This window comes from Aythya ferina, assembly GCF_964211825.1.
Source record: "Aythya ferina genome assembly, chromosome: W".
Taxonomy (NCBI): domain Eukaryota; kingdom Metazoa; phylum Chordata; class Aves; order Anseriformes; family Anatidae; genus Aythya; species Aythya ferina.
The window spans coordinates 4,248,454-4,320,542 of record NC_140313.1 but is presented as its reverse complement, the minus strand read 5'-3'; the positions used below and the strand labels follow the sequence as shown (position 1 = coordinate 4,320,542).

Sequence of the window (72,089 nt, the reverse complement as noted above, 5' to 3'; positions counted from 1 at the left end):
GCTGCCAGGCAGAGAAGGACCTGGGAGTGATGGTTGATAGTCGGCTGAATATGAGCCAGCAGTGTGCTCAGGTGGCCAAGAAGGCCAACAGCATCCTGGCTTGTATAAGAAGCAGTGTGGCCAGCAGGTCTACGGAAGTGATCATCCCCCTGTACTCGGCTCTGGTGAGGCCGCACCTCGAGTACTGTGTTCAGTTTTGGGCCCCTCGCTACAAGAAGGACATCGAGGTGCTTGAGCGGGTGCAGAGAAGGGCGACGAAGCTGGTGAGGGGCCTGGAGAACAAGTCCTACGAGGAGCGGCTGAGGGAGCTGGGCTTGTTGAGTCTGGAGAAAAGGAGGCTCAGGGGTGACCTTATTGCTCTCTACAGGTACCTCAAAGGAGGCTGTAGTGAGGTGGGGGTTGGCCTGTTCTCCCACGTGCCTGGTGACAGGACGAGGGGGAATGGGCTAAAGTTGCGCCAGGGGAGTTTTAGGTTGGATCTTAGGAAGAACTTCTTTACCGAAAGGGTTGTGAGGCATTAGAATGGGCTGCCCAGGGAAGTGGTGGAGTCTCCATCCCTGGAGGTCTTTAAAAGACGTTTAGATGTAGAGCTTAGGGATATGGTTTAGTGGGGACTGTTAGTGTTAGGTCAGAGATTGGACTCGATGATCTTGAGGTCTCTTCCAACCTAGAAATTCTGTGATACGAGGGCAGAAGACAATTTGCATATAAAAAAAAAAAAAAAAAAAAAAAAAAAAAAAACAAGAAACACACAAGACTACAAGACTGGTGCTATTTAATATAGGGCACAGGCAATCAGGAGAGATAGGAGATTTCCCAAGTCAATGTTTGTATTTCATCCTCTTCTCCTTAATGCAGTAAGATCAAAGCTGTAACCAGGACATTGTCAAGAGCAAGGTGGCAGCGCCTGTGGCCATCTCCTGATGGGTAGGATACGTGCTCCCTGCACCAGCAAAGTGCACCTGACTGCTGCGGCCCAAGTGTCCAGCAAGCTAAGCCCTCTGCCAAGGGAGTTGCTCCCTACCCACAGCATGCAGGACTGCCTTTTCTACCCCACTGGGTTCCCAGGTCTGCAGAAAAAGCTATCTGGTGTCCCTGTGACTAAGGGACAGTCCCTAGAGAAGGGCTTTCTGGGGGGCAAGGTGGTTCCCTCCAGCTACAATCACAGGCCCTGAAAAGGAGGGAGTCAAAGGAAACCCCAAGGAACACAAGGAGCTACAGGACAGCAGGACAGTCCCATCTGTCCAAGTGATTGTCCCAAAGGGCAGCAGCATCTTCCAGCGAGCAGAGGATGAGAACAGGTGTTGGGAATTGGCATAATTGTTCGATCTAAGCTTGCTTTAAGCAACCAGGGGTAGGCCTTAGAAATCTCAGGGCCTGCTGTAGCTGAGCAAACCAAGCTGCCAGAGTAACTGTGAGAAGCTCCCACTGCAATGACTCCCACATCACCCAATTAAGGAACTCAGATAATATTGTTATCAGCAGCTGGCCTCAAGGACTAGGTCTACGTGGCCGTTAAGCACAAAGGGGGTTGTTTTCCTAACTGCTAATCAAAAGGGGGGTTCTTTTCTTGCAGGTGGTGTTATTTTCTTAACGGTTTGTCTGAGTGCTTTTGACCAATAATCTTGTGTGAAACACTGTCCACCCCTGTAAAATTCACTATAAAAGTTGGGCTATTCGGGCAATAAAATGGAGCAGCATGATCTGACTCTGCTGGTGTCTGTCGTGCTTTCGGCCGTGCTTCGCAACAAATGGCGCCCGAACAGGCTGAGACCTGAACTGGACCTGAACAGGACATCGCAGCGGAAGACCTGGACAGGGCCTGAACAGGACATCGCAGCGGGACAGACATCGCACCGGAGCAGGACATTGCAGCACCGGAGCGGACATCGCAGCAGCGCCGGGGCGAACATCGCAGCGCAGCGGGACACCAGCGCAGCGGGACATCAGCGGCGCCGGCACATCCGAACGCAGGTAGAGCAGGGGACCAGCGGCGCCGGGCACCGGGACATCGGCGCAGCGCGAGAGCCAGCGGCGCCGGGACATCAGGGATCAGCGGCGCCGGGCGCCGGGACATCGGCGCGGCGCCGGGATCAGCGGCACCACGACATCACAGCGCTGAGCCTGAGCCCGACACTGAGACCTCGGAGCGGCGCAGGACATCGGAGCGCCGCTGGAACATCGGAGCGGACATCGGAGCGGACATCGGACCGGCGCCGTAGCCAGACACTGAGCCGCAAACGCTGTACACAGGACTCACGGTGAGATACGCTACTCCCGGTGAGAAACACGGAAAACGTGGTACTCCCGGTGAGAGACGCGAGAAACGGTGGGCCGCGGGTGCTCACGGTGAGAGACGCGGTACTCACGGTGAGAGACACGGGGCACGGTGGGATGCGGGGACGCGGGGACTCACGGTGAGAGACGCGGGAAACGGAACCGCGCAGGAAATCGAAGTAATCGCGGGACATTGAAGTGATCGCGGTAGCGGTGAAAGGGACGATAATCCTCGCACCTGCACTCTGACAGGTGAACGGAACATAAACGCACAATCCCCACACCCGGGAGTGCCTATAGACGGTCCCTGCCAGTCACTTGTCTCGCAAAGGTTGTAACAGCATAAACAAAGGGATGGAGAGACAAGCGGCATATGATTTGCTCAAATGTTTCTTAGAAAAACGAGGCACGCAGGGTATAAACTGCAAAAAGGAGTTACCAGGATTGTTAGCATATGGCGTGGCACAGGGTTGTTTTATCAATCCGGATACAGTTTTTGAACAAGCAGAGTGGCGCAAATTCGGGGACAAATTGTTTAATGAAGTTATTACAGAATCACAGAATCACAGAATTTCTAGGTTGGAAGAGACTTCAAGATCATCGAGTCCAACCTCTGACCTAACGCTAGCAGTCCCCACTAAACCATATCCCTAAGCTCTACATCTAAACATCTTTTGAAGACTTCCAGGGATGGTGACTCCACCACTTCCCTGGGCAGCCTGTTCCAATGCCTCACAACCCTTTCAGTAAAGAAGTTCTTCCTAACATCTAACCTAAAACTCCCCTGGCTCAACTTAAGCCCATTCCCCCTCGTCCTGTCACCAGGCACGTGGGAGAACAGACCAACCCCCACCTTGCTACAGCCTCCCTTGAGGTACCTATAGAGAGCGATAAGGTCGCCCCTGAGCCTCCTCTTCTCCAGGCTGAACAAGCCCAGCTCCCTCAGCCGCTCCTCGTAGGACTTGTTCTCCAGGCCCCTCACCAGCTTCGTCGCCCTTCTCTGCACCTGCTCAAGCACCTCGATGTCCTTCTTGTAGCGAGGGGCCCAAAACTGAACACAGTACTCGAGGTGCGGCCTCACCAGAGCTGAGTACAGGGGGACGATCACTTCCCTAGCCCTTCTGGTCACACTGTTTCTGATACAAGCCAGGATGCCGTTGGCCTTCTTGGCCACCTGAGCACACTGCTGGCTCATATTCAGCCGACTATCCACCATCACTCCCAGGTCATTCTCTGCCTGGCAGCTTTCCAACCATTCCTCTCCCAGCCTGTAGCTCTGCTTGGGGTTATTGCGCCCCAGGTGCAGGACCCGGCACTTGGCCTTGTTGAACTTCATGCAGTTGGCCTCAGCCCATTGGTGCAGCCTATCCAGATCCTCCTGCAGAGCTTTCCTACCCTCGAGCAGATCGACACACGCGCATAGCTTGGTGTCATCTGCAAACTTACTGAGGGTGCACTCAATGCCCTCATCCAGATCATCGATGAAGATATTAAAGAGGACCGGCCCCAGCACCGAGCCCTGGGGGACTCCACTAGTGACTGGCCTCCAACTGGACTTGGCTCCATTCACCACGACTCTTTGGGCCCGGCTATCCAGCCAGTTTCTAACCCAACGAAGCGTGCGCCAGTCCAAGCCAAGAGCAGCCAGAAATGGCTTATTAATGACAATAAGACTGCTAAAAAATTATTGAAGCCTTGGAAAGCAGTCACTAATGCCTTAGCTGCACATCAGGCTGAGCAGAGACTCGCTGCTGCCGCTACAGAGCGACTGGGATTGCCAGGAAAAGCTGGTAGTGTTAACCCTCAACAGGGAGAGATGGAGGGAGCTGGGGATTGCCCATTGCCCCCTTCAGTGAGAACAATAACGTTGCCATCCTCTGAATCGTCATCGGTGCCCCCGCCATCGCCAGCACCACTACCGACTCCTACTCACGAAAGTGGGGAAATGGACGAGGAAATAAGAGAGCAAAAACCAGAAAGAAAAAACACAAGCCCGTTTACAGACGGTGTTCAACAGAGGCAGAGGATTTGGAATCAAATACCAAATGAGGCCCTACGCGAGGGTGAACACGACATAGCTACACAATTGACTCCCGAGGCCTTCCCGGTAATATATTCACCACCGGACGCCCAGGGTAATATTACGGTTAATCTAGTGAATTTGGACTGGAAATTGTTAACTCAGCTGCGGTCCACAGTAAATGACTCAGGTCTGAAAGGTGAACCTACGAGACAGATGCTGGACTACATTTGGGGAACAAATATTTTGCTTCCAGGAGACATATGTAGCATAATGAAGCTAATTTTGACCCAACACCAGCAGCTCTTATTTAATGCCCATTGGCACGCTGCTTGTCAAGAAGCAGTCGCAGTGATAAGAGCACCGGGGGACCCTTTACATGGGGTCACGCTGGAAGAGTTGATGGGGATAGGACCGTATTTTAGGACAGAAGCACAGGCATTGCTGGGACCTGATAAAGCCAAGGAATCAATGAAAACGGCCAGAAGAGCATTGGATCGAATAAAAGGGCCAGGGGGAATACCTTCCTACATGGGAATCAAACAGGGTAGAGAGGAACCATTTGGGCTTTTTATTGATTGTGTTGCAAACGCAATACAGGCGGCAGGGGTGCCCGATTACCTTAAGGGCATGATATTAAAACAGTGCGCAATTCAGAATAGCAACCCCTCTACTTGCAATATATTGGCTTCCTTACCCGGGACATGGACAATCGAGGAAGGGTTAGAAAGAATGGCTCAGGTACCAGCAGGCCCACAGGCTATGTTAGTAGAAGCAGTAAAGCAATTAAGTGACAGTATGAAAGAACAGGCACAGGCTGTGAAACAGCATGTTCACTCTACACAGAGTCAGGTCCTTGCAGCTCTTGCTCCTTTGAAAACCGCCGGTTCACGCTCTGGTGGTCGAGTACCACCCCCTAGTGGCCAATCCCACACCGCTGCCGATGTTATCGTTGTGGTGCTTTTGGACACGTGAGACGAAACTGCAGAGCTGGGGCAGTATGGTGCCCAAATTGTCAGTCGAATAATCACAATGAAGCGGCATGTCGATGCAACGTGCCGGGAAACGGCCGGAACAGCAGGAAGAGTCGCCCCGCGACGACACAAAACGCGGCCGCATACACAGCTACACCGAGGGGAAACCCGTTCCTCTCCGACCAGCCACGAGAGGAAGCCTCGGCTTGGACCTGGCAACAGCAGTAGATTGCACGTTGATGGATTCAAAACCTGTTTGCATTGCTACAGGTGTCAAAGGACCAATTTGTATTAATGGACAAGCTGTGGGCGCATTACTTATAGGGAGGTCATCAGTGACCATGCTGGGACTACAAGTATTGGTGGGACTTATTGATAAAGACTATCAAGGAGAAATTCAAATAATGGCCCAGACGTTGTTTCCACCGTTATTTGTGCCTAAGGGCACCAAGGTAGCACAATTGGTTCCCTTATCACATCTTGCGGAAGCCATTTTGCCCACGCAGGAGCAACCGCGAGGGCAAGGAGCATTTGGCTCTACGGGAAATGTGGCTTTGTTAACTGTGGGGTTACAGCAAAGACCACGACACATGGTCACGGTGCAGTATAAAGAAGAAACCATAAGAATCAATGCCTTACTTGACACAGGAGCCGATGTATCTATAATCAACACACAAAATTGGCCGCAGCATTGGCCAACATCTGAAACCAATACCACGGTAGCCGGGGTCAGAGGAATGACACTTGCCCGTCAGTTACCACCCCTGCGGTGGACAATAGGGGACAAAGTGGTGAAATGTTGTGTATCTGTTATTCCGTTGCCTGACGGGGTGCACGCACTAATAGGGCGGGACATCCTCGCTCAAGTGGGGATGGTCCTTACCTCAGAACACCCTTTTTAGATATGGCCATTGTTTGGACTTTCCCGATCCCGCTCCAGTGGAAGAATGATAATCCAGTGTGGGTCGAGCAATGGCCGTTAAAAAGGGAAAGTCTAATACAAGCACATAAGCTGGTTAAAGAACAATTTCAACAGGGACACTTAAGGTTGTCAACAAGCCCGTGGAATACACCTATCTTTGTGATTAAAAAGAAGTCGGGAAAGTATCGACTGCTCCACGATCTGCGTGCAGTCAATAAGCAGGTGTACGATATGGGAGCAGTGCAGCCAGGGTTGCCTAATCCTGCGATGATACCTGAAGGATGGCATTTACTCATAGTGGACTTAAAGGACTGTTTTTTCACGATTGCTCTTCACGAAAATGATAAGCACAGGTTCGCTTTTACACTTCCTGCAATAAACCGAGAAGGGCCGGACCAGAGGTTTGAGTGGACAGTCCTGCCGCAGGGAATGCGAAATTCGCCAACTCTGTGTCAACTTTATGTCGACGATGCGTTACAGCCGTTACGACGGAAATGGTCAGGAACAATAATCTATCATTATATGGACGATATTCTATTGGCACAGTCAACACCATTTTCTTCACAACAAAAGGATGAACTAACGGAGCAACTTAAACAGAGAGGATTAGTAGTTGCCCCCGAGAAGGTACAGGAGACAAGCCCATGGAAATATCTTGGGTGGCATATCACTGATGCTGCGATTCAACTGCAGAAATTGACAATACAATCAGACCTTAAGACTCTTAATGACGCTCAGAAGTTGATGGGTGATTTGCAATGGATTCGACCAGTGGTTGGTATTCCCAACGAGCTGTTAAATCAACTACGACCTCTGCTACGAGGAACAGATCCAGCAGCACCAATTCAGCTAACAGACCAACAAAAACAAACACTACAACTAATAGCCTCAATGATTACAACATGGGCTACACATCGGCGTATAGAGGGTGCGCCTCTTGATCTAACCATTCTGTGTGGCCCCCAATATTTGATGGGTGCAATAACACAGCAAAAAAATAAAAATGGGGGAGAAGCAGGGAGAGACGGTGGTATTGGAATGGCTAGCTCCTCCGTTACAGCCACGACGGACAATTCAAGAAAAAATCACCACATTAGCAGAATTAATTAAAAAGGGACGAAGCAGAACCTTGCAAGTAGACGGGGTCCCTCCTAACACCATATGGCTACCTATAAGGTCAAGTGATCTGGAATGGTATATACAAAATTCTGAGGAACTGCAAACTGCTCTATTGCATGATGGAGCCACGTTAATAGCAAAACCGTTAAAATCTCCTGTCTTGTCCTGGATGAAAAACCAGGGCTGGATAAGTAGACTAAAGCGATCACCCCAACCAATTGCAGACGCAACAACAGTCTTTACAGATGCCGGTAAGCGCTCCCGAACTGCTGCAGTGACATTGAAGGATGAGCATGGCTGGCAACATCAGATTTTGCAAGCTCAGAAAGAGGATTCACTACAGACACTAGAACTGTTCGCAGTAGTATGGGCGTTTGTTAAATGGAAGGATGTTCCGTTGAACGTTGTATCTGATTCTCTTTATGTAGTAGGCATAGCCAATCGCATTGAGGATTCAAGTTTGCGAGAAGTGCAGAATGGGCGACTGATCCAACTATTGATAAGTTTGCGGCTTGCCATCGCACAGAGAAATGAGCCGTTGTGGTGGTTTTACCGTGCTGGGCAGCTAAACCCCACAACCGCTCTCTCACTCCCCCTCCTTTAGATAAGGAGGGGGAGAAGTAAAGCAAAGAACAACTCACGGGTTGAGATAAGGATAATTTAATTAAAGGGAAATAATTATAATAATTAAATAAAGACTACCATGAACTAAACAATTTAACTAAGGGCAAATAAAAGGGAAAGGGGAAAAAGGGAGGAAAACAAACAAACAAAATAAATGAAAGCTATATGGAAGTGCAGAGGAAAGAAATTACTCTCTACTTCCCACAAATGAGCGATGATTGACCACGTCCTTGAAGCAAGGCCTCAACGCACGCAGCCGGTGTTCGAGAGGAGGACCGACGTCTTCTCAACGAGAGCCCACCCCTCCCCTCTTCTTCCTGTTTCCACCTTTTATTGCTGAGTGTGACACCACATGGTATGGAATATCCCTTTGATTGGTTTAGGTCAGCTGCCCTAGTGATGTTTCTCTCCTCACTTTTTTGCCCACCCCCTAGGAGGGTTAGAGAAAGGCCCAATGCTGTGCCACTGCTGCTCAGCAGTAGACACAACACTGGTGTGATAACACTGCTGTTCCAGCTACAAGTACAGAGTAAGGCACTGTATGGGCTGCTGCCGGGAAAGTTAACATTCCAGCCAGACCCAGTACAGCCGTATGCCGTGATTCATATTCGCAGTCATCAGTGGGAACAAGGGCTCGGAGAAGGGAATGCCCGAGCCGACCGATTAGTTGGTGCTACAGTTACTGAAGCTCCACTATCACCGTTTTGCCGAGCACGAGAAGCTCATTCCATATTTCACCAGAATGCAAAGGGACTAGCTCGAGCCTATAATTTGTCTAATGCTGACGCTCAAGCAATTGTGAAGGCTTGTCCCATATGTAATCATAATTTAGGAATGGGACTCGGGTGTGGTGTTAACCCAAGAGGGTTGAAAGCTAATGAAGTGTGGCAGATGGATGTCACGCACGTTGCAGCCTTGGGACGGTTAAAATACTTGCATGTAACAATAGATAACTATAGCCACATGATATGGGCTACTGCACAACCCGGAGAAAAAGCTCGGGATGTGCGGCGGCACCTCACTAGCTGTTTTGCTGTATTAGGGGTACCTAGCACTATCAAAACTGACAATGGTCCAGCTTATAATAGTGGGCCACTGAAGCAATTTATGCAATTATGGAATATCAATCATGTTACTGGTATCCCACACTCCTCCACAGGACAGGCGATAGTGGAAAGGGCAAATGGGACATTGAAACGATACTTAGAAAAGTTCAGAGACATTAAAGACATAAAAGAAAGAATAGGAAAGGCTCTTTTTGTACTTAACCATTTATGTGTGTTTGGTGACAGCACTGAGCCCCCTATAGTACGTCACCATGCCGGGGCAGAAACTTTTAAGCCACCACGCATGAAGGTGTTATACAGAGACATGAAAACAGGGCAATGGCTAGGCCCTGCTGAAGTGATCTACCTGGGACGCGGTTACGTTTGTGTTTCTTCCCCTACAGGTACAATCTGGGTGCCTAGCTGATGCGTAAAACCAGCCGTTGAAGACACAAGCGACTGTCGCCAGAAGGAGAATATTGAAGAGTAAACAGCAGATAGAGAGTAAACAGCAGATAGAGTCAGCAACGAAATTGTACGAATGAGATTGTGGTATGATTGAGAGTGAGATGTGCCAGAGGCCTCTGGGTGTGCGATTGTGCTCTGTATGTGTGATTGTGCTGTGTACTGTGTGAGTGAGAGCGCGCTTTTGCCATAGTGCAGGTTATTGCCTTAGTGCAGGTTATTGCCATAGTGCAGGATCCCGGGATATTGCCATAGTGCAAGCTAAAAGCATAGGAAATTGGTGCCGGCAAAAAATCATAGAAAATGGATTTATTACAGCACCTTTTAGAAAAAACGGGGAATCGATTTTAAGCAAGTAGCAGGACTAGCTGCGATCGGTCGAGCAAAATCATGTTTCACAAGTACAGAGTCATTGTTTGAAGTAGCCACTTGGAGAAATTTCAGGGAATGTACTGTTTAGACCTTTTTGATCATTATGAGTCAACTCACAAACTTATTACTTTCTTGAAAGAGCACATGAGAAAGAGTCAATATGGTATCAATCCTTTCAATCAGTGGTTCACTGATTTGCTTGAAACAATGCATAGGTGGTTACTGGGATTAGTCAAAGGGGGATTAAGGATTCTGTTCATTGTGGTGTCAATTATCGTTACACGTAGTATTGTGATAAATGTGGTTAAAGGGTTACTTGCAAAATGTTATAGGGATTTTGAAGTGGTGCCGGGAACAGGTACCCAGTGGATTACTGCAAAGTGGACTAAAGCAGTTTTAGAATCTGCACACGCTGAAGATGACCATAAAGAGGTTCCTGATAATCATTCGGACAATGACGTGGGCTGTGACACCTCAAGGACTGTCAAGAACAGCCTTTGATTACCATCAAGTGATTAGGTTTAAGTGTTTACCATCAAGTGATTAGGTTTAAGTGTGTTACTATTAAGTTGTGTTACTTACTATTAAATTGTGTTACCATTAAGTGCTTACAGTAATTATAGTGTTATTAGGGTTAAGTTGTATCATTGTGTTACATTATGTATTCAATATTTCATGAAAAAAAAAAAAAAAAAAAAAAAAAAACACAAGTACTGCTGGTACAAAAAGAAAACGGGAATTGTTGGGAATTGGCATACAGGACACGTGCCTGTGGAACAATTGTTCAATTTGAGCTTGCTTTAAGCAACCAGGGGTAGGCCTTAGAAATCTCAGGGCCTGCTATAGCTGAGCAAACCAAGCTGCCAGAGTAACTGTGAGAAGCTCCCACTGCAATGACTCCCACATCACCCAATTAAGGAACTCAGAAATATATTGTTATCAGCAGCTGGCCTCAAGGACTAGGTCTACGTGGCCGTTAAGCACAAAGGGGGTTGTTTTCCTGACTGCTAATCAAAAGGGGGGTTCTTTTCTTGCAGGTGGGGTTGTTTTCTTATAGTTGTTTGTCTAAGTGCTCTTGACCAATAATCTTGTGTGAAACACTGTCCACCCCTGTAAAGTTCACTATAAAAGTTAGGCTATTCGGGCAATAAAATGGAGCAGCATGATCTGGTGTCTGTCGTGCTTTCGGCCGTGCTTCGCAACACAAGTCCTCCTCCTCTTCCTTCCCCCATCACACCAGGGCTCAGACATCCAGCCCCAAGCCAGGCCCAGCCCCAGGGCAGCTCAGGCCCATCCCAGCACAGCCTAACCCCAGTCTAAGGTAAACTTGGCCAAGCTGCCACCCAAAATAAGGCTTTGGGCCTGATCAGAAACTACAGTGATACCTCTCCCTACCTCTGGGTTGTTTCTATTTCTCAACTCGATTGAGTTGAAGACACTTGACAAGCAGCAGATGGCTGAGGTGAGTCCGAGCTAGGGAATTAATGCGCTGAGACCTTTTCCAAGGCCTTTTCTGAGCCTCCAAGCAAACAACACCATCCGAATGGCAGCACTGCTTTCTTTCACCACACACAACTCCCCAGGTAAGGGCTGCTTGAACACCTGCTGTTTTCAGCTGGCCCAGGAACATTCATACAACAAAACAGGGAGATCAGCAAAGAAATAGTAATTTTACAGCCCTGTAGTGGATGCTACCCCACCTCAAGTAGATCTCACCTCTGTAATACTTCCAGCAAAAAGAACACAGCAGAAGTGAAAGCCCTTTTTTTCACTGGCTAAACAGGAAAAAAAAAAAAAAAAAAAAAAAAAAGAGCCCCCTCCAAAATGGGACTCCGTCATATATCTAACCACTGCTTGGCTTTTCAAGTCCTCTGAGCTTCAGCTGCCTAAGCTAGGACTTGACATGCCAGAACAAGCTCCCCTCAGAAGCCAACATACCTCCCTTCAAAGTGCAGGTAAACGTGCCTGAATCTCCCTCATCTATTTGAGTAAAAGATTTTTTTTAACCTGTCCAAAAAAAAATAAAATCCCAGGAAATGAAGAGGGATGCATATGGACTTTTTTCTCTGCTCAAACTAAAATAAAGCCTTCCTGAAGCAGCTGCTGGCATCCTACCAAAACCTTCACCACCCTGGGGTCAGTCAGACTCCAGTGCAGAAGCCAAAGTCACTTAGAGGCGCTGTTGGACATTACTGTAAGACCAGGAATTTCTGCGCCCCCCCCCGCCTTTTTTTTTTTTTTTTTTTTTAAATAATAAACTTATTTCCTTCTTCACAGGCTATGGCTGAAGCTCTACTCACCACAGGCCAGCCCCCTTTCCTGGCACAGAGGGCCGAGCAGCTACAGAGGATCTGCAGATGGAACTGAAAGGGCTGCAGCTCCCTCCATCCACGACAGCACTTCTGACTCACAGGCAGAGAAGCCTGCATTATTTTACCCTTGTTATAAGTTAGACCACACAATTTACTGGTCTATTGAAATTATTTTATTAATCAAGTAAGCAGACACAAGCAAAACAGCGCTGGGCGGCTGGGGAGTCTCCGCTCCACCACGGCACGCAACTTCCCCTTTCCAGTGTCGCTGTTTTATAGCATTGAAGTTCCAGCTTGTCGAGACTTGTCAAGACCTGTCCACTTGTCGACTTGTCGAGACCTGTCCTGAGACTGTGCAGTCTGTTGTTGGGGGTCATTATTCTTCCTCCGGTGATCATGCGTTGTGCTTGTGTTCAAGTGGGGGCAAAACAGGATGTCTTGCTTTGTCCCCATGTTACAATGCCGTGAGTTATGAAACCTTATCTCCTCAGTAGATTCTTTAAATTCTCAAGGACAATGAACAAACCCCTACTAATTTATTACAATCCCTCCTTTTTCTAACATATTGCAAAAATTCAATGAACAAAATATCTGCTTGCTGAGCATCAAAGTTTCTGTGTCGTCCTCCTCCTGCTCAAGAGATTCATACTTATCACGCACGAGCATAAGATGAGCAGCTTCTAATCGACTTTTCACAATTGCGATTACTTGATTGAATATACATGGTCCAAAAGTCAGTGTTAATATAAGTAACAACAAGGGGGCCCTGCTATGGTTGATAGCAGGGTAGTAAGCCAAGGTGAGTAATTAAACCAGGATTCATACCAATTCTGACGAGCCTCATTTTCCCTTTTGCGTTTTTCTAATCCTTCCCGCAATTTAGTCATTGTATCTCTTACCACCCCAGTATGATCTTTACCAGATGGTATTCAGCCACTGTGTGATGGGTATAGGTATACTCTTCAGTGTGGTATAGAATCCTTGGTATAATGACCACCTGTACACAAAAATCATGAGATGTGTTAAAAAATTTTAAAGATAGGCAAGGAATGGCTCCCAACAATGAACATACCCACCTAGTGTTATTTGCAGGAATTAACCATTTGTGTGTTTGGTACGTTTTTTTTTTTTTCAGTGGCATGGCGCAGATCATTTTTATCTCTTGGAACTGTGCCGATACATCTACCTTTTCCCGTAACTTGGGTCAAAGTTATCCCGATTTCCTGACCCCAACTGCACTTGGAAGAATTTGAATATGGGGGCTTAACACTTACACATAGCCAGCACCCTTCAGTTATCTCCTCGGGTACAACCCCTTTCTTTTTTCACAATGCTTGGAAGCAGCGTGGGAAAGGATAACTCTGTCGACTTATTAGAAAACACTGTAGTAGGTTGGGCAGTCCCAGGTATATTTACAGTCTGGACAACCAAACCTTCCCCTATTAACTCTTTATTAGGCCCGACTACCTTGGAAGTCTCGGGTTTTTCCTTCTTTATTAGTATGAGTCCTCCCCTATCTGTTCCGTGTTCGTAAAATCTGACATTTTTCCTAGTACCCAGCTAGTATCGTCCGAGTTTGTTATATTTATATATAGAACCTTGCAAATTTCTTTATTTCCATGGAAGGTTCCTGTATACCCTATACCATGCCCTCGCCACCTGTAACGGGGATCCAATTGTCGGTTACAACCTTGCAGCCCATATTCCACTTGTAAGAATTTATCCCGACCAGCCCCGAGTGTCCAGTCTGTAGCAATGGTTTCACACCCTCGGTATGCACAATAATACACGTTCAGGCATTTACAGTATCCCTTTCCCGGGTTAGAACTTGGGCAGAAATAAAATCCCATATATTCCCAGCATCGGGGCCTCGAGATCAGCTGACATAGTGTAGAAGTAAAGCTTGGCCCCCCCGATGTTATCTGGGTTGCAATAACCTGTTGATCTTCGAATCGACTTAAAGTCCATTTAAAAGGTTGGTGGGGGTGGTGTTGAGTCGCTATGCAGGATGAAATTACTGCGAGAACCCCCAAATACCGATAGGAATGGCTGAGGCCCATTTCTTTCCCCACTTATTCACTCCTCTGCCTCACTCGTCAGTTGGGTTGCAGCCAACGAGGTTTTAGTTCTTCTCGGCAGCAGTAGTGTTCTTCAGGGGAGAGCCTCTACCTTAACCCACGGTACCTATCGAGTTCGTCACAATGTGAGCTTCAGGTCTTTGTTTCCTGGAGCGATCTCCCACTTCTCGTCACAGATGGGTCCTTTAACACGGCTGGCACGTGTCCATCCTTTCTCCGCAGTCCGGACGGCTGTTTCTGTAGTAAGCAAAACAACATAGGGGCCTTCCCCATCGTGGTGTTAAAAAATAAAAGTCTCTTTCCAAGTCTTAATTAGAATTGAGGGTGATCAAGTGGCAATTCCAAGTCATAGGGCATACCATATAGCATTTCAAAAGGAGAAATTCCTACATCAGTTCTGGGCTGCATCCATATGTTTAACAGTGCAAGGGGTAAGCATTTTACCCAAGAAGCCTTAGTTTCCAGCATAAGTTTTGTTAGTTGTTTCTTAATTTCACCATTCATTCGCTCTACCTTTCCAGAAGAGAAGGGGTGCCAGGGGCTGTGAAAATCCCACTCAATCTCTAAGGCCTGCTTTAATCCTTGCAGTAAAACTTTACACCCATTCAGTCACGTGGTCAATTAGGACAAACAAGTAACTCAGTAAAGTCTACCTGTATACTTTGGAAAGGTCAAAGCCCTGGCTCCCGTCCCCCTCTAGATAGGTTACAGAAGACCTTTTTATTTACCCTTTGACATATTGTGAGAAACACTCTGTAGCCAATAACTTAGGCTCAGGCGAGGATCTCAGTGAAGTAGTAATTTATTCGCGATTGCAATGGCGGGCGCCCCACAAGCGGGAGAGAGCGCATCTACTAGTTCCAAAACACAGTTTATATACCTTTTGATGGCAGGACCCTCCCCTGTTTCCCCACTGAGTGGGTAATCCAGATTCACAATCTACCTGATGCTTCACAAACAATGCATGGCCTTCAGTCGCCGGCCTGTTAAATTTCAAATTTCTTTTGACATTTTTACTGCTTGAAGTGGTAATGTTTCTTCACTTATCTGACTTGACACCGTGATTTTCACCTAACTGTCCTAAGGAGTCTGATTGTCTGCATTTTACAAGGTCGCCTGCTAAACTTTCTTATCACTGTAAGCATATCTCAGTACCACATTCCCTCCTTCTAAACAATGTAACTCTGCAAAAACAACATTTCTATTCCCACAATATAGTACATCCTCTGCATGTGTGCTTCCCTAAAGTATATATTTCTACACAGACATGCTTTCTTAGAACAACATCACACATTGCTTGCACCTCCCAATGACTCTTCTGATGTAAAACAGTTAATAATTGCCTCATTATCACTTCATTCAGCATTTCTCTCCCATCAGGGAGTATCGATTTTCCTTAAAATGATCCACATATTTGTAACATTAATACCTTCTTGGGAGGTTGTAATTGCTCCAAAATCTTTTTTTAGAATTTACCCAAATAGATAGGTGGCCCTGTAAACCCCTGAGGTAAAATTGTCCACCTATATTGTTGCTTCCGCCCCCATTTCAGGGTCTTTCCAGTCAGAGGTGAATGGATACATGTATGTTTGCTCTCAGGGCCAGAGAGCACTCCATTAATAACACTGTTATTCCAGTCTAACAATTTACTAGTTGAATGCCCAATTTAATCATCAAATCCCTTCCCAACAAGTTAGTATCGGCCTTGGATACATACAATAATTGCCCAGTGCTCATTTTATCCCCTGGTCTCAGCTTAGTATTCCCCAAAAGTGGCACTGTTATCCCAGTACCTTCTACCCCCATCACATTTAGGGTTTCATTAGTTAATTTAATCCCTGAAGCTTTACAAGTCAGTAATGACTTAGCTGCCCCAGTGTACTGGGTTTGATGGCAGGGTTCGGGGGGGGGGGGGGGGGGGGTGAGGGGTGTGGGAGTGGGGAAACTGCAGTGGCAGCCCTCGTGAGAAAAACCCAGAAACCTCCCCGTGGTAGGTAAGGGACAATTTCATCTGGCCCCAAAGGGGCCCACTGCTGCCCAGAGCCAAGCCATGAGCAACACAGTCCGTGCCTCTGTGAGAGCACATTCACGAAAACAAACAAACAAAGAAACAAACAAAAACCTGCTGCTCAACAGCAGTTGGGAGAGCGAGAAACCCCCCCGCAGACGCCAAAGTCAGTGCAGAAGGAGGGGGAGGAGGCGCTCCAGGCACTGGAGCCGAAGCCCCCCTGCGGCCGCTGGAGAGGCCCCTGGTGGAGCAGGCTGTTCCCCCCACCGTCCCCCTCCCGATGCTTGGGAAACTGACCAAACACCACAGCAAATATGCAAATATACCAAAACTTCTAGACTGTTACTTAGATAATGCCTACATCCCCTTTCCCTGCTCATTCAATTTCAAACAGCTCTGTTAAATACTACATGCCACACCTTTAACACCTTCAGCAACCCTTTTAACACTTCCTTTATCTTTCTCCAGCCCGTACTTTTCTAATACCAGCACCAAAGGCTCAGTCAGAGTCCAACTTAATTCCATACCTTTTCCCTCCCAGATACTGAAACAACATATCAATCAATATACCATATTTCATCCCATTTTCCTTCTTTCCACAAAAACAACATTGACTGTAATATGGTGTTATAATTAATAGTTCCATTTAGGGGCCACTCCGCTCCATCCTCTAGTTTATAAAGTGGCCACCATTGATTACAATATTTGATAAGAGTTCTTTACTTTCTGTACCCTCTCACCCCACTATATCCATCCAATGTGTTAGCATACATCCTAGAGGGCTTTTCCTCCGGATTTCTTTGCTTTGAACTTTCCTATTGTAATCTACAGTGGTTAATATTCCACTGTTTTCCTAGAAGCTCTTTACTAGTCAATCCCAATCCCTCCAAAATCCACAATATATATAGATACACAAGTAAAATCAGACCACTGTAAATTAACTGCCTGTTGACATTTAAACCTGATGAGCCGATAATATGCCTGGGCAAATTTTGTTCCCTTAGACATACACCTCAATGGCAGTTCTCATATTTACATATTTACATATTAACATATGAATAAAAGAATACTTTAACAAATATGCCCGGGCTTTTATATATACAATATACAATGTACAGTTATTATTCCAGTTAGAATTATTCCTCAGCAGCTGCAAACATTATGCCAGAAGCCATTAAAGCTCACTTACCGTCCTCCTGTCCTTTTCTTAAAATCTCGGACATCCCCGGAGTTAATGGGGATGGCCACATATTCCATTCCTGGCTGGGGTCCCCCCATCGCTATTTCTCGTAGGGGATATAATCCCTCCCTTAAAGCAGATTTCTGATTTCTTGCCCTGCTTCTGGTTACCGGCCCCTGTGTTTCATGATCCGATTCAAATTCTCCTGGGTTAGCTAATTCGTGGAGTCCATTAAGGACAGGAGCCGTTGATGTGGGCGGTGGAATATAGGGCGGGGGCAGTGTCGGGACTTCCAAGTCCTTTCTCTTTTTATCCCGCCCTCCTTTTTCTTTTAGAGGATATAGATGCATCCTCATATCTGAATTTATCCAGAGGTGCTCATACTCACTTTCTTCCAGGCTAAAGGGTTCCTTTGAGTTTACATAAATATTTAGGCCTGACAAACCCAATCTTCAAAAGACCCAAATACAGGCCAGTAAAGGTGGTCTCCTCAAATCTGTTTACCACCCCAAATTTCAACACAATAATGTATCATTTTTACTTTATTCCTTCCCCGCCTAAAAGGGGAATCCTGCCAATTTTTAATCATTAATCCCGGGGTAACCTAACATCAGACGTTACCCCACCCATGGGACCAGAAGGCTTACTCTTCTTCTGTCCCATCTTCCGGAACACCTTCACACACACACGCATGGATCGCTTCCCCCTTTTTGTGGCCCAGTCCCTCGCGGGATGTGGGAACCGCACTACCGAGGGGTCCACACTCGCTTCGTCCGCAATTGGACGTCTCGTTTGTTGTGTTCCGGGATACCCAATCCCAACCGAACGGATCACCGGCCTATACTTACCCACCCTGTGGGTCTTCGTTCAGGCTTCGTGCACAAAGGTTGCCTGGGGTTTACCGGTTTTATTTGTTTGTGTCTAATTTTGGGTTCGTCGGTGAAGGATTTGAATGAAAGTAGTCCTAGCGAAGGCCGCTGAAATCAGCGGGGCGCCCCCTCCAAAGGTCTTTCAATCAGATTGCCTTCATCCGAGTCACGGCACCAAATTGTTATAAGTTAGACCACACAATTTACTGGTCTATTGAAATTATTTTATTAATCAAGTAAGCAGACACAAGCAAAACAGCGCTGGGCGGCTGGGGAGTCTCCGCTCCACCACGGCACGCAACTTCCCCTTTCCAGTGTCGCTGTTTTATAGCATTGAAGTTCCGGCTTGTCGAGACCTGTCCTGAGACTGCGCAGTCTGTTGTTGGGGGTCATTATTCTTCCTCCGGTGATCATGCGTTGTGCTTGTGTTCAAGTGGGGGCAAAACAGGATGTCTTGCTTTGTCCCCATGTTACAATGCCGTGAGTTATGAAACCTTATCTCCTCAGTAGATTCTTTAAATACTCAAGGACAATGAACAAACCCCTACTAATTTATCACACCCTGAGCAGTTTAACTAGGCATGAAGCCTGATGTTAAAAGCCTAGTGTTTGGAATAAGGAACTTCAGACGCAGGGGCTGCAGCTAGGAAGGAGAAGATGGAATAAATGTGCCTGTGCTTCCCAGGACACTCCCCTACAGCCAAGCTGGCACGTGAAGGAGGGAAGGAGCTTTGTGGGGTTTGTTATTCAATTCACTTCACACAGACAGTTTGCAGTTCAAAAAGAGAGTGAGCAGCCTCCTCTCATAGCAGGATTAAGTGATGTGGCCACAGTGAAAGCACAAGCCAGTGGTAGAGCCAGGGACTGACCCTAAGCCACCCCAGCTCTCAGCCCCCTCAGAACCTTTGCCCTCAAGCCCCACCTTGGCCAAAAGCAGGTCCCTACATACACTAGGGTTAAGGACACCCTGCTGACATCCTACACGGAAGGAAATAAAAAAAAGTGTTACTCTTGTGGCTGGACATGGGCCACAGCATCATCAGTGGCCTCATACTCACTATTGAACTGGAAACACTACACTGGACACATCCACTTCCCAGCCAGGCCAAAAAACTCTTTTCTCCCCTCATTTAACATCACTCACATGTTTTCCATAGTATAGGGAATGCTGCAGATAAACCCATATTTTAAAAGGCACTGGGAGCCTGCAGGTTTGTTTCTTTCAGTAATAAATAATAAGGCAAGGAACAAGAAGCTACTAGCAAGGGCTTCCCCCCAAAGGGGCTGCTCAGAGACACCTACCCCTGTCCTAGGAACATGACCAAAATGGACGTTAGCCCATAAAGATATACAAAGGCTGCCAGAATATCACAGCTGGCCATAACGCTAAGGCTATAATGCTAATTCCAGGGAGGGAACACAGAGGAACAATGAAGGTCCAGACAAATCTGGGTAGAAAGCAGCATAAAGGATGAATACAAGCCTGAAATAAACCAGCCCTGCAGCTTCCCCTTTCAATCACCACGGGAAACATCACCAAGGCTGCACCCCATCCCCACAGCCTCAGCCCTGACTCTTCTCAGTCTCCAGCTCAGGTACAGGCTGTCTCCCCTAGTACAGACAGACAGCATCCCAAGGTCCCTGTCCCTGCTGTGCAGGAGCCGGAGGTCCCACCCATCCTACCCAAGAGCTAAGTGGCAGGCAGCTAAGGATTCACACTGAGGACAGCCAATAATCACCCTATCACACAACATCCCGGATCCTTTTCAAGCTGCATTTGGCCTGGCTGTGACACAGAAAAGAGTAGTAGTTATCAGCTGTTCTGCCTGTTATCATCTTCTTCTTCCTCTGTCCCACAATAGGCTCCCAAAAGGAGCAGATGGCACAGTTACGTGGCTAAGGGAGCATGGAAAGGCTCTGCACAGCTCATCACTAGAAAGCAGCACATCCCTTGGATGCAAGGAATCAAGCTGTACCCCGAGGCAAGCCTCTGCTCTTCTGCCCTTGTCCCTTTATTCCCTCATCTCTCCTGAGCTGTCAGATTCAATGAAAAGGTTCCCAGAGCATCCTGGCACCCAAATGCCCAGCAGGGTCATCAGCAAAAAAAGGATGTAGAAAGGAGCAGGATGCAGCTTTGAGCCCTGCCCCTAACTGCCACACAAGGGTCTCCTCTGACCACCTGCCTCCCTCATGTCACTGCCATCCCCCCCAGGGAAGAGCCCAACTGCAACAGTGCAGCACCAGCAGCCAGGAGAGGAGGTAAAACAAGCAAGTAATTCACAGTTCTTGGCCAGCACCTGCCACCCTTAAACATGGAACAGTGCTGTCAGAAATCAGCAGCCCTTCATAGCTCAGCTGCACTTCTCTGGGACTTTACAGGCAAAAATCAAAGGCCCCCACAGTGCTAGACCCTGTGGTGACAAGTCCTGCTACCACAAGTTACACACAGACTATGCAGCGGACCTGAGAGCAGGAGAAAGGTGTGTCAGCACCTATGTTTTGTGGAGGAGACTAGGCACACCGAAACCAGCACCCCAGTAGCATGCAGTGTCACTGGTCTGGTCACAGGACAGACTACAGAGCCACCACAGGAACTGTCCACACCACAAGTGAGACTAAAACTGCAGAAATAAAGGCAGCTGGCAACAGAGAGCACCTTCAGGGTGCTATAAACACCAAATCCCAAGAGAGAACCGTCTGTCCCTTTCTGTCTGGAAGACAGAAACAGTGCTGAAGGACCGCAGTCCAGGTACACAGAGGAGACTAACTTTTCCTCCTCTTCCCTCCCTAATCTTTTTCAAATGGAAGTAAAACCCCACATTGAGACAGTCTGAAATGCTGCTAGGTGGATTTTCCCAGAGCTCTTCCCTCCCACCACTTTCTATTGAGACTGCTTCACCCCAACAGCCCAGACCAGCTTGATTCCAATTCCTCTCCCATTGTCAAGACAGCAACAAGCTCACCCAAACCTGAATGCCATCAGAAAAAGTCCTGCAACAGTGCCTGCTGCCAAGCTCAGTCCAGGTTAAACCAAAAGGGTGAAGGCTGGGGAGAAACAAGTGATGTTTTGCAAAGCCCCAAGGCAAGCTGGGAGTCAGGATGAGCCATTCTCCCATTGCAGGATGTGGGGAGAGACAGAGGATTTATTAAATTGCAACTGGGCAGGAGTTCAGGGGCTCATGTCATGCACACATGGGCAGGACTGGAGGGGGCAGCCTCCAGCCCACATGATGGCTGGAGCTCCTCCATGTCCAGCTCCTCTCCCATCTGCTTTGCCAAAACCCAAAAACTCTCGTGTGGGGCCCCCAAGGGATTACCTTCATGTCCTAGCTGCCAAGCGGGTCCATGAGCTCCTCCAGGGCTCGGAAAGACTCCGCGACCAGCATGAGAAGGCGCTGCAGGATCTGTGGAGGAAAGAGAGCTTCAGGGTGAAACTCCTAGATGCAGGGGGAACCCCAGCCACCCATGGGGCTGGCAAAGCTCCCCCAACACTGGAAGCAGGGAAATGCCCCTGACACCACAAGGCACGGATCAGGAGCCCCAGCTCACCTGCGCTGAGGGTCGCTCTCAGGTCCACACCGAGCTCCACTGGTCTTTGGGGGGTGGCAATGAACACAATAGGGAGACGAGAGTGAATGGCCACAAACTTGTTCTTGATCTCTGTGCACTTTGCATCTGCGGAGAGCAGGCAACTGGGTGAGATGCTCTGCTGCACCCACAGCCCTCCAACCAGCCTCCTTGCCCACGTATCAGTCCAAAAAAGGGTGGTGCAACACACATTTAACCTTTCCCACCCTCTGATCCCATGCAGCCAGACCTCAGTGCCCAGCAGACCTTACAAAACAAGCTGCAGAGGGATGTGCTGTGGACCACAGAGAACATGAAATATGAGGGCAAAACTACAGCCATTCACCTAGACAGGAGGCCACTGAAGAGAGGAACTCTCCAGGTCACATTTCCTCCCCCACAGCCACACCACCATGTTATAAATCGCTCAGTCCCAAAATAGGATTATAATCAAAGTTTACAATTTATTAAAGGAATAGAGGTAAGCAAACAGCGCTGGGTGCGTCAGGAGTCTGTGCTCCACCTAGACGCACACCAGTTACATCAAGTAGCTGATTTTTATGCTCCTAGGCTAATACATATTCATTACTACTTCTAAAAAACGGGTTATTATAATTAGCTTCCGGGATCCAAACCCTCCTACTGGAGCATGCGCATCAGTCTCCGGTGGTCCCCCTGGGGGCCTTTCATGCTGAAGGCTCCTAGTCTTCCTCTCAGTTTTTTTTTTCCTTGTCCTTCCCCTTTGTACTCCTTGGCAGCATGTCAAAAGCTTACACAGCGTCCCCTGCAAGTTTTGTCTCCTAGCCGTCCTTCAGCTTCTTTCTTTCTTCTCCTTAATCTCCTGGCCACCTGGTCAGATATCAGGGGCTTGCATAGTGTCCCATTCAGAAGCCATAACAGTTACTAGTTGTTAGCAGTTGTTCTGAAACCCCCAGACAAAGACTTCAAAGAAAGAACATACAACTACAAATAGCTCTCTATTGACACTTCACGAGTAGTTAAAACATTCCTCACAGGCCATTCACAGGGACACTCCAGTCACATCTATAGCAGTGCTAAATCAACCACAAAGAAGGCAAAAAGGCTGTAACTGTTAGGAATAAGAGTTCGGAATAACAAAAGCAAATAGGCTCATGGATTTGAGGAATATTTCTGAAGATTTGATAAATTGACTATAATGAGGGGGAGACTGGGACACTGGGAGGAAAGGGAAGAAACCACATCTGTGGAAGAATTAAATTGCCAGTGCAGGACCCAGAGACAGACAGAACTGCTTTCTATTGACACGAATTGTTAAAATATTCCTTTGCAAGACACAAGAACTATATACATTAACCACTCTGTTTTTCTTAGACTTGTGGTTATACAAGGGTATGTAAGACAGAAGGTCACATTCATCATACCATGTTGCCCTAGCACTGTTCCATACTGACATGAATCAGATGAACATATATCACAACCAGATAGATCTGTCATAAAACAAGCTCCCACAGCTTTTAGCTCTCCATAAGAGTTTGCAGTGAGCCTTTTCTTCCTTGCAATCCCAGCCTGGGTACTTCCCAGCACATTTTAAACTAGGGGCAGGATATTTACTCTTTTTTTCTCATCTGCTAAACAGAAAGGGTACCAATACACAACTGCTTGCATCTCCCCAGCTCTCAGCATGCTGCCGGCTTGCAAAACATGCCAGCCTGAGAGCAGGCCAGAGGCTGTGGGACACAATCCCTCTGCATCCAGAACCAGGGCATGCTATGAGGGTGGCTGAAGCCCAGGAAGGTTTAGAGATGGCAAGCCCAGCAGCACAGCCACCTTTTATCCCTTCCCACCATGCCTTGGCCCTGCTCTGCTGCCATACAGAGCCGGATGAACCTGGGGTTGAGCCCTACCACCAGCTCTCTGAGGAAAGCAGTGGGTGGCACTCACCAAGCCCTCAAGAACAGGCCTCTGCAGCAGAGGGGCAAGCACTAGCAAATGCTGCAAGTAGCTGGGAGAGAAGCAGGAGGAGCATCAGCTCTGCACTTGCTCTGATCTTGCACTTCCCTCTGCATCTGCTGATGATAAATTTTAGAGACAAGATGCAGGGCTGGGTGGACCTTGGCTCTGAACTCATCCAGGTGCTCTCATGTGGGCCCAGACATAGCTCAAGGTGCAGTTGCTGAGATTAACAAGGGCTGGGAGCTCACATCAGAAGCTAATGAAAGGAGTTTGCACCTGAAGAGTCTTCTGCTTTGCTTTTTAAGTGGAAAAAGTTCTTTGGCCAAAAACATTTCCTGTTTTGTTCATTAGGAAAAAATGGAGTGCAGAAAAATCTGTTTCCAAAACCCATTCTCCCAAACTCACAAAAAAGAGAAAGTTGGAGGAGTGCTGAAACCCACAGAAACAACTGCTTCCTCCATGAGCCTGCCTGCACTCCCAAGCAGCTTTTCCTTCTTTTATAAATCAGTTTTAAACACTGTAGCTGTTGCTATCCCTCCCACCCACCCTAGCACCCCAACAAAGCTAAAACAATCCTGTGGTCTCTCCTGGCTCCCAGGAAGATAGAGCATGTACCTGAAAGGCGATCAGCAGACAAAATAATAAGAGTGTAGGGCCACAGGTCCACTTGGATGTGCCAAAATGTTCCTTTGGGAAACAGAGACTTTTACCAGGAAATCCTCAAAGCTCAATAGGTAACAAACAGTAGAGGACTGTAGCCCTTTTTCCTTGCATGTCTCACAGCTGGAAACCAGCAGATAGCCCCTGTGATGTAGGCTGCTCAGTGGGGCTCTCAAAGCCACAACCCAACTCCAAAGCCAGGTTAAACACAGCAGAAGAGGAAATGAGTAGGAAAGTCTCCATGTTCAACACAGAAGCCTGGAAGTACTCACATATCCAAAAACCCCAGAGCCAGGGGCTGACCAAAGGAGGGCTCAGAACCCTCACAACCACAGCTCTCCCACAACCCCAGCCCACATGCTGCCCGCTCACCTGTGAGGCCAGCATTCAGGTTGATGATGAAAGGGTTGTTGTTCCAGTCAAAGGTCACCAGCAAGTTGAGGAAGCACAGGAACCCCACACCTAGGGAGAGTTGCAGACAAGACAAAACAGTTTGATACCAGCATTTGCTCCCCCATCCTGGATCCTCAGCAGAAACAGGGTTTGGGAGCAACTTAGCAACACCCAGCCCAAAAAGGGATGCTCAAGGTGAGAATATGAGGTGCTTCCCCTTCTCCAGGGCCCTGAGGGGCGTCTTCCCCCCTTGTTCCTTCCTCTCCATGCAAAAGAAACAAGCAGAAATTGAGACACTGTCCCTACATCTCCCAAAACATGGACAGGTGGGAACAGAGCAAGAGTGAACAAGAAACAGGGCTGCTCCCATCTCCAGGGCAGCTTTGTACGATGCTGGCCTGTTGCAGGAAGAACGGCTGAAGTCATGACATACCCCAATAAGGTCAGATCATGCTCTTTATTACCCAAATAGCCTGATTCTTATAGCAATCTAGCAGGGGCAGAGAGCATCTAACACAAGATTATTAGTCGAAAGCACTCAGAAACAACTATAAGAAGACAACCCCCTTGTGATTAGCAGTCACGTAGATCTCATCCTTGAAGGAAGTGCCAGCTGCTATCAACAATATTTTTAATTCCTCAATTGGGCGATAAGGGAATATCGTTATGGCAACTCCTCGTAATCATCCTGGTAGCTTGGTTTGCTCAGCTGCAGCAAGCCACGGGATCTTTGCTGTTTCAAGAATTCCTCAACAATTCCCCCTTTTTCTTTTTTGAGCAATCCAAGTCTGATGTAACAGTTTTGCAAGTAACCCTTTAACCACATTTAATACAACATGCAATGATGATTAACACCACAACAAACAGAATCCTTAATTAGTCCCAGTAACCATCTACACATTGTCCCAAACAAATCAGTGAGCCATTGATCGAAAGGACTAATATCATGTTGAATCCTTCCCACGTGCTCCTTCAGGAAAGTAATGGATTTGTGAATTGACTCACAATGATCAGAAAGGTTCATGCAGCACATTCCCTCAAAGTCCTCACACCCATGCCCTTGAGCCAGGAGCAAGAAGTCAATAGCAGCTCGATCCTGTAAGAGCGCATGTCGCAGACTATTTTGATCTGGTAACATCTCCTCAAGTATCTCTGTCGTGGCATAGGCTTGCTTCTCAGCCCAGCATGCCAATTTTTCTAAATTATTAAGTGTGGCCGCAGCTGCTGTTCCTGGCACTAAACTTGTCAATGCCGCTCTAGCTGCAACACCAAGCAATTGAACATTATCATTGCAATCCGGTGCGAGCAATGCCCGTTTATGTCTGGTGATCTTCCAGAACTGCGACAAGCTAGGAGCAAACATAGTAAGTTTACCTAAGTAACATGGACCTCCAGTAGCATTTGCAGGGATACCTTGCCAGGCCCTATCCCTGAGCCGCCATGGAATCTGCAGTCTTGGTCACAAGTGCAAGCCCTGCTGGCAGTATTAGAATCACCATCAGTAACTTCCCCATCCCTTGAGACATCTTGGGCGGCCTTCACAAATCGGCTTGGCACCCAAACTGGTCCTGCTCAACATACTGCAAGTCTGATACAATATTGCATCCCGCATCTTTTTTTTTTTTTGTCCATTATAATCGGCATCGATTATCCTCGGCAAAACAAAGTACTTGGTCATCCTAACAGCAATACACTACAGTCATTCCCACACCACTTGGTACAGTTACGTAGAAGATTCCTAGAAATACTAATGAAATTCCAACATGGAATGAAACCCCTACAGCACCACACTCTTTGAAAACTTTTTTTTTAGCTACTGGGATTTATTGAGTTTCTTGTTTTCACTGCTGAGATCTGTGTCCGCCTTTTCAGGGGATCCACCCACATCCTTGGCTGAGCTGCCAGCGACAGCCCGCAGCGCCAGCAGAGGGGCCGGTGGGCTGAGGGAAAGCAGTGGCAGCAGCGAGTGTGGCCCGCGGGGCAACAGGCCCGGGCGCAGTAGCAGGCAGAACATGACAGAGCAACCCAATGCGGGTGGGCGCTCAAACCAGAGAAATGCAGCAGCCAGCGGCGGGGCAGGTGGGCGGGCGTCCAGAGCTGACAGCAGGGTGGGCGGTGGGACTGGCGGCGCTTTGCCCTAGGCGTTCTGTCAGTCCCACACGGTACTGCTAGAGCGTGCACAGCCACCATCACCTCCTGCTGCTCGGCTTTCATACCACAGAGCACATTAATCACTGTCTGCCATGTTCCACATACTTCTTTATCCAGCTTTCCACTTGAAATGGCTTTATCCCATAAGCGGTCTCCTACCTCCCACCACTCTTCTGGGCTCACAGCGCTACTCTTCCGTTGTCTTCACCAACTCCTCTGTTCTCCCATAGAAGTTTTGAGGTCCGGCTCGATCACCAATGTCCTATGTCTCAGGCTCCACTTGTTGCAGGAAGAACAACCGAAGTCATGACATACCCCAATATGGTCAGATCATTCTCTCTTTATTATTCGAATAGCCTGATTCTTACAGCAATCTAGCAGGGGCAGATAGCATCTAACACAAAATTATTGGTTGAAAGCACTCAGACAAACAACTGCAAGAAAACAACTCCCTTGTGGTAGCAGTCATGTAGACCTTGTCCTTGAAGGAAGTGCCAGCTGCTTGCAACAGTATTTTTTAATTCCTCACTCGGGCAATAAGGAACATCATTATGGCAACTACTCGTAGTTGTCCTGATAGCTTGGTTTGCTCAGCTGCAGCAAGTCATGGCCTCCTTGCTGTTTCAAAAATCCCTCAACAGGCCATCACCCTTCCCAGACAGAGGGGCATCCCAGGGGCCAGGACGTCATGTCATCAACATCTCACAGCCAGCACCAGCAGCTCAGCAGTGCCTTCATCCTTGACCTGTAACGGTTTGTCCATAGCAGGCACCCAGCATCACACATGGCATCCCCAAAACCACTAGCATCCCCAACTAACACCACCCCACAAGGGGAACTCCCCTCATCTCAGAGCAATCAGCTTGCAGTCCCTTCTCCAGTGTGCTGGCAGCAAACTCAGGAACAAACAGGAGCCCAAATATCAGGGACCCAACATCCTTGTGCTTTGGGGATTCAGCATCAATTGGCCACTGAGAAGAAACAAAATACGAAGACATGGAGAGATGACATTGCTAGAGCAGTGTCTGCTGGGATAGGTAAGCTTCCTGCTACACAGGATATGCTCTCAGATGCCCAGATGGGCACAGACAGGAAAGGTCTTAACAGGTTTCCTGGTGAGAAACCTGCTTGCCTTCACCTTGCCCTACTGCTGGGCCACAACTTCCGCCTAGACCAAGCCTCCCAGCCACACCTCATGCCCCAGGTCCTACCTTCCTACACAAAGGGGACAGGCACATCTCCTCCCCTGTGAGTAAAAAAACCACTCCCTGCACCCAGCAGTGCCACGAGGGATGTACAAGACCCCACGAGGAGCAAAGGATCTAGTGTCACTGCCCACTGTGTTACCTCAGGGGTCTGAGAGAAGGAGTGTGCCATGAGCAGCGCTCTTCCAGCCAGCCTGTGGGCCAGCAGCGAGATGATGAAGGGAAAGGCTGCAGCCACATAGTTCCCACTGCAATCCATCAGCTTGTTCAGCAGCTCCATCTTCTTGCAGGCACTTTGTAGCTTGGAGACATGCTTCAGGCTACAGGAGGAAAAAAGCCAGTCACCCACCTCTGCCTCCTTCACCAAATCCCTTCTGCGAGAGAGATGCTAGAGGATGGGTAAAGTGAAGGAGCAGAGGGTCCTTGCCCAAGATGAGGGCTACAAGAAGAAACACTGTACTTTGGCATCTCAGGCCAAAGCACAGCTTCCCAGAAGGAGGGTGTCAATCTAGACAGTGAAGTGGAAGGGCCAAATGGAAGAGACACCAACATCTATCCCAGAGCTAGCAGAGCCATCTCCCACTAAACAGGTCTAAATCCACTCTGGTCAGAGACTAGAAACAGCCCACTCCTCCCCAAAGAGGCTCACTCAGCACCACCCCACCAGCACAAGCAGACTCACTGGAAGACATGGTCAAAGGTTCTGAGCATGGGCTTCAGGGTCATGAGCAACGCCTGGAAGCCATCCACCATCCTGTCATCCAGAATTTCCATGGAGCACTTGGCTTCCAACTGGACCTGAGCAAGGAGACAACACAGGAGCATGAACAGGAAGGGAGGGGCAAAGCAAATCCCTCCAACAGCTGTCACCAGTGTCCCCCAGTGAACCCCAGCTATATGGTCCCCAGCAGACACTGAGGTGAGACAGCCTCCACCCTCATCTGTCACTTGACTGCACACTATGCTGCTGGCTAAACACCCCCCCTTGATGTCCCTGCCATCAAAGTGGATTTTTCTGTTCCAAAACTTTTTCCCTGCTAAACAGCTGTTTGGCTTCACCTGAAGGTACCCACACAAAGGAAAACAACTTTCTTCCACCATCCAATAGGTAAATCCAAGTCTTAAAATGAACTCCTAAGATTCAGAGCCAAGGAGAGGCATTAAAAGCTTGAAATGCAGAACTGAACCCCCCTCCTCACATCCAACAGCCTCCTCTCAGACACCCAACCACTCTGCATGCCTCTGCTCTCTAAGGCAGCATCCTAGGATGCCCTGACAACCTGCTGGTACCTGGTGGTATTTGCTAGCAGTCATACCCGCGCAGAGGTTCACCAGCCCGGAGGGATCCACAAAGACCACTTTGCCTGGTGGAAGTCAGACAGGGCAGGCTGGAAGAGCAGAGAAAGCCTACAGAGCCACAGCACAGACACCAGAGCACTAACCATCACCTTGCTACCATTCCACAGCAGGCACTTCCCTGCCCTGGCTGTGCTGGCAGCACTGCTATTGCTCACCAGGTAGGCATCCACATCCTTCATGAGGCTGATCCCCATCACACTCAGGTCAGTGGTGGCTGTGGGCAAACAGGAAGGAACAAGTCATGCTGCCACCTGTGTCTGCCCCACTGGTGAGGGTGGTATAGCCATTTCACACAGAATCACACAGAATTTCCTAGGTTGGAAGAGACCTCAAGGTCATCGAGTCCAACCTCCAACCTAACGCTAACAGCCCTCCACTAAACCATATCCCTAAGCTCTACATCTAAACGTCTTTTGAAGACTTCCAGGGATGCAGGGAAGACTTCCAGTGGCATTTGCCAATGCCACTGTGTCCTCAGCTATGTCAAACAGGGCTGCAACAAGGTGCTGGGATCTACCCTCCCCTCTCCAACACGTTCTGCTACCACATCCCCTCCTGTTCATCCTGCCCACAGGGGCTCAGCAACAGAGGGAGAAGAGCCATACCCCCCCCCCCCGCCCTTTCCTCTACTCTGTTCAGGCTTCATGCAGAGACTCTGGTTCAGCCACACTTTGAGAAGGGCAATGCCATCCTTCATGCCCGGGAAGCCAGTGGAGGCAGTGGACAAGAACTGCAGGTGGGACAGCAGCACCATGTCACAGAGGATTGAGTTGTAGTGTGGGATGGGCAGCTCAGGGGCTCCTGTGCAAGGAGGCAACCAACATGTTGGATCCAATCACAAACCTCCCACTCGCAGAAAAGGGCTGCAGCGAGCCCAGCTCCAGGTGCAACAAGCAGCCTCGTGTTTCCCCAGCCCAGGCCCTACCTTCTTTGGGGGCACTCTGCTCCATGAACCAGGCTCTCCAAACATTGTTCTTGCTTGTTTGGAAGCGGCTCAGCTTGAAGAAACCAGGGCAGGACAGGTGTGAAGTCAAACAGTAACCAGCTTCTCATCCTTGCCTGTAAGCACGAAAAAGGGGGAAGATGATAACAGGGAGCAGGGGTGAGGAGGTTGGACAGGAAGGACAGTGCCAGACAGAGCCACGTTTCTGTAGGACCTGCTTTGTTCCCTGCAGAGCCCAGCCAACCTGCAGAGGGAGGCTCAAGAACCCTAGGAGGGGAAGAGACATCAAGGATGAGGATGGGTGAGGGATGAGGAGAGGGAGAACTGGGAGCAAAGCTCCAACATTTACCACCAATTGCAAGGACAGCCCCAAACTGATCCCTCTGCTGGAGGAAGGTGAAGGCTCTACCTTGGGGCCTGAGGAGCAGGATGGGCTTGAGATGGTTGCTCTCCACGTAGAGAAACTTCATGCTGCTAAAGAGCTTCTCCTTGAAGAAGTGGTGGGCAATGTGGGCCAGGTACACAGCTCTCTTGCAATGGTAGCACTGGTTCAGGTTGTCTTTGTCCTGGAAGACTTCCTGCAAGGGGAGGGACAGGGGAATCTCAGCTCTCCTGCATGCAGAGCCTGGTTAAGCCCAAGGCACCACACCCACAGCTCCCCCCATCTCCGACACACAGCTACAGCCTGAGGGAGCTCCAGGTCAGCGAGGAACACCGCCTTGCTGGTTCACCAGGCTCTAGGATCACAGAGCCAAACTGCACAGCCTAACAGGACACTATCTTCTCAAAACCCATCAGAGACACACTGAACAGCAAGAGGAGGCAGCTCTAAGCCAATAACAGCCTGCAAACATCAGCCTCCCTCTAACACAGACTTGGCAGTAGGGGCAGAAATGCAATGGCATTCAAAGCAAGACAACATTCTACTTTCCTAGCAACATAGAGGAGGTTCAGCCCAGGGAGAGGGCATGGAGATCATAACGAGGAGCTAAAACCAAAGCCACTAAAATCTCTGAACCAGCATCAGCACTGATGTCTCACTCCCCAGCTCCTCACAGAAGTTGCCACGCTGTGTTTGTGTCCAGAATTGAGGACAGGGGCAGGACCACAGGGTACAGGAGATGGGGCTCAGCTCAGGCACAGCCAGACTCACCCATCATCTTAGGGCCACCAAGATGATACAGGGCCTGGAGCATCTTCCCTATGAGGAAAGGCTGAGAGAACTGGGTCTGTCCAGCCTGGAGAAGACTGAGAGGGGATCTCCTCAGTGTATATAAATATCTGAGGGGTGGGGGACAGAAGGATGTAGCCAACCTCTTCTCAGTGGTTTGTGGGGATAGGACAAGGGGCAATGGCTGCAAGTTAGAGCACAGGAAGTTCTGCACTGACATGCAAAAGAACTTCTTCACAGTGAGGGTGACAGAGCACTGGAACACGCTGCCCAGGGAGGTTGTGGAGTCTCCTTCTCTGGAGATATTCAAGGCCTGTCTGGACGCCTACCTGGGCAGCCTGCTCTGAGTAACCTGCTTTGGCAGGGAGGTTGGACCCGATGATCTTTCGAGGTCCCTTCCAACCCCTACAGTTCTGTGATGGCACCATCATGGCCACATCCGTGTTGATCTCGTGCTTAATGCAGGTGCCTAGCAGGTAGCTGCCCACCATGCTCAGCTGGGCTGGGGGCAGGAAGCTGAACTTGCCCTTCACACCAAAAGGCACCTGCAGGAACAGCACCTTCACATCCCCAGGGAGCCACGTCTGGTCGGTGAGCTGGGGACAGGCAGGAGAAATAAAGGCTGTAAGCATCACCAAGAGCAGATGGGCACAGAACAAGACCCCTCTTCCCACACAGCACTGCCCTGAGCTGGCAGGCACCCACACCCAGAACTTCAAGACCCCTCCAACGTAAAGCAAGCAACAGAAAAAAATAGTGCCTAAGGGAGGTTCCCACAGGGAACTGGCTCTGTCATCAGCAGAGCCTGCTCCACACAAGGTCCCTCACATATGGTCCTTCCTGCCTCCTCCAGCCCCCTGGGACCTACATCACTTCCTGATGGTCTCCGGGATGGCACTCAGCAAGCTGTTAATTTCATGGAGGAAGGCATCGATCTTCTTCTTCATCTCCTTCAGCATAACCTCCTTCAGAAGTTCTTCAATCTGCAGGGGAAAGGGAACCATGAAGAGCAGCTACAATACTAAAACTGCACCACTGATGGCAAGCCAGGTAAAGAAGACAGAAAGTGAGCTGGGCAATGCCTGTGTCTCTGCAAAAATGCATCTCAGAGCTGAGAGAACTGTCAGTCCTCTGCAGTAGCTCCTGCCCTCTCCTGTGAGGTGCTAGATGGAATTCAGCTCCATTCCACTGACTTCCGTGTGAGTTCCAGACATGAAAAAAGTGGTATGACACCCATAGGCTTTACTCTTATAAAGGTTTTTGCATGACAAAGTGCCAACTTCAAGAAGTAACCTTGCAGGTTCACATTGTGAATGAGATCCTAGGAATCCTGCTACCAAAACTAGGAAGCAGCCAGGAAATCAGAGCTGCTCCTGATAAAACCCACAGATGTGAGGGCCACCAGGTACTATTTATTTAGCACCCCCTCCTAACACAGGCTGCTTGTTTTCCTGAAACACAAAAACCCTCCTGTCCCACTCAGAAGATTTGCAGCAACCAGGTACACACGGTGGTGTTATCCCCAACCCTGATAAGCAATAAATCACCACACAGCAAGATGTGGCACTCACACTTCCAACACACTACAACCACCTGCTAGAAATGTTCGATTTTAAAGCAATAAATGAAGCAAAAAGCTCAGGGTGGGATAGCAATAACAACTACAGCTGAGATCCCATAATCTAAGTTTCGTGAAGCCTGCACTTTGTCCCTGCACCATGCCCACTGTCCGCCAGCCCAGCTCCCACAGGGGACACACTAGGAGAGCTCCACAGCCTGTTCACAGCCTGACGCCAACCCCCCCCCCCCCCCAGGCCTTAAGCACAGATGGGGCTCATCGACAAGCGGAGCAGGCTGGAGTGGAAAAGATCCTCTGTCTCCTTAAGGCGGTTCAGTTCCTCGCTGCTCAGCCTACCCACCGGGACCGGCCTCTTCCTGCCCAGGGGGGCTGCGAACCCTGCGCAGGCTCCTTAAACCCTGCGAGGAGGAAAGGGCACAGACCCTCACCACCATAACAGCCACCGCCTCCTTCTCCCTGTCATCCCCATGGCGCAGCCCATCCCGCTTAGTGGCCGCCTACCGCCCGCCCATTGGTCCGCACGCACCGCTTCGGGCTCCCGATTGGCCGCCTCCTCCTCCCACTCCGCCCCTGGCAAGTTTGAGAGGGAGGGGTAGCTCTTCATTGCTTTGTGGCAGGTCGTGCTGGGGAGGTGCAGCGGAAGGTGCAGCGGTTGTGTGCGCTTGGCGGTACGGTTGGGGGGCAGTGTTAAAGGGGATTGGGGGTGCAAAATGGGGCTGTTTGGGGTTTTGACCTTGATACAGGCAGCACCTAGCCTGTGGGGCCGTGTGGCTCTGTGCTCCAGGCCTCGGGCAGGGCTGGCGCTGCGGGGTGTGTGTTTGAGGTGTCACAGAACAGGGTGGCTGCAGAGGGAACGGAGTTGAGGGCAGAGCTGTGGGGATTTTGTGGTCTGGTCATGAGACGCCACAGCCACTTAGCTAGGGGAACCACAGAGTCAAACTATAGAATAACAGAATCAGAAAGGTTAGAAAAGTCCTCCAGGATCATCTGTTCCAACCATCTCCCTACGCCCAATATCACCACTAAGCCATGTCCCTAAGCACCACATCCAACCTTTAAATGAGGAGAGCCCCCACATGCCCTATAATTTTCATGAGCTTACATACAGTTTGCAACAAAACACCCCCAGTCACATCACTGCAGCAGTCCTAATACCACAGGTCATCAGGGGATGGGGGCAGCCTCAGGTTGGCTCCAGCCCTCTGTTTACATCCCCCAGGGGTTTTGCTCATCTCCAAAATTCTTTCAGAACAGGACTTTTGGTGTTTTTCTCACATATTTTTTTTATTTTTTTTTTTTTGCTCCTAATACATCCTCTTAATGCACTCAGGACAGTGTTTGCAGCTCTCCGTCAGTTCCTAGCTTCCAGGCAAAATGGCCAACCATTCCTTGCAAAAGTCATCCCACAGCAGTTTTCAACCCAGCCTGGAGCAGGAGGCACTGTAACATTTGCACTCGAGCAGCTTGGTCCCCACAGTGCCAGAAACAAGGCCAAGGAGTGATCTAGGGCCCCCCCTCTCATCTTCCTGGCAGACAGCAGAGATGGTTTGCTCTGTCCACATGGATGGGCTCTCCATGGTTGGGTGTTAACAGCCCTGTCCTACCAAGTGATATCTCAGGTGGTTCGGCAGGAACTGTGCATGGCTTCTGGCACAAGGATTTCTGACCAAACTGAGTTATTGCAAAAATACTATGCCTGAAGTTTTCAACACACCCAGAAAATAGCTTTGTTTCCCAAAGGAGCCAGGCCACAGGCAGCATTTCCAGTATGCTCCTGGGTAGGACAAGCTCAGAGCAGCCAGGGGAGCACTACTTCACAATTTGTCAGGGTGGGCATCCTGCATGTAATCTGCAGAGTGCACAAGGCAAAACTGCAGAGCCCAGGTTGCGTAGGGAAACTCCTGTAAGGCTGGGGTAAGCAAGTGCAGCTGGGCTGGTTGAAGCCTACAAGTGAGTTATTGGAGCAGGGGAAATGTTCCCTTTAAGATGGTGCCTTTGCAGAAACAGCTCCAAAACTCAGGTCCAGCTAGATTCAGGTTGTCAGGGTATTTAAAGGCCCATCCAGGCAGCTGACAGAAGTTGCGAAATCATCGGCGCTTGTTCTCATGGGGGACTTCAACTTCCCTGACATATCCTGGAAGCACAACACATCCCAGAGAAAGCAGTCTAGGAGGTTTCTGGAGAGCGTGGAAGATAGCTTCCTGATGCAGCTGGTTAGTGAGCCTACCAGGGGTGGCGCCACGCTAGACCTTCTCTTCACAAACAGAGAAGGACTGGTGGAGGATGTGGTGGTCGGGAGCTGCCTTGGGCAGAGTGACCACGAAATGGTGGAGTTCTCTATTCTTGGCGAGGCCAGGAAGGGGACCAGTAAAACCGCTGTATTGGACTTCCGGAGGGCCGACTTTGAGCTGTTCAGGACACTGGTTGGTGGAGTCCCTTGGGAGGCGGTTCTGAAGGGCAAAGGAGTCTAGGAAGGCTGGGTGCTCTTCAAGAGGGAAATCTTAATGGCGCAGGAACGGTCTGTCCCCACGTGGCCAAAGACGAGCTGGCGGGGAAGAAGACCAGCCTGGCTCAACAGAGAATTGTGGCTTGAGCTTAGGAGAAAAAAGAGGGTTTATAATCTTTGGAAAAGTGTCCAGGATCCCACAACATCCAGAGCCCTTCCGAGTGGGCTGTGCTCTGGGAGAGTGTGTTACATGCTCCACTTACAAACAAAAAAATCCCCTAAAAGGTCATAAAATCAGAGAGGACTTAAATAATCCATATGTACTGGTTGTGACTGCCCAAAGCCAGCAGCTCCGACAGCTTTATCACAAAACTTGGGTGACCTGAATTGCACAGAGAGCTGATGGGAAGCTCACACACTTCATAGCACACTAGCAGCATCTGCCTCCTTTTAAATTGCCAGTTTGCTTTTTGCGTAGAAGGTTTTGCGTCCTTGTTTTTATCTTCTGCTTGCTTTTGGCTTGCTTTCTGTAACAGGCTAGAGAGTGAGTCTGCCTGATTTCCCTGCTGTTGCTGTGGGCTTTACACATAGCAACAGGGAGGATAAACCTTTTCCTTTTTTTATTTTTTTCTAATCCTAAGAAACAACCTGCAGCCTCCAAAAATCACACCAGGGACACCAAGGGAGGGGAAGGACCTGTGAAGCTTGGACCTCTCGCATTAGTGCAATGCATTATCAGCGATGGTTTGTTTGCCATGATCCCATTAAAACAGCCTTTGGCAATCTCCCTCCAGCAGAATATTGCTCCATTAAAAAAAAAAAAAATCAATCTCCAAGGCAGCTTCTGAGACTAAATGTAGTGGAGAGAGCCAGGAACATGTAAATGTGGCATTTATTTATCCATGGCTTAAAGCTCCCAGTACCAAGGCACCCAGTGCCCCCTCCGTCCCTCTATCCTTCCCTCATTTCATGTGGCACTGGTTGTCATGGAGCCGGGAAGGGCAAATGGGGCTGAGCTGGAGTGAATGGTGCCAGGGCAAAGGGATCACCTGGACAAGAAGGGAAAACATTGGCATGGTGAGGGTGATGATGATGACTTGCATAGCAGAAGGCATGCCTAGCTCAGATTTAACCGCTCTGTCTCTTTTTGTCTTTGTCCCAGCTCCCAATAACCCTTCAAGACCACTGGGGTCCATTCTCTTTGCTCACCCGATGGGGAAACTGAGGCAGAGCAGTGGCAGGGTTTGCCCGGGTGCAGGAGGGCTGAGCCAGGGCTGGCACTGGCGGTCAGGCAGCTCCCTCACAGTTCCCATTCTTCTCTCGCTTCCCACGGAAACAGAGATGATGCAACCACGCTGCCTGTCGCTGCCAGATCCCTTCTCACTCCTAACTTTGAACCAATGGGGGCAGCTTCACCCCCAGATGCTGGAATTTTGGAGATGCTTTGTGGGATCAGGCAGCTTAACTGGGAGGAGAAGGACCAAAGTCGGACCAAACTCATTACTAGCCACTGGAGAGTCCACACAAGCAGGTGCTAGCAGAGACCAGGCGTGAAAGCTCTGCCTCTGCAGAAACAGCTGTCAGAAGTCCTGTGGGTGTGGAAGGCTCTTGTCCTGGGCTCTCGCTCAGGTTCCCCACAGAAACCCTAAAGCCCTCAGGACAGCAAGTGCCACTGTTCTGTGTGCTCTGCTATCACTCAAGGGTTTTTTGTGTCCCCTGTGTGTGCAAGCAAACACAAAGAGATGGGTTCCCCCAGTCCTGCAGTCTAGGTTAGGACAGCAGTAGCACCCAAGGGAGAAAATACAGATAGGGGATAATTTGAAGTCACCTTGGTGGTGACATCTCATTTGGGGGCATTTTCCTTTTTTTTGTCTTTTAGACAATTTGTGGATGTGCACCTGAGACTTGTGGTGCTTGTCATGAAAGGGATGGAGACCAAAGGGAAGTCGTCTTCATGTGATCCTAATAGCTTAAGGTCTCAGCATCCATAGAAGGGACAGCTGTGCAGGATGAGATTCTCCTGTCCCCAGAAGATGTGCATGGGAAACTTTATGGTAAATCCTGTAAAATAATGAAGGGCAGAAAGCACTTGGGCAGACAAGGATTGGTCATCATCTCCTCCAACGTGAGGATAAGGGCATCAAAAAAGCTAGCAGGTGGCAGGATCAAAACAGAATCACAGAATCATAGAATTTCTAGGTTGGAAGAGACCTCAAGATCATCAAGTCCAACCTCTGACCTAACACTAACAAGTCCTCCACTAAACCATATCGCTAAGCTCTACATCTAAATGTCTTTTAAAGACTTCCAGGGATGGTGACTCCACCACTTCCCTGGGCAGCCTGTTCCAATGTCTAACAACCCTTTCGGTAAAGAAGTTCTTCCTAACATCCAGCCTAAAACTCCCCTGGCTCAACTTTAGCCCATTCCTCCTCGTCCTGTCACCAGGCACGTGGGAGAACAGGCCAACCCCCACCTCACTACAGCCTCCTTTAAGGTATCTGTAGAGAGCAATAAGGTCACCCCTGAGCCTCCTTTTCTCCAGGCTCAACAAGCCCAGCTCCCTCAGCCGCTCCTCGTAGGACTTGTTCTCCAGGCCCCTCACCAGCTTCGTCGCCCTTCTCTGGACTCGCTCAAGCACCTCGATGTCCTTCTTGTAGCGAGGGGCCCAAAACTGAACACAGTACTCGAGGTGCGGCCTCACCAGAGCTGAGTACAGGGAGACGATCACTTCCGTAGACCTGCTGGCCACACTGCTTCTTATACAAGCCAGGATGCCGTTGGCCTTCTTGGCCACCTGAGCACACTGCTGGCTCATATTCAGCCGACTAAAGAGCTGAACAAACCTGAACTAAAACAAACCAAAGGAAATGATTTTGCACCCAAACAGGTCATTAGAGAGGGAAGCTGTGTGCCACAGGATGTTGCAAATGCTTAAAATGTAGTCAACTTCAAAAATAACCAAATAAATTAATGGAAGAAAAATCTGCTGAAGACTATTACATACAGACACCTCTGACTCAGGGATTCTGAGTCACAGAAAATTGTCGGAGGTCAGGGAACTATTCTGGGGAAGTATCGCATCTTCTGACATCCTTCCATGGGTGTCCAAGGGTGGACTTTCATGAAGAGTGGTACTGGGCTTGATGGACCATTTCTATAGACAAGAAAAGGAAGGTGATTGTTTTGGGGCTGGTTGTGATTCTCTTCTCTCCCTGCTTGCCATTGCAAATGCTTCTCTGTATTGTAAGAGGAGCCAGGATCAGGTAACTGCAGGCAGTGAAGCGGTCCCAGTTGCCCAATACTGAAATACCACGTCGGTCCTGGTAAGTTTGTTATCCACTTGCATGAATCTGTCCCTGGAGCTCAGCCCAGCGTGGCTGTATGGGGCACCGAGCCCATGGGGATGACCAAGGGAAGCCTTTCCATATAAACAGGGCACACAGACAGAGAGATGCTCTGTAAAGGGTGAAGAGCTGGAAGAGCAAAGAGAGGGATGAGGGATGCACTTTTGCACCAGCAAAGCCCCAGCAGTAGGGCCAGGACCACAGGGCAGCCCAGGACACGAGCTGGCTGCAGAGCTGTGCAAGCGTCTCCCAGAGGCACCCAGCAGGTGGGGAGAGGAGATAGTGCCTGTGGGAGCCACTCGGGCAGGCTCCAGAGGTAGGACAATGGGGGGAAATTGCTCGGTGCAGGGCCTTGATAGAGCACCAGCCGCCGACACACTGAGCCTGAAGGCCATGAGATAAGGTGAGAGAAGTAGACCAGCACAAAACCTGTCGGTGGGAATTTCCAAATCTCCCCTCTCATTCCTGTGATGCAGAACATGATAGAATCGAATCAAATCAAATAGTTCAGTTGGCAGGGACGTACCAAGACAGTTGAGTGCAAGTGCCTGAGCACTTGAGAGCTAAGCAGATGTTGAAGCCTGCAGATGAGGGCATTATCCAAATGCCTCTTGCCCAGCGAGAGGCACAGGGCATCAGCCTTGCAGTGATTGAGCACCCTCACAGGAAAGAAAATGAAGTGTTTAGAGCAATAAATATGTGCCTGAGCAGCTGTAGCCCACCTAGGGCTGCCCCAGACTTTGGCAGAAAGCCTCAAGGTTTCTGGTCTCTGTAGCCACCAATGTCAATAAAATGTCAATAAAATGTCAATAAAATGCCAATGTCAATAAAATGCTGCTGCCCACACTGCCAGCCTGAAACCCAGGAAGCGGCCAATCCATGAGAAGCCTCTTGTTGGCTCCTGCATTGCTGAACCTCTGGAAACATCTCTGAGGATGAGAAGTGCTGGGAGTGTCACAGGTGATATTTATTCCTGTATCCTGGGCTTAGAGAACCCTAGATAAAGTATTACTCTGATTTTTTTTTAATTACTATTATTTATTAATCATCAGAATATTAAGGGTAATAGGAAGGTATTTTCATTGTGCTCTTGTATCAGACTCTTTGACAGCTACCACAAATTTTTAGCCAGCAAGTGGATATGAGAGAAACATGTATATATACATATTTTATACTATAGGAAAGACGTGATGTTGATGAGGGTAAATGAAATGGAGGATAGGCGGCAGAAGCAAACTTGAGGTCTTGAATGGGACAATATTTTCAAGATCAAACTTGAATGGGACAATATTTTCACATATATGAAGACAAAAAGAGCAAAATGCCTTATAACCACGTCAAGCTCAGCTGGAGATGGTTCTGGAAGAAGCAGCTTTATCCCATTAGAGGACAAGCAAGGCATGATGTTACCAAACTCTCCCTTCTAATTTCTGTTGCTCATAAGCTCCCCTCTAATTTCTGTTGCCATTTGCCGAGGCGATCGGCTCCGGGGCAGACGCGTTCTGCAGCGGAGCGGGGGATCAGGCCAGGCAGGGCTAATTTTTCCGGCATCGAGCCTACTTGAGGGAGCCGCCAGGACCCAGCAGCCCTCGTGAGGGAGGCTGACGAGGCGAAGGCGGAGCCAGCAGCGCACCCTCCCCAGCCGTTTAAAAGCTGCCCCTAGGGAGCACGGCGACCAGGGCGGGCAAACAGGGTGTGGTGCGTCAGAAGGGAGTGGCGCGGCAGTTCGCGCAGGCAGGGCAGAGTGCTTCCCCCCGCCCATACAAACACCTCCTTAACGACAGCCGTTAGCTAGGTGATAATGGTTTCCACCAGGCACGGTGCGCTTTCCAGGAAGTCGGTTCACACCCAGACCGACTACCCGTTAAAAAATGCAGCGGTTCAGGTTACTGGATGTAAGGAGTGTCTGAGCCTGTTCCTGCCATCGGCGGGAGGCAGAGAAACTGTGTGCGTGAGGTGCGAGCAGGTGGATGACCTGATCCGCATGGTGGTGGAGCTCAAGGAGAAGGTGGAGAGGTTGAGGGAATATCAGGGAGTGTGAGCAGGAGATAGACTGGTGGAGTAACTCCCTGCAGGGCCTCAAGGAGAGGTACCGAGGTGAGACTCCTCAAATGGGGGTGGACCCCCTGCCCTGTAGCTGTCGGGCAGAGGGAGGGGACCTGGGAGTTGAGGAGGAATGGAAACAGGTCCCTGCTTGACATCGCAGGCGATGCCCTCCCCTTCTGGCCCCACCTTCCCAGGTGCCCTGTAGCTCGAGAGACCTGTAGCTGAGGAAGAGGTAGCAAGTGTTCCCAGGAGGATGCCTAGGGCGAGGAGGTCGACTCCACGCCTCAGGACTGCCTCCATCAAGAAAGACAGGAGGGTTATTGTTGTTGGAGACTCTATTCTTAGGGGAACAGAGGGCCCTATTTGTCGGCCTGACCCTACCCGTAGGGAAGTCTGCTGCCTCCCTGGGGCCAGGGTCAGGGACGTTGCCAGGAAGCTTCCCAACCTGGTAAGCCCCTCTGACTATTACCCTCTTTTGATAGTCCAGGCGGGCAGTGACAACATCGAAGAGAGAAGCCTGAAGGCTATCAAACGAGACTTTAGGGGGCTGGGTCGGTTAGTGGATGGAGCGGGAGTGCAGGTGGTGTTTTCATCCATCCCTACGGTGGCAGGGAGGGGTACAGAGAGGACACGGAAAGCCCACCTGTTAAACACGTGGCTCAGGGGCTGGTGCCAACGCAGAAATCTTGTTTTTTTCGACCATGGGGCACTTTACTCAGCACCTGGTCTGATGGCCGCAGACGGGTCCCTATCTTTTAGGGGAAAAAGGATCCTGGGCCAGGAGCTGGCAGGGCTCATTGAGAGGGCTTTAAACTAGGTAGGAAGGGGGATGGGGCTGAGGCTAGGATTGTTGGGGCTGAGCCAGGGGGAACAATGGCAAGGCCGGAGGATAAGGCCCAGCTGAAGTGCATCTACAACAATGCACGCAGCATGGGTAACAAACAGGAGGAGCTGGAAGCCATCGTGCAGCAGGCAGGCTACGACTTGGTTGCCATCATGGAGACGTGGTGGGACCACTCTCATGACTGGAGTGCTGCAATGCCTGGCTATAAGCTCTTCAGAAGGCACAGGCAGCACAGAAGGGGTGGTGGTGTGGCTCTCTATATTAGAGAGTCTTTCGAGGTTGTGGAACTCGAGGCTGGGAATGACAAGGTCGAGTCCCTTTGGGTTAGGATCGGCAGGGACAACAAGGCTAGTGTCCTGGTCGGGGTCTGCTATAGACCGCCGAACCAGGATGAGGAGACGGATGAGGAGTTCTACAGGCAGCTGACAGAAGTTGCAAACTAATCAGCTCTTGTACTCGTGGGGGACTTCAACTTCCCTGACATATCCTGGAAGCACAACACAGCCCTGAGAAAGCAGTCTAGGAGGTTTCTGGAGAGCGTGGAAGATAGCTTCCTGATGCAGCTGGTTAGTGAACCTACCAGGGGTGGCACCCCGCTAGACCTTCTCTTCACAAGCAGAGAAGGACTGGTGGAGGATGTGGTGGTCGGGAGCTGCCTTGGGCAGAGTGACCACGAAATGGTGGAGTTCTCTATTCTTGGTGAGGCCAGGAAGGGGACCAGTAAAACCGCTGTATTGGACTTCCGGAGGGCTGACTTTGAGCTGCTCAGGACACTGGTTGGTGGAGTCCTTTGGGAGGCGGTTCTGAAGGGCAGAGGGGTCCGGGAAGGCTGGGCGCTCTTCAAGAGGGAAATCTTAATGGCGCAGGAACGGTCTGTCCCCACGTGGCCAAAGACGAGCTGGCGGGGAAGAAGACCAGCCTGGCTCAACAGAGAATTGTGGCTTGAGCTTAGGAGAAAAAAGAGGGTTTATAAGCTTTGGAAAAGTGGGCAGGCCACTAGGGAGGACTATAAGGATGTAGTGAGGCTGTGCAGGGACAAAATTAGGAAGGCCAAAGCTCATCTGGAGCTCAATCTGGCTACTGCCGTTAAAGATAACAAAAAGCGTTTCTATAAATACATCAACACAAAAAGGAGGACTAAGGAGAATCTCCATCCTTTACTGGATGCGGGGGGAAACTTAGTTACAAGAGATGAGGAAAAGGCGGAGGTGCTCAATGCCTTCTTTGCCTCAGTCTTTAGCGGCAAAACCAGTTGTTCTCTGGATACCCAGTACCCTGAGCTGGTGGAAGGGGATGGGGAGCAGGATGTGGCCCTCATCATCCACGAAGAACTGTTTGGTGACCTGGTATGGCACTTGGATGTGCACAAGTCGATGGGGCCAGATGGGATCCACCCAAGGGTACTGAGTGAACTGGCAGAGGAGCTGGCCAAGCCACTATCCATCATTTATCAGCAGCCCTGGCTATTGGGGGAGGTCCCAGTTGACTGGCGGCTAGCAAACGTGACGCCCATCTACAAGAAGGGCCGGAGGGCAGACCCGGGCAACTACAGGCCTGTCAGTTTGACCTCAGTGCCAGGGAAGCTCATGGAGCAGATCCTCCTGAGAGTCATCACACAGCACTTGCAGGGCAAGCAGGCGATCAGGCCCAGTCAGCATGGGTTTATGAAAGGCAGGTCCTGCTTGACGAACCTGATCTCCTTCTATGACAAAGTGACGTGCTGGGTGGATGAGGGAAAGGCTGTGGATGTGGTCTACCTTGACTTCAGCAAGGCTTTTGACACCGTCTTCCACAGCATTCTCCTCAAGAAACTGACTGCTCTTGGCTTGGACTGGCGTACGCTTCATTGGGTTAGAAACTGGCTGGATAGCTGGGCCCAAAGAGTCGTGGTGAATGGAGTCAAGTCCAGTTGGAGGCCGGTCACTAGTGGTGTCCCCCAGAGCTCGGTGCTGGGGCCGGTCCTCTTTAATATCTTCATCAATGATCTGGACGAGGGCATTGAGTGCACCCTCAGTAAGTTTGCAGATGACACCAAGCTATGCGCGTGTGTCGATCTGCTTGAGGGTAGGAAAGCTCTGCAGGAGGATCTGGATAGGCTGAAGCGATGGGCTGAGGCCAACTGTATGAAGTTTAACAAGGCCAAGTGCCGGGTCCTGCACCTGGGGCGCAATAACCCCAAGCAGAGCTACAGGCTGGGAGATGAGTGGTTGGAGAGCTGCCAGGCAGAGAAGGACCTGGGAGTGATGGTTGATAGTTGGCTGAATATGAGCCAGCAGTGTGCTCAGGTGGCCAAGAAGGCCAATGGCATCCTGGCTTGCATAAGAAACAGTGTGACCAGCAGGGCTAGGGAGGTGATCGTCCCCCTGTACTCGGCTCTGGTGAGGCCGCACCTCGAGTACTGTGTTCAGTTTTGGGCCCCTCGCTACAAGAAGGACATCGAGGTGCTTGAGCGAGTCCAGAGAAGGGCGACGAAGCTGATGAGGGGCCTGGAGAACAAGTCCTACAAGGAGCGGCTGAGGGAGCTGGGCTTGTTCAGCCTGGAGAAAAGGAGGCTCAGGGGCAACCTTATCGCTCTCTACAGATACCTTAAAGGAGGCTGTAGTGAGGTGGGGGTTGGCCTGTTCTCCCACGTGCCTGGTGACAGGACGAGGGGGAATGGGCTAAAGTTGCGCCAGGGGAGTTTTAGGCTGGATGTTAGGAAGAACTTCTTTACCGAAAGGGTTGTTAGACATTGGAACAGGCTGCCCAGGGAAGTGGTGGAGTCACCATCCCTGGAAGTGTTCAAAAGATGTTTAGATGTAGAGCTTAGGGATATGGTTTAGTGGGGATTGTTAGCATCAGGTAGAGGTTGGACTTGATGATCTTGAGGTCTCTTCCAACCTAGAAATTCTGTGATTCTGTGATAATTGGTCAGGTAAATGAAAATACATCTCACTCTAGGGAAATCTCTGCTTTTCTGAAGCTGAGCACATGTTGTGCTGCCAAGGGAAGGAACTGAGTGCCCTGGCAATGTTCACCAGCATTGCACTGAGGAAGAAGAAAAAAAAAAAAAAAAAAAAAAGAGAGGGAACTCTATTAAAAATGGATGCCAAGAGAAGAGCACATTTGAGATGGAGAAAAGCTTTTATCTGAGTTGTGTGCCCTTTGCAGTGTTTTTGCTGCTTCTTCCCAACAGGAGAGATTTGGTCCCTGCGAGATGCTCACCACTCCGCGCGGTTCCTGCTTTGCAGCCCCTGCCCAATGCAGTTTCTCCCCACTCAGTTTGCCAACCTTCGCTCCACGCACTGCTGTTTGCCCCCCTCACTCCTCTCATCCAAGAGGGAAACAGCTAACACTTGTCTTTTTTTGGGTCCCTCCTGCCATCCAGCAAGTACATTCAGAGGCGTTTTATTTTCCCCAGGGCAAGAGCAAGGAGAGGCCCCTCAATGCTCTCGGAGACAAGGACAGCACCAACCAGCCAGGGCTGGGCTGCAGTCAACTCAGCTAGCTGAATGCCTCCCCTGTGGCACAAGGGAACACATCAGCCTCTCTCACCTGCTTCCCAGCCTCCATCAGAGGCAAGAACAAGGGAGTTGGGGCTTGTAGCAGCTGGGCTGCGGAAATGAGGGTCTGGATGCAAAGGCTTGAGTTGGCTCCTTCCTCCGCACCCTTGGGACACCCATGCAAAGATAAAATAAAGCTGTCTGAGATAAAATCTTCAGCCTGCCATTCAGCTGATGGTTTCAGCAGCATCGGAGCCTTCTCCACCTTTAAAAGGAGGGTGCTTCTGTGGAGGGGACCAGCCCTGGTGCACCCAGATTGGGCGTGTAGCCTGTCACTGGTTCCCTCCATACTCTGCCAGCCCTTGAATCCACAGCAGAGGTTCACAGAAGGAGAAGAACCCATCCTGCAGGCCAGGCAGAGGACCCCAAGGATGCTGAGAAGTGCTAGGTGGGCCAAGGACATGGGATGTGCAAAACCCGCTGTGCGCTGACAGCTTGGAGTTGGTGCAGCCAAAGAGTTTCCTGCAGGATGGAGAACCATGGTCATAATTCATGAAAATGTCCTGGCAGGAAAACAAGTCTGGAGGAGATTTACCTGCCCCTGGGGGCAGCTGTAGATGGGGAATGAGGTAACAATGCACGTACAGCACATGGCCACCTTCTGCTCCACACACAGTCCCCCAGGGACCCTCTTGTAGGGCTCAGCCCCCCAGCCACAGCCAGACATAACAGGGGTGTCCCCAAGGTCTGCAAGAGCCTAAGGTGCTGGTGGAAAAAGCAGGACAGACACCCCATATCCCCTACAACCACCAGCAACAGGTGTTTGTAGGGTACACAGGGTGCAGGGGAGCTGGTGGGGCCAAGGGTTCAACCTCCAGCTGTTGCCTCCTGAGCCCTTGTCCTTGCATGCTTGTGATGAGGCTCCCATCTCTTCGTGGCCCTCCCATGGGTACATGAGGAGGGTACATAAGGAGGGTACATGAGTACTGCTCTCCCAAGTGGACAACACTGGAGGGTTTAGGCCATGTGAGATCAGACCGGTGGTTTTCTGGTCAATTCCTTCTCCAGACCCCTTAGAAGCTCTTCCCAGATTTCCAAGGGACTGCAAGCCCTGGGGTGAAGATGACTGCACTGTTCAGTGCATACATGCCAGGCAGCGAGGCTACCCCAGACTTGTTTGCTTGTTTGGGAAATTTGCATTAATTACCTTGGTGGTGATTCAGGCTCTTGCGGGAACATTCAGCATCCTCCCAGCCATGCATGGACGCACAGAGCAGTGTGCAGGGCCATTGCAATAATCTTCCTCTTTATCCAACCCAATGATTCTGAGCAGGGCTTCACATCCCCCACAGTGTTTTCCAGAGCTCACAGCCTGCTCATGTATGCAGATGAGTGAGATATTGCATCTGCCACATGAGCCCTGCAAACATTTTTTAGAAGAACCTCTCATTTTAGGAATTTGGAGGTGGACTCTCTAGGGGAACACCTCCTGACCTGTCTCTGGACCTTCTTGCCCAAGGAAGTCTCTCAGACATTTGGCCAACCAAGCCTGTTGCTTGCACCTGGGGCTTGGTGCTTATGCTGCAGTTTGTTTTCCTTCTTCTGAATCTGTTAATATTTGTTGTTGTCCTGGTTTCAGTTAGGACAGAGTTAATTTTCCTCCTAGTAGCTGGTAGGGTGCTATGTTTTGGCTTAGGATGAGAAGAGTGCTGATAACACGCTGATGTTTTAATTGTTGCAGAGCAGTGCTTACACCAAGCCAAAGACTTTTCAGCTTTTCACTCTGTCCTGCGAGCGGGCAGGCTGGGGATGCAGCAAGAGCTGGGAGGGGACAGACCCAGGACAGCTGACCCAAACTGGCCAAAGGGGTATTCCATACCATCTGACATCATGCTAAACAATATATATGAGTGGCTAGCTGGGGTGGGGGGGCTGGCTGCTCGGGGATAGGCTGGGTGTCTGTCAGTGGGTGGTGAGCAATTGTAAAGTGCATCACTTGTTTTGTACACATTATTAGTAGTAGTACTATTATCACCATTATTATTATTATTATTATTATTATTATTATTATTTTCCTGTCTTAATAAACTGTCTTTATCTCAACTCACAGGCTTCACTTTCCCGTTTCTGTCCCCCATCCCAGAGAGGGAGGGGGGAGGGTGAGCGAACGGCTGCGTGGTGTTTAGCTGCCGGCTGGGTTAAACCACAACAGTTGTGACAATGGTCATGAAAAGGCCAAAAGGTCCTGGGAAGGACCTGAGCTGTGCATCTTCAGCTAAGCCTGACTGGCATTGCATTTTCATGGAGCTATTGGCAGAAGATGACCCCATCTTCCCCTCTGTGCCTTCACACCCACCCCTCTCACCTCCTGCTTCTGCAGCTGCCATCTGCTTCAAGCTCTCCAGCTGGCAAAGTGTGGATGGCCAAGCAAAAGCCATGGTATCTTCAAAGAAAACCAGAGGTCATTAACTGGAGGGAAGTCCAGCACTGGACCCCAACGTGCCATTCTGCTCAGAGAGCTGACCCTGCCTACACCTTTCCATAATTTCTGGGTTACCAGGTGCATTGCTGTGCTGTGGCACAGGCATGGGACTGATGCTGCTCTGAAGGTAGAAGTGGGGTCTGACAGACCCAGGAGCCCACCAAGCAACTGCCCCATGGACTCCAGCCCCTCTCCCTCCTCTCCCAGCCCAGCCCATATCAGTCATCCCCAGGGACAGGGATAGCTAGGAGGTGCAGCCTGATGGCCACCTGCCCTCAAGGAAAGGTCAGTCTTTCCTCAAGGAATCTAAAAGGCCAGTCCCTAGCACAGAAACTGAACCGCATGGACACCTCAGTTACATTCCCATCAATAAAGCATTGCATTTCTCATATGGCTTCTGGGAGGGCAGAAATCAGATCAGGAACCTCTGTGGACCACAACACGTGCCACCACAGCTGGAGGACTGTCTCCACAGCCAGCAGGTCCAACAGACTCAGTTATCTCTGCACACCGAGCCCAGAACAGGAGGTGTAAGATGACCCGAACAGTGGGTTACACAAACTCTTTGGAAATGCAAACCAACGTCTGACAGGCATAAGGTCACAGCTGTCACACACACACACACACACACACGGGCCTAGGAATTGCAGCTGAAATAGCATTGTAATGTGCTTATAATTTATTCATCAGCTGAAATAGAGCAGCAGCAGGCATTTTCATGGCACTCTTTTATCAAACCCCTGTGATGGACTTCATCCATTTTAAAAGAACAAACTAGAGTAGAAAGGGAAAAAAAAAAAAAAAAAAAGGAAAAAAAGACAACTTTATTCCATTCAAATTTAAACAAGCAGGAGAAAGGACAAATCAAATAGGTTAAAAAAATATCGAAGGCTTTCTTTTCCCTTCATTTTTTCTTTTGCTTTGTTCTGAATCTTTCGAACTTTGCATTTCCCTGCTGGTGGCTACTTTGATACATGAGGCTCCTGTTAACCCAGATGCTGCTGACTGCCTATTGAAAGCATCTCTTCATCTCTGTGGTGAGTTCTGCCTGAGGATCTGCTTGCCCCATTTTTAGGTGAAACAGAGCCAAAAGGTGAATTGTGGACAGACTTTTATCCTCAGAGATTCACAGTCACTTCCCCTGAGCACTTGGACCTGCTCTCCAAACCCAGTCCCTATGTAGGTGATGATTGCACGTTGATTCCCCTCACTAAATGCTTGGGGAGCTTATGGGGAAATATTTGCTTGGCCTTGCTGCCTGTCTTGAGCTCCATCACCATGATGCTGGGCTGCCCTCTGGTCTGGGATCAAGGTTTCAGGTGCAAACAACAGAAGAAATGCCCATATTCCTCCATCACCAATTTGTCCTTGACAGAGAAACCAGTCTGCAAAGCACGGCTGGAGACCTGCACCAGCTGACAGCACTTCAGGGAAGAGATGGAGGAAATTATCTAGTCCCCTCACTGTCTTCTTTGTACCTACAGTGGCCTAGATTAGAAGAAACACGGTATAAGTTGTGGTGGGGGAGACCTAAAACTGACAAGAATCTATGCTAACTGGGAGGTGAGCCCAGAGGTACGTTGACCTAGAAGCAAACTGATCTCCAGTTTGGGGAGTTTGAAGAAGCAGGTTGAGCAAATATGGAAGAACTGCTTGGAGAAACATGCCCAGGACTGCTTAGGACAAGTTGATACTGCCTTGGTGCAGGAAGGCAACAAGGTGGACCCCCAGGTGTCCTGCACTGATTCTGAGTCCCACAGAAATAGCTGTCCTTAGTTTGAGTTACAAAGGGCTCCCGGAGGGCTGTGAGCAGTTTTTAGGGCAGCTGAGCAGAGCTCCTACCCCTGCCTGATCTTCTCTATCACAGCAGCATCTATCTGACAGCGTTCAAGTCCAGGTTGGAGGGTCCCTGCCAATGCCTCGCCAGAGCAGAGGAGCAGAGCAGGGAGGAGGCAGCAGGAGAGGAGATGGCTTCGTGTTTTAGCCTAGGCTGATCCTGTTCCCTGAAGGAAAGAGATGTCTCATCCTCAGAGACACTCAGGAAATAAACTGGATAAAGCTCTGTAGAAAATCATGCGAGTTGATTGCGCCCTGAGATCTGAGCAGCGTAGGTGGGGCCTGCCCTCTTTTCCCACCTCTTGTACCCTCTCTCTGCCAGCTCACGGGGCAGTAACCCTCCAGTGTGACACTGAGGCAGTATTCGCCTTCCCAAAGCTCTCGTGGCAGACTTCTGTTGTTGCTAAGCAGAGGAGTTAATTCTCAGTTTGTTGTTGCTCATGAATGCGGCGCTCAGGAAGGAGGAAAGAGAAGAGGAAGAGAGATATTAAAAATAGATTATGAGAACAAAGCAGAAAGGGCTTAAAGAGAAGTTTTCATCTCAGATTTACATAAGGCACCAGTGGCATCCGAGGTCCAATTTACAGAGACCAGCTCTTCATCAGTACTTCCAAGCACTTCCCCGTGCAAGGATTACCGTATACCAAATTTCCCTGGTGTAGTGCCAGCACTTCCCTGTGCGAGGGCTTACCATACACCAAATTTCCCGAGACTCTTCCTTTCTCTCCTTTATCTCATGCTTCGTCCGTCTCTGGCCGCGCCCCTCGCGGAGCTACGGAACCACGGATCAGGACTCCACACTCGCTTCGTACAGAAGTACGTCTCACTCACACATCACACAGAGTCTCACCCGACCCCCAAGGCAATACTTAATATTTCTTACCTTGGTCTGTGCACAGAGTTACTGGATCAATTCTTAAAAACCCGGAGTGCCTACCTTCTTCCCTTCCCCACTAGTTCACGGATCCTGCTTCTTTAACCAGTCTCAGGCCCTCTGTCAGCTCTCCTCAGAACCTCCACCGTTGATGCACAGGACCCCTGAAATCAGCGGGGCATGCCTTCCTGCTGCTGAGGCAGTGGGGCTCCCCAGTAAGTGACAGGATCCCGGAGGAGCCCCCAAATTGTGAGAAACACTGATTCAAAGATCGAAGCCAAAATTCCTTTAAGTGGTATATTCTTTATTGCAGCGCTGGATGTACGAGGGGGATCTCTCCACCTATCGTGCATACCCAAAGCGGAAAGCAGTCTTGAATTTATACAATGAATCTATCAATATTCTACAAGCGCCTATACATATGCATTACCTATCCCCGCCTTCCCTCGCTTCTCATGCTAATTAGCCTTTTGGCACCTTGCGCCTGCATAGAGCCTCCCAAGAATTGTGGGCAGGGGTCTTTGGGACGTGGGCAGGGGTCTTTGGGAGGAAGACCCCGAGTCTTCCTCACAGTGTACTTTTCACCTTTGGTCAGGAATCTGCTGAGTTGGCATGTTTCTTAATTGCAAGAGCTGGTTGTTGCTAATTCTTCCGTTTGTTGTATCTTTATAATGAATTCCAATGTCCAGTTTCGAGATTTATAGTCCTTACATTTGTTTCTCTGTCCGTCTGCCGCTTCCTTATCATGAGTTCCAGTGTCTTGTTTCGAGATATACAGTCCTTGTCTGGGGGATTGTCCTTGCCTCCCCAATGCCTCCCCAATGCCTCCTTAATCAACACTCTGTAGCCAATAACTTAGGCTCAGGCGAGGATCTCAGTGAAGTAGTAATTTATTCGTGATTGCAATGACGGGCGCCCCACAAGCAGGAGAGCGCGCCAACTGTTTCCAAAACACAGTTTATATACTTTTTGATGACAGGACCCTCTCCTGTTTCCCCACTGAGTGAGTAATCCAGATTCACAATCTATCTGATGCTTCAAAAGATGTTTAGATGTAGAGCTTAGGGAAATGGTTTAGTGGGGACTGTTAGCGTTAGGTCAGAGGTTGGACTCGATGATCTTGAGGTCTCTTCCAACCTAGAAAATTCTGTGATTCTGTGATTCACAAACAATGCATGGCCTTCAGTTGCTGGCCTGTTAAATTTCAAATTTCTTTTGACACTTTTACTGTTTAAAGTGGTAATATTTCTTCACTTATCTGACTTGACTTAACACCATGATTTTCTCCTAATTGCTTTAAGGAGTCTGGTTGTCTGCATTTTACAAGGTTGTTTGTTGAGCTTTCTTATCACTGCAAGCATATCTCAATACCACCTTCCTTCTAAACAATGTAACTCTGCAAAAACAACATTTATATTCCCACAGGGGGAAGGAGATTTGTCCGTTGCTCCAGTGGATGCAACGGTGGGGATTTGCTGATTCACTGTCCAAGTGTCTGGAACGGCGAACACTAGAAAAGGTGGGGGAGGAACTTTGGGCAGCGACTTGTAATGGGAATAAGGAGGCTCTGGGGTTGATTCCTGCTTTTGGGAAGATCCTCGAGACCTTTAAGCAGGCGAGGGAGCAGCACTCCATATGGCAGTTGGCGGCGGGAATGTTGCAAGGGTCAGAGGAATGTAGGCAGGGTCAGGAGGTGGAGTCATCGAGTGCACCGTTGGAAAATTCGGCGGCCGACAAAATAGCGGCGGCCGAGGGGGGGGGAAGGGACGCAGATGGAGGACACTAGTGATAGGGAGAAGGGAGCAGGGAAGGATTCGGGGGAAGACGGATCCCCCGTAGGGGACTGTGGGGCGCCTTGGTGCGCCCCTGTCTTTAAGGTTTCCCTACCTGCGAATAAAACCACGGAAGAAGGTCAGGGTGGGTGGTGGACGATGGTGGGGAACACGATGATCAGATTCCCGGTGCGTGAGGCGCCTTCTGGGGGAAGTTCTGCCTCTACTCCAGTGTTTTCCTTGCCTCCGCTGCCTCCCCCCGGCCTTTCCGCGTCTATGCCAGGGACAAGTATGCCGTTGCCTCCGCCGTGCGCGGAGCCGACAGCGCCTTTGGAAGAGGGAGTGGAGGATCGGGGATGGGATCAAAGGCAAGAAAGAGTGTCCTCGAGGAGGGCAGAGGGAGTCGCCCTTATCAGGACAGGCAGTCTTGGTGTGAAAACAGCAAGAGAGAGTGGAGAAACAGTTGGAGGATTTGCAGGAGCGTATGGAGCGGTTGTTGAAAGGGTTTACAAAAATGCAGATACAGATGGGCAACGCGGCAGCAGCCGCTGAGGCTCAGTCAAAGGAGTGGGAGAGGGCGAGTCGGTGTGGGGGTTGGAACGCAGTGGCACGGGAGTGCATTTTAAAAGGACTTCAATTACAACCTGAAGGGGTCCCTTCAGTGGGACCGAGCACGTATCCAGTTCTTATGCAGGGACAAGGGAGAGGCTGGGAGCCTATAGACTATAAATTGTTGATGCAGTTGATGCAGGCTGTTTCGGAGGGCGGGATTCGAGGGGGAGCAACACAGTTGCTGATGGACACTATTGCTGCCTCCAGGCCACTCATATTTGATTGGCGACAGGTAGCTCGACTATGTTTAATGCCAGCGCAGACTACTTTGTGGGAACAGAATATAAAGGTATTGGCAGAGCAGGCTCTTTTGGTGGCTCATAACACGCCAGGACATCCTGCCGTGGGTGCCGATTTGGACATGTTGCAGGGTACGGGACCTTATTTTTCCCCACAGGATCAATGCCAGTTACCGGGAGGGGTATTAGTGACTTCTGCTGCGATAGGACAGCAGGCATTTGAGTTGTTGGCCTCTGTTTTCTCATCGACCCCCAGCTTTGTCTGTATTAAACAGGGGCCGATGGAAAGCTTTGGCCAATTTGCAGACAGGGTACAGATGGCGATTACAGCTAGTGAGATTCCCTCAGAGGCACAGGGCCCTGTGTTGAAAGAGTGTCTGATGTCTGGGGCCAGGGAGCCGTTTCGGGCTGTCCTAGCTCAGTTGCCCGCTTCCTGTAGCGTGGCAGAGATGATTGAGGTGGGCTGTCGAGTGGGGCGTTGAGAGGAGATAGAACCACTGACTATGGCAGTCCAGGCTGCTCAGCAGCCGCTGCTTGCAGCTTTGCAGGTGATGACGGGGGAAGCGGGGGGCCAAGTGCGCTGTTTTGAGTGCAATGGAACAGGACATCTTAAACGAGATTGCCCAAAAAGGAAGTTGACTCAGAGTGTATGTTTGAGAAACATTTGCTGTTGGGTTTGTGGTGGGCCCCATGTAGCGAGAACTTGTCCCAATTGCAAAGACATAACACAGCAGCCGGGAAACGGGGGGCCTTGGGTGGGGGGGGAGCACTCGCCTAGCAGGCAACTTGGAGCTCCCAAACAAGCCCGCGAGTGTGGTCTGGGGCACCGTGGCCCAAATTCAATCAGGGCAAAGAATAGAGGGGTGCAGTGCGACTGCAGGCCCTGAGGTGTTTACTTGTCAATATGATGGGCCTGCAGCTCGGGGAAAATGGGTAGTGGGGAGTGGAGCATTAGAGAAAGGGTTTGAAATACCTCCTCAACAATTGGTGTGGGTGGGAAAGAGTATGGCAGTAGGAGCAAACACCCTATCATGTTCTCCTGGGTGGACAATGGTTTGACCATGGAGGCTGGATGCTTGTCTCCATATGTGTTGGACATTCCCATCGCGATCATAGGGCGGGACATTTTACAGATGGTGGGGGCTAGCCTAGTAATCCCCGACAGGCCCATTAAGCAGGAACAAGACCAGGGTTTTTAGCAGCGGCCGCTGATGAGCCTCTCACCTGGCCGTTGTCTTGGACATCTGATGATCCTATCTGGGTGAATCAGTGGCCGCTATCTCAAGAAAAATTAGAGGCACTAGAGGAACTGGTTAAGCAAGAGGTTGCATTAGGACTTCTATGCCCTTCAACTAGCTCCTGGAATAGCCCAGTATTTCTAATTAAGAAGAAGACAGGGAAATGGCATTTTCTCCATGATCTGCGTAAAGTGAACGCAAGCATGCAGGACATGCCCTTCAACCTGGCCTCCCGGTGCCTTCTATGATTCCTTAGGATTGGCAATGCCTTGTCATAGATCTCAAGGACTTTTTTTTCTCAATTCCATTGGCGGAACAGGACAAGCAGCGCTTTGCGCTGACTGTTCCATCTGTTAATAATCAGGCACCTGCTAAACGGTATGAATGGACAGTCTTGCCTCAGGGTATGAAGAATTCACCCACCGTTTGTCAGATGTTTGTGGCTCACGCATTGCAGCCAGTTAGGAAGCAATACCCACAGCTGATGATGTTACACTACATGGATGACATCCTAGTAGCAGGGGAGACGTTACCAAATGATCTAGAAGACACAATTATTCAAGCCATGGGGAAACATGGGTTAGCAATAGGGGAAGAGAAAACACAGAGAATAAGACCGTGGAGGTATTTAGGCACTCAGATGTATGCTCGTGTGGTTCAGCCTCAGAAGGTGTTGGTAGTGTGACGAATGTTTTAACAATTCGTGTCAATAGAGAGCTTGAAGCGAAATGTATTTGTAGGTTTTTCCTTGAAGTCTCTGATATCTGGGGGGTTTCAGAATAACTGCTAACTATTATGACTATTGCATGGGACACTATGCAAGTCCCTGATATCTGGCCAGGAGATAAAGGAGAAGGGGAAAGCTGAAGGATGGCTGAAAGACAAAGCTTGCAGGGGATGCTGCACAAGTCTCTGACATACAGCCAAGTTGGACAAAGGAGAAGGACAAGAAAAAAAGCCTGAGAGGAAGACTATGAGCCTTCAGCACGAGAGACCCCCAGAGACCCCCAGAGGGACCACCGGAGACTGATACGCATGCTTCAGTGGGAGGGTTTGGATTCCGGAAACTAATTATAATAACCCTGTTTTTTTTAGAAGTAGTGATTCAAAGATCGAAGCTGGAATTTCCTTAAGTGGTATATTCTTTATTGCAGCACTGGATGCACGGGGGATCTTTCCACCTATCATGCATGTCCGAAGTAACAAACCATCTCATATTTATACAGCAAAACGATGAATATTCTATTAACGCCTATACATATTCATTACCTAAACCCTCCTACTCTTGCTTCGTATGCTAATTAGCTTATCAGTCCTTGCGCTTGTGCAAAGCCTTCCAAGAATTGTGGGCCGGGGTCTTCAGGATGTGGGCAGTGGTCTTTGGGAGGAAGACCGTAGGTCTTCCTCGTGATGCACTTTTCACCCTTTGCTTAAAAATTGCCAGGTAGGATGAATCAGTTGTTTTTCAAGCTGAGTTGGCTTTCGGCCTAACTGAGGGTCAGCAGATAACAGGATATCTTAGTTAACAAGACATAACAGAAGGTTGACTCAAGTTATCTCAAGTCTCAGCTTGACTGAGGGTTGACAGATAACGGGATGTTTCAATTAACAAGATGCTTCAACATAACAGAAGGTCGACAGATAACAAGATGTCCTCTATTTTGTTCTCATTAATTTTTAACCACAAGATTTATTCTATTCTAAAGTGAGTCTATACAATATCATTCCCCCCTTTTCTGGGAAAATCTAGTAAATTCTTTTACTTAATACGAAAATTTTTCTTCCCAGTCTTTATATGTACCCCTCAATACCTTGCCATGCACATTTGTCAAGGAGGCTAACATGGACATTCGTTGTAACAATTTCCAATTCCAAACAAGTAATACAAAAGACAATATTAAACTTATACCAACTAATATCAATAAAACAATAATTGGGTGACTCAGTGTGTTCAAAATCCCAGTTGCAGTTGGCGACCATCCAAAGAGTGTATCCCACCAGTTGTGACTTGTGTCTTGTTTTACTTTTTGCAAAACTCTGCTTATTTCCTTTGTATCATGATGGACAGTGATTAGAGTCTTCTCTCCATTTTCCTGAATGCCTTTTAAAATTTTAATCAGGTCTTGGTGTTTAACTAGTTGCTTCACTAACGTGAGGTTCATCCCAGTAGGTGTAGGTAATAACTTACGATACATTGTGTTGTTAGACTTGATCAGCTGGTGGCATACCACTGGTGCCAAATATGGAAGATAACACCCGACGATTCTGACAAAGTTACAAATACAAAAATTAGAATGATTTTTGCTAGGGAGAGTTATATTTTCCTTATCTACTTCTACAAAATCACAAGCAGTTCTTAAACACACACAGCCTTGACCAATATATACAAGCACAGTCTTTTGACTAGTATTTGGATGAATTTCAAAGTGGCAGACACCTTGCTCCGTGTCAAAACATACATCCGGAGCATCAATTGTATTGCTTTCACAAATAAATCCTTGTTGTTCCCGGGTAACACATGATTCTAGATTTACAGACTGCCATTTCCCATTCTCCATCCGTGCCCATGTTCTATGCTCCAAAGGATAGAGCACTGTCTCCTCATGGTTTAATCCTAGTGCAATGATGGGGTGGATAACATAAACTGTGGCATTACGTATAGTAAGCACAAAGGCAGTAGCTATGTTAACAATGGGATCATAAGTAAAATTTACCAGGGTCCACAAGGACTGGAACTTCTTCTCAAAATCATTGGCATTGTCCCAAACAGCCTTTTGGACTTCAGCTGGAAAAATGTCTTCACTTCCTTCCCTAATGATCAAGGCAGCCGTTGCCTGCATCCATGACTGTGCTTGCATACAACTAAGAGCTAAGGATACATTATCTTGAACCATACTAATTGAATCTATCATTAGTTTGTGGTCTTGGTCTTCTGCATTTTCCCATCTCGGTAACACCTTTGAAACTTGCCATTGGCTAGTTCCCAATGCCAATAAGGATGATTGTAGGGGTTGTTTTAGTTTTGTCAAATCACTTGTTGCTGTGGCTAGCTTATTCATTAATATTTCTGAATCAATTCCATTTAAAACTCCTAACCCTGTTCCTAGCATTCCAGTTAAGTCTCTTTGTGTCCTGCCCCTGAAGTGTGCTTGCTTTTGTGACCATATTGTCCAGTCTTCAAATGATGTCTTTAGGAAAGGAGAACAGGCTGTTTGAACTGCCAAGATGTTAATTTGTATTAGCAATTCAACATGCTTGAGTGACCATTCTGGATTAAATAACAATTGCTGTTGGCCCATGTTCCTTACTACATACGGGCCTGTTTCATAAATTTTGGGTTCCAGTTTTGGAACCGTTCGGTTCCAACCGTTCCGTTGGGTGGGATTTGGTTGCCTGTGTGTGTAAGAGTGTGACTGAGACGGAACTCAGTTCCGAAGCGAGTGTGGAGATCTTCTAAACGCGGTTCCAATCTCCCACGAGGGACTTGGCTGGTGAAGGACCAAAACGATTCCTATAGGATCCGTGGGTGGGTGATAGGTCCTAAACCCCCTGCAAGACACTCTTACTAAGGTAACCAAGGGCTGTGGGAATTGCCATATTAAAATTCCTAGATGGGTCAGAAAAAATCAAAGACCAGGAACCAGAAGAAAGGGAGCAAATTACCAGACGTACCACCAGAAAGTCCATTAGGAATAACGATTAGAAATTGGAACGATAGGGGCCCCAGAAAGGGAAAAAGTAAATTAAAAATGGTTCAATATTGTATAATAGAATGGCCAAAGGAGCCTTTAAGACCACATGTCTTCTGGCCTGTTTTTGGATCTTTTGAAGACTGGATTTGCCAGGCCTTAAATATACATGTTAATTCAAAAAAAAACTTTTAGCCAGGAAGAAAGTGATTATGCAGGATTATGGATCAGGACTTCACGTCCAGCCTCAATATTTACACTAAAAGCAAATGAGAATTTTGAAGAAGAAGAAAAACAGGAAAAATAAAAAGATGATGAATGGGAGCCACTGGATAATTTACCACCTCCATATCCTAACAATACACCCCCGGTGGCTCCCCCTCCGGTGGCCGTAATATCTCCAGCAGTACCACCGTTGTTCCTGCCTCCACCACTAACAGCACCGGAATTAGACCAACCTCTGGCTGCATGTACGAGAAGTAGGACTGCCGTATCTGAGAGAGCTTCTCTATATCCCTTAAGAGAGGTACCCCTCGGAGGCAATCAGGGAGGCATTGGTTTTGTGGCAGTCCCATTAAATACCATAGATGTAAGGAATTTCAAGAAAGAAATGGGGATCCTATTAAATGACCTCCTCAGAGTAGCTGAAAAACTGGACCGATTCCTAGGCCCTAATACTTATACCTGGGAAGAAATACAGTCCATTTTAAGAATCTTATTTACTGCTGAGGAAAGGGGAATGATTAGGCAAGCCGGAATGAGGATTTGGGAAAGACAAAATCAAGCAGGACCCCCAGGAGACCAAAAATGGCCAAATGTGGATCCCCACTGGGATCATCAACAACCCCAAGGAAGACAAAATATGAGGGATTTGAGAACATTAATCATACAGGGAATAAGGGAAGCGGTTCCCCGAGGACAAGACATTAATAAAGCATTTAATGAACAACAAGGAAAAGATGAATCTCCAACAGAATGGTTGGAGAGATTAAAGAAAAGCCTACAAATGTATTCAGGAATTGATCCGAATACAGTGGTTGGAACCGCACTCCTTAGAACACAATTTGTAGCTAAATCCTGGGGGGACATAAGAAGAAAATTAGAAAAGCTAGAAGATTGGCAAGAGAGAGAGTTAGAAGAATTACTTAGGGAAGTACAGAAAGTATATGTTAGGAGAGATGAAGAAAAACAAAAAGCAAAAGACAAGATCTTTGTAGCAGCAGTAAGAGAAAGTCAGAAAAAGACCTTGTCCGGAGAGAGGAGAAAAAAAAAGAATAGAGAAAACCCCTAGGGGTCAGCTTTGTCGAGGGAAATCGACAATTCCCGTCTGTTACTATTGCAACAAGAAGGGACATGTTCAGAGGAACTGTCGTAAGCGGGAACAAGATGAGAAAATATTCAAAGAATAGGGGTGTCAGAGGCTATATCTTCTGGGGACTTCAACATCAACAGAGCCCTTGATAAAACTATTAATTGGTCCCCATAAAGAGGAAGTCTTATTTTTAGTAGACACAGGGGCTGAAAAATCCACTATTCAAAAACTTCCAAAAGGAATAGAAGAAGGGAAGAGTTATATGTCAGTACTAGGGGCAAAAGGAGAGCCCTTTAAGGTACCTGTTTTGAAAGATGTAGAAGTAAAACAGAAAAAAAAAATGTCTTAATGATTTACTTTTGCTCCCTGAAGCATGTTGCAGGAAGCATGGCTGAAAGCACAACAGACACTAGTATGGTCAGATCATGCTCCATTTTATTGCCCGAATAGCCTAACTTTTATAGTGAATTTAACAGGGGTGGATAGTGTTTCACACAAGATTATTGGTCAAAAGCACTCAGACAAACAACTGCAAGAAAACAACCCCCCTTGTGATTAGCAGTCACGTAGACCTTGTCCTTGAAGCCAGCTGCTGGTAACAATATTTTTCTAAATTCCTCAATTGGGCGATGTGGGAACAATGTCATGGGAACTTCTCATAGTCATCCTGGTAGCTTGGTTTGCTCAGCTGCAGCAAGCCATGGGATTTTTGCTGTTTCAAAAAATCCCTCAACAGAAGCAGAGTACAATCTACTAGGAAGGGATTTGATTTTGAAATTTAACTTGAGCATTCAAAGCCAAGGGGATAAATTGCAGATTAAATTATACACTTTAACACAAAAGGATGAAGAATTAATTACCCCTTCAGTGTGGTATAAGGAAGGGGAAATTAGAAAGATAGAAATGGACCCCATAAATGTTCAAATAATGGATCCACATCGTCCAATTAGAATCAAACAATACCCTATACCAATGGAGGGTCGAAAAGGATTAAAACCTGTAGTTGACAGACTTCTGGAAAAAGGAACTCTAGAACCATGTATGTCACCTCATAATACACCCATCCTCCCTGTAAAGAAATCGGATGGGTCATACAGAATGGTACAGGACCTGAGAGCTGTAAATCAGCGAACAATCACTCAGTTCCCTGTGGTGGCAAATCCCTATACTTTACTAAGTCATATCTCTCCCAGACATACTTGGTATAGCGTAATAGATCTGAAAGATGCTTTTTGGGCCTGCCCTCTGGATGAAAAATCCAGAGATTATTTTGCTTTTGAGTGGGAGGACCCTGAAACGGGACGTAAACAACAATTAAGGTGGACCGTGCTACCACAGGGGTTTACAGAGTCACCAAATCTATTTGGACAAACTTTAGAAAAAGTTTTACAAGATTTTACATTACCCAGGGAGGTAAAATTATTGCAATATGTGGATGATCTATTAGTAGCAGGAGAAACTGAAGAGGGAACCCGAGAAGCTACTATTAAATTGTTAAATTTCCTGGGAGAAAAGGGATTAAAGGTGTCTTTATCAAAATTACAATTTGTGGAACAGGAAGTAAAATATTTAGGACATTGGTTGAGTAAGGGGAAAAAGTTAGATCCTGACAGGGTATCTGGGATCCTATCCTTAAGACCCCCACAAACTAAAAAGGAAATCTGGCAAATATTGGGATTATTAGGATATTGTAGACCATGGCTTGAAAGCTACAGTGAAAAAGTTAAATTTTTATATGAGAAATTAATTAATAATCGACCTAAGTGGTCCACAGAAGATGATCAAAAATTTGAAGAAATAAAAAAAGCATTAATGCAAGCACCTGTATTGAGCCTTCCAGATCTGGAAAAACCCTTTTATCTCTTTGTGAACACATCAAACCAGACAGCATATGGAGTTCTTACTCAAGACTGGGCAGGAATTAAGAAACCCGTGGGGTATTGTTCCAAATTACTTGATCCAGTAAGTAGAGGGTGTCCTGCTTGTCTCCAAGCTTTGGTCTCTACAGCATTATTAATAGAGGAAGTTAGAAAGATCACCTTTAATGCTCCCTTAAAAGTGTATACTCCACACAATGTCAGAAGTGTCTTACAACAGAGAGCGGAGAAATGGTTAACAGACAGCCGGATCCTAAAGTATGAAGCGATACTAATTGACTCCCCTGACTTAGAACTAAGGGTAACCTCTGCTCAGAGTCCAGCACAATTTTTGTTTGGAAAACCATCAGAGGAATTACAACATAACTGTTTAGAGGTAATTGAGACCCAGACTAAAGTAAGACCCAATTTAAGGGATACTGAGTCAGAGAAAGGAGAAGCACTGTTTATAGATGGCTCCTCCCAAGTAGTGGAGGGAAAAAGAAAATCAGGATATGCAATAATTAATAAGCACCTGGAACCTGTGGAATCAGGACCCTTGAGTCCATCATGGTCAGCTCAGGCTTGTGAGCTGTATGCCTTATATAGGGCCCTGGAACTATTAAAGGGAAAAGTGGAACTATATATACAGATTCTAAATATGTATATGGGGTAGTTCATACCTTTGGAAAAATTTGGGAAGAAAGAGGTTTAATTAATACTCAATGGAGGAATCTTATACATAAAGAGTTAATGATAAAAATTTTAAGGGCATTAAGAGAACCAAAGGAGATAGCAGTGGTACATGTAAAAGGACACCAAAAGGGATTAGATTACCACACCAGAGGGAATAATCTAGAAGATAAAGAAGCTCAGGAAGCAGCCTTGAGAACTCAGGCTTCTAAAATTAATATAGTACAGGAGGAAGAAAGGCGAGAGGGAGAAGAAAAAAAGTTTACCCCTGAAGAGCAGACAAAACTGGAGAAAATAGGTGCTAAATTAGAACAAGGAAAATGGAAATTGCCAGATGGGCGAGAGATATTACCAAAAGCTTATGCGAAGCAAATATTGGGACGTTTGCATACACAAACACATTGGGGTACAAAAGCATTAGGTAATCATTTACTTAAACAATTTGGTTGCATAGGGGTTTTTGAAAAAGCAAAGCAAATTACACAGCGTTGCTTAACTTGTCAGAAGACAAATAAGAAAGTGTTTCGACAAGCGGCTGTGGGAGGAAGGAAAACAGATTATAGGCCTTTCGAGAAAGTACAAGTTGATTTCACTGAATTGCCCAAGGTAGGGAGGATAAAATATCTATTGATAATAGTAGATCATTTAACACAATGGGTAGCTTATCCCGTAGCACGAGCTACGGCACAAATGGTGGTAAAAATTCTATTAGAACACCTGATACCTAAATATGGGAGGTCTCTTCCAATCTAGAAATTCTGTGATTCTGTGATTCTGTAATCCAGTACGTTGATTCTGATCAGCGCACACACTTTACTTCTAAAATAATAAGATTATTATGTCAATCATTAGGTATTCGGTGGGAATGCCATACTCCATGGCACCCACAAAGCTCAGGGGAAGTAGAGACAATAAAACAACAATTGGCTAAATTAATGAACGAGACACAAATGCCCTGGACGAAATGCTTACCATTGGCACTTTTAAACATAAGAACTAAACCACACAGTGAGACTGGATTATAACCATATGAAATGTTGTATGGTATGCCTTATTCACAGGGGATGCCTCTAGGGAACAATGTAGTTGAGGATCGTAGCATCCAGAAAGATATAATTACTATTGGAAGGAGTTTACAAGAGCTAAGAGAAATTGGAATGATGGCTCAAACACTACCTTTAGGATTTGCTATTCATAAGATACAACCAGGGGACAAGGTCTTAATAAAAACCTGGAGGGAAGAATCATTGAACCCCCAATGGAAGGGACCGTACCTTGTTTTATTTACTACTGAAACAGCTGTGAGAACAGCAGGAAGGGGTTGGACCCACACATCCAGAATAAAAGGACCAGTAACTTCTGAAGCTTGGAAGGTGGAGTCCACTCCTGGGAAACTGAAACTAAGGCTAAAGAGGGACTAATACTCTGGTGGCAACTAGGCTCTGCATGAATTAAGGGCATCAGATAAAGGGGACGAGCCTGAAGGGAGGAAAGGGAGAAGGCAAGACCGGGGCAGGACCCTCCACTGTGGTGTGTATGGTCTACCAAGGGAGGCAACCCCTATGGGTATTGACTGCCGAGTGAGAGGGCCTCGACCGGACTTCTCCCACCCTAAGGTCAGGGTCTCCCGAGAAAATAACATAAGAACCTTTTTTTTTTTTTTTTTTTTTTTAAACCCATATAAAATTGTGATTCGTTTTCCAGGAGCTGGATCACCCTGACAGGCTGAACGGTAACACAAGCCCGAATGGACCCTGAAAGTGAGCCCAACCCCTTCATTGAAGGCGTTTGCCTATTATGATCCAGCTACGTGGGCAGAAGACGGATCCTGGGGCTATAGGACCCCAATATGTATGCTTAATAGAATAATTAGGTTACAAACTGTAATAGAAATAGTTGTAAATAAAATCAGAGATGCACTTGGATTAATTGCAAAGCAAAATACCAAGATGAGAACTGCTTTGTATCAAAATTGCTTAGCTTTGGATTATTTACTAGCACAAGAAGGAGAAGTCTGTGGAAAATTTAACTTTAGTAAATGCTGTTTAAAAACTGATGATGAGGGTGTTTCTTCCTAGTAGCTGGTAGAATGCTATGTTCTGGCTTAGGATGAGAAGAGTGCTGATAACACGCTGATGTTTTAATTGTTGTAGAGCAGTGCTTACACCAAGCCAAGGACGTTTCAGCTTCTCACTCTGTCCTGGCAACAGGCAGGCTGGGGGTGCAGCAAACTGGCCAAAGGGGGAAGAGGGCCAGACTGAGCATCGGTCAGCGGGTGGTGAGCAATTGCATTGTGCATCACTTGTTTGTACATATTATTAGTAGTAGTACTATTATCACCATTGTATTATTGTTATTGTTATTGTTATTGTTATTGTTACTGTTATTGTTATTTTCCTGTCTTATTAAACTGTCTTTATCTCAACTCACGGGCTTCACTTTCCATTTCTCTCCCCCGTCCCAGAGAGGGAGGGGGAGGGTGAGTGAACGGCTGCGTGGTGTTTAGCTGCCGGCCGGGTTAAACCACGACACGAACCCAAAAGTTGAAACCTTGAATCAACTGCAAGAGCTCGTAGGCTCAATGCAGTGGCTACGACAGTTTGCGTTGCTAACACTGAATGAGATGAAGACCTTCACGGACCTGCTGCAGGGAGACACAAACCTGACGGTGCCACGATGATTGTTACCTACACATCAAAAGTTGTTGCAGTCTTTTTTTTCGCGCGTGCAGGCGGTTGGGCTCGCAAGGCGGGAATTGGGGAAGGGAATTCAGGCACATATCTTACTACAGCATGAGGGGGTGGTCATAATATTGCACCAAGGGGACAGTCGAAGCCCACTGCTTTTTGGATATTGTGTGGCCCCGAAGGTTGCGTTACCTCAGTGGGAGGACTTATTAGCTCTCACCATACAGTGGGCCCGAACGAGAACAGTCAGATGCTCCGGTGTAGAGCCTGTGTCAATTTCGTGTGCGTTATCTGCAACCTCATTGGATTTGTTGCAGAGGAACAGTATGTCAATCCAGGCTGCGTTGGCTGGGTATCCTGGTCAGTTGGAAGTGACGCGGACTTCCCCTTGGTCGGTAATTGTACAATTTGTCACCATACTGCCAGTGGTCCCACTTGCCCAACAACCGCTGAAGGCCCGCAAAGTGTTCACAGATGCCGCAGGGTCGACGCACAAATTTGCGGTGGTATGTGGGAAAAGGAAGTCAGGCAAGAACTGGGGGTGTCACTTCAACAACTGGAACTGAGAGCCATGTTGCTTGCTTTAACACGCTTCCCAAACGAGCCCTTGAATATTATCACTGACAGTCAGTATTGTTTTCGAGCGGCGCAGCTGTGTCACTCCTGTCCCCGCACTGTTACTGCTACACTGTTATACAATGCCCTCTCCAAGAGACCTTGGCCCGTATTTATCCAGCATGTAAATAGTCATACAGAGATCCCTGGATTTATCATTGAGGGAAACCCGGTAGCAGATGCTGCCTGCTATGTACTTGACCTTCGAGAGGTGGCAGCCCAATCCCACTGTCAGTTTCATCAGTCTGCCCTCGCTTTGCACCAGCAATTTAATCTACCATTATCTGAAGCGAGAAACACAGTGGCAGCTTGTCGCACTTGCAACAGCGCAGCACCCTTGCCCGCGGGGGTTAATCCTCAGGGTCTCCACCCCAATGAGTTATGGCAGATGGATGTCAATGAATTTGCGCCTTTTGGGTGACTCAAATATTTGCACGTAGCAGTTGACATGTGCAGCAGTATCATGTGGGCTACCGCCAGTACGGGCTAGAAAGCGAAACAATGTATTGCCGCGCTTCACATGGCTATTGCGGTCCTAGGCGCGCCTACCACCCTGAAAACCGATAATTGGACAGCTTATATCAGTCATACTTTTACCCGATGGTGTGCTGCGTGGGGTATTAAGCTCGTTAAGGGCATTCCTGGCAATAGTCAAGGCCAGGCGATTATGGAATGAGTGCACCAGACCCTCAAGGAGCGTCTTTGGGCGCTTAAGGAGGGGGGAGGTTTGGATACTCTGGAGCTATTGCCCACATGCTTTACTTCTGCGAGCTCTCTTTTCGTTAAACCATCTAGAAGGACAAGCTAATGACCACCTTTGGGATTCTGCAACACCCATTGGTATAGTCCAGACATGGACAGCAGCAGGCCTATGGTCGAAAGACCCGGTACCTTTATTGGTCTTGGGCCGGGGCTATGCTTTTGTGCAGCTCCCTTCTGGACATACCTGGCTGCCAGCCTGACGTGTACGCCCTGTGCCGGGGGGTGAATTCCCCTCGTGAGTAGAGGCTGTTTCGTCTGAGATGGACGATAGAGGAAGTAGGATAATGTTACTGGCAACTGACTTATAACAGCCACATACTTGCTATTTGCAGTGCCTAGGGATTCTGCTGTTGCTGCTACCATGCTGCTGCACCAGCAATTTCTGGCAACAACTCGTGAACCTGACTAGCCACACGGATGCGATGCTCTGCTTGGCTCTTACGGCGGTGGGCGACCCCTTTTCACTTTGCTTGTTCGGCATTCCACGGCCATTAAGCGTACCTAGGAATGAAAGTGGCAAAGTGGTCGCTAATGTTTTGGTGGTGACGACCAGTGGTGAGAGCTATGCGCCAGACATCCTGAGAGTCTTGGACCCCATGGGGGTCATAAGTTCGAATTACACCATCAATACTACATTTGACAGACTTAGAGAAAGCAACATCAACGACATCTGCAATTTGCAGGTATCAGCGGTGTCGTCTAATGGTCCGAACAACAACAAGACACAGAACTAGGGGTTCAGTCTCTGGGCTGCAATATTAGCTGCGAATTATAGCACCCCGGTGCTTGAAGAACTCTCTCCCTGGCTAACTTTGGGCACAATTATGCACAATGACACGCGCAGGAGTGGGTTAATCTTTTTCAACACGATGGAGTCGAAAAGGCGTTTTCTCCCACCGTGTTGGTGGCTGTATGCCACCATGGCAGAGACGTTCCCTTTGATGCATATGCCTGGTGCAGAATATGATGATAAGAGGTGGGCAACAATTGTGGTATTTGACAGTCCCTCGATACCTTTGCGTTTGCCGTGGGGAATCTTTTTGCTTTGTGGGGGTGGTCAGGCTTACCTGACTATTCCCCCTAATGCTTATGGCGGACCTTGCGCGCTTGGTACTTTGGCAGTTAGTCCCCTTGCACCCGATGACATCAGGAGCGCGACAGGGGAGGCAGGGAGCCGTCACAGGTGTTCGTTAAAAGATTCCACTCTAGATCCAGACTGCGATGACGGATGGTATTTGACTACCCGAGAACAAACAATTGTTGAGATGCTTTTTATATTCCCGCAGCTTGTTCGAAATACTAAGACGAGCAGTTAGCTTGTTGGGCGCTGAAGAATGCTAACCACACAGCAAAGGCTTTGACAAACCTCATCGATGGCATGGAAGCTCTTAAAGAAGGATTGTCCTCGACAAGGCTGGCTGTGGACTACTTGCTTGCTTGAACTGGCATCAGTTGCTCTGAGTTGGAGGATGCTGGCGTCAAAAGTTTCTGTTGTATTGATTGGACAAAGAACGCAACAACGGCAATTGAGCAAGCCAAGGGTGCGGTTGAGGAGTTATTAAAGAGTTAGTATGGAGATCGCATTACTGGGACTGGTGGAGGAAGGGCTGGCTAGATTGGCTGGGAACACCAGATACGTGGATAACCTCTCTTTTATCGGCAGTTTTGTCGGTGGTGATCTTATTGGGTGTTGGTGTGCTCTTCTTGCCGCTGCTCTTTTGACTATTGTGACAGCTGCTTGAAAAGCTAGTCCTGCGAATGGTGAATATTAACCTGCTTCTTAATGACGGATGGCAGTGCCTGCCACAAGAAGAGAATGATCGCCTGTCCTGGTTTCAGTTAGAACAGAATTAATTTTCTTCCTAGTAGCTGGTAGAATGCTATGTTTTGGCTTAGGATGAGAAGAGTGCTGATAACACCCCTATGTTTTAATTGTTGCAGAGCAGTGATTATACCAAGCCAAGGACATCTCAGCTTCTTGCTCTGTCCTGCCAACAGGCAGGCTGGGGGTGCAGTAAGAGCTGGGAGGGGACAGACCCAGGACAGGTGACCCAAACTAGCCAAAGGGGTATTCCAAACCATCTGACGTCATGCTAAACAATATATAGGGGTGGCTAGCTGGGGGAGGGGCGCCGGACTGCTCAGGGTTAGGCTGGGCATCGGTCAGCGGGTGGTGAGCAATTGCATTGTGCATCACTTGTTTGTACACATTATTAGTAGCAGTACTGTTATCATCATTGTATTATTGTTATTGTTATTATTATTATTAATATTATTATTATTATTATTATTATTATTATTATTATTATTATTTTGTCTTATTAAACTGTCTTTATCTCAACTCACGGGCTTCACTTTCCATCTCTCTCCCCGTCCCAGAGAGGGAGGGGGGAGGGTGAGCGAACGGCTGCGTGGTGTTTAGCTGCCGGCTGGGTTAAACCACGACAGCCATTTTAGCGCCCAACGTGGGGCTCGAAAGGTTGAGATAATGGCAGATCTGACCAGAGTGTGTTAAACTAAAATTGGTATAAGTATTAGACCTGCTTAATAGTCACTTGTCATAATGCTGATTGCTTTAATCTCAACTCTGCTGCGCCTGTTTTCCAAATTGAGTATTATAGCACATTATTTTCCGTATTTGCTCTCTGTCATGTTGTTTATCCTCTCCGGGCCCTGGTTTAAGATCATTATGGTACTGTGTGTTGTAACAGTGGCTTATGAGACGATGAAATATCTGGTCATGACTCTAACTTGGTATTTGTACTCAGTAACATCGTCGACTCTGTACTTTGGAAACTGTATTTTGGAAACTATTAGCAATTATACCTGTTGCCTTTTTTCATTAGGGAGTCAATCTGTGGAGGGAAAAGGGGAAGATATCTTTTCTTACTTGATCACTCCCCCTTTCTCCTTCACCACCCCCTTATCCTCCTGGATCACTATGCCTTCCTCCTTCACCACCCTCTTATCCTCCGAGCTTGTTACAATAGCTCTCCAAGATATTGAATATCCTTGGGATACTCAGACCAGCATGGTCTTGTTGTTCTGCCTCCTGAATGCGCTTCAGGTTCTGCTTAAAGTTAAACAACTACTTAGGAAGCTCATCCGGAGATCTGCCCGGAGGCAGTATAGTTGTGGGTGGCAGGGAGTATGGGAGGACATGGGCAGGCATCTAGATCAGTTGGCACCCCCAGTGTTTTGGAAATTCACCCCTGAACAACTGCAAAATCCTCAAAAACTGGCAGAATGCTTGAAAAAAAGGTGTCATGATTCTGGCAGTTCCAAAGTAACACAAATCATTGTAACGTGCTGGGGCCTGGCTCATGCCTGTCGAGCTGCCATTGATACTGCTATAAACTTAGTGACAGACCCTGAGGCCAGTCCAAGTCCAGTGACAGATCCTCCAGCTCCTGTGGCTGTGTCAGAGAAACGAGCTGTAGCGGTGCAAGTTGACCCAGCAGAGGGTATTCCAACCCCTGTAGCAGACCCTGTAACAAGGTCAGAGAAACGAGCTGTAGCAGTGCAAGCTGCCCCTGTAGAGAAGGTGAAAAAATGGTATAGAGATTCAGGTCTTTTAGAACGCAGAGAGTCTTCTGCCAAATCTAGGTATAGAGACGACGGAGACGACGACGACGCTGGGCCATCAAGGGTTCAGGAGGAGGAAGATGAGGATGCCGAAAAATCAACAGTAACTACCCGAAGCCTAAACGAGTGTGAGTTACGAGATGTGCGAAAAGATTTTGGTCGCTGTATAGGTGAGCAGCTTGTCACCTGGCTGCTCCGATGCTGGGACTCTGGAGCCAATTGTGTGGAATTAGAGGGCAGGGAAGCCATGCGACTGGGATCCCTTGCTAGAGACGCAGGCATTGACAAAGCAATTGCAGATGGAGCACAATCTCACAGCCTCTGGAGGCGTCTCCTCTCAGCTGTGAAGGAAAGTTATCCCTTCAAGGAAGAACTTTTATGTCTACCAGGCAAGTGGACCACTATGGAGAAGGGAATCCAGTACCTGACAGAATTAGCCGTATGGGAAGTGATTTATGAGGATCCAGACCTCAGACAAACATCCAAAGATCCAGATGAAGTCAGGTATATGTGAGAAACACTCCGTAGCCAATAACTTAGGCTCAGGCGAGGATCTCAGTGAAGTAGTAATTTATTCGCGATTGCAATGGCGGGCGCCCCACAAGCAGGAGAGAGCGCATCTACTAGTTCCAAAACACAGTTTATATACCTTTTGATGGCAGGACCCTCCCCTGTTTCCCCACTGAGTGGGTAATCCAGATTCACAATCTATCTGATGCTTCACAAACAATACATGGCCTTCAGTCGCCGGCCTGTTAAATTTCAAATTTCTTTTGACATTTTTACTGCTTGAAGTGGTAATGTTTCTTCACTTATCTGACTTGACTTGACACCGTGATTTTCACCTAATTGTCCTAAGGAGTCTGATTGTCTGCATTTTACAAGGTCGCCTGCTAAACTTTCTTATCACTGTAAGCATATCTCAGTACCACATTCCCTCCTTCTAAACAATGTAACTCTGCAAAAACAACATTTCTATTCCCACAATTCCCCCCTTTTCTTTTTTTTTATAAACTGTTGATTTTTGCAAAAACTCTTTTTATTTTTATTTATTTATTTATTTTAAGTGTAATTTGGTAAATATCTTCCTCTTCTTCACTTTCTTTGCTCTCCATTTCCTCTAATATCATTTTATCTGAGTAGGGTGGTGGATCTATGGTCATTTGTTTCAATAATGTGGTTTCAATTAACCGCTGGACAAGTCCCCTTACACAGGGGATAACGCAACAGCCAATAGCTGTCAAAACTCATGCTACTACAATCAAGGATGTAAATATGGACATTACCATCCCTTTCCATTTACCAAACCAAGATTCCAACCATCCTGTGATGGAAGTGTCTGCTCCCGAATTTTCTGCCAATTCATTGGCAAGGGTGGTAAGCCCTTGCAATGCTCTTGTTACTGTGCCATCCGGGGCAGTATTGTTACGGATAAAAGTACAACGGTTGCCCAGCATCACGCATACACCACCCTTCTCCACAAGCATCATATCTAATGCTATCCTGTTTTCCCAAGCCATTTTGCTGATGGCATCTAGTTGTTCAGCAATTCCTCTCATCGCATCCTTGGTATAATTGATGAATCTCTGCTGATTATAATAGAAATAATTAATCCAATCCACATTTTTATTGATTGTTACCCACCAGAACAGTAACTCAAACCCTGCAGCAATTTAATTTCTGGCTTTATATTCATCCCGAACTCCTCTAGGTACCCCAACAGAATCTATGTATACTCTATCATCAAATGATATTCCTAAGCCTCCTTTACTTCTTCTGGGTATTTGTGATGTTTCTCTTTCAAATGCCAGGGTGAAGGGTATAGCTGATTGAACAAGTGCACAAGTGCCTTCCCAATTAGATGGTAGGGTGGACCGTAAGATCTTCCCTCCACCGTACCACCAGAGATCTGCCCTGGGGATCTCTAGTCTTGAGCAGTTTCCCATCAAGTCCTTGGTAGCACAAGGCAAATTCTCCCAGATGCCAGGTAGCACTCACACCCTGCCGTGAGAGGCAAGCTGTATGGTTACCTATAGCTGTAGAGAATGCGGGGGGAACTGTGATATTGTTATCATGCAAGAAACAGCAAAGAGAGACTTACAGGCCTCATTTCCCCAGGCAGTCTTCTCTTGGTACAATGCAATCATACATCGCATCCCTTGGGAGTCTTTGGTCCACCCCCATGGGTAGGGCACTATCTGGGCAATCGGTCATCCCGAGGCACAAGCATAGCAGTAGCTACGCTTGAGACTCTGGACAGTATATTTGACCCATTCTATCCAGGCATTCACGTCCCCATACCCTGTTTGAATCTCAAATGTTTGAACTGCCACATTTCAGAGGGCCTCCTGTTTTCTCTCCTGTTTTCTCCTTGAGTTTCTCCCTTTCTCTGATGGCAATAGAGGATTGTTTCCATACAGCTATTCTCAATCTGGCTGTTGTG

General features: G+C 48.2%; 1 pseudogene across 1 annotated transcript; it reads right to left on the bottom strand.

Annotated features, from left to right (window-relative positions):
* Positions 1 to 13,000: 13,000 nt before the first annotated feature.
* On the bottom strand, positions 13,001 to 32,282 carry LOC311426475 (nucleolar protein 6-like; annotated as a pseudogene). The gene is made up of 13 exons (XR_014698944.1): positions 31,980 to 32,282; positions 30,889 to 31,057; positions 30,462 to 30,595; positions 30,167 to 30,337; positions 29,692 to 29,750; positions 29,468 to 29,565; positions 28,860 to 28,975; positions 28,320 to 28,497; positions 27,793 to 27,943; positions 24,801 to 24,890; positions 21,816 to 21,941; positions 21,584 to 21,670; positions 13,001 to 14,446 (listed from the first exon to the last, which is right to left on the bottom strand). The product of XR_014698944.1 is annotated as a nucleolar protein 6-like (transcript).
* Between the last annotated feature and the right edge of the window lie 39,807 nt (positions 32,283 to 72,089).